The following is a 72,089-nucleotide window of genomic DNA, read 5'->3' on the forward strand; positions in this document are numbered from 1 at the left end:
CAAATCGGGCAGGCTAAAAGGGCCTCATTTTTAATTTTGACGAAAAAAATATACGTTTTAAAACGTTTCTCATGCGTTTCTCAAATTAAGGAGGGCGCAAACTGCATGTTTACCCGAATTTTTGTTCCCGAGTTACGAAGCGTAGAAGCCGCAGTGGCAGAAACTTGTTTTTTTGCCTGCCGTCAGAGGTCGCGTGTTCGACACCCTCCGCTGCCGCTACAACATTTCCTCCACCATTCTTACTTTTCCCCCTGACTCGATAACTACTGTAAAGATACCTTGATGCATTCAAATATTTTTAGAATTTTTTTTTTCTATCAAATATGTCAAACTCGTCGCTTAGGTCAATTTTTGGTTAAATTTGACAGGTCCTTACACTATCTGTACTTAAGTTACATTTTTGTTCTTTACCTCTACAGAAAGCCCAAAGCAAGCCCATTCTAGATATAATAGCACGATTATGACTTGTTGACTAGCTGCTCCGCAGCCTTCACGTAAACGTTGTGAGAAATAACAAAAGTTGGATGTTTGAAGTCGATTTTCTCAACCAAAAAAAAAAAAAACACTTTTGTAAAATTTTATTTTTAAATTTTTGTTTAGAGTAGTAGTCGACTACAAGAAAAAAACAATCTAGAAATGTAATATTTTGGTTGTGTGTCCTCTATTCGAGCCACATTCGTGTGAAATGTGTGCACATTTGACTAAAATACAGCACCTTACCGGCATTGTGCACCTTTGCGACTTAAAAAAAAAAATGTTTTTATTTTTGTTGGCATTTTCAAAAAGGAACGCAAAGTAGGCTAATTTATGATATTCATTGTAATTTAAAGCTTGAAATAAGAGAGAAGCCAAGTAAGCACACGACAAAACAATGAGTAACACGTATATACAAAACAAAAGGCCACGCAACATGTCAAAAACAAATTCTTATAGAACGGTTCAATGTAAACGAGGGTGGCTACTCATTATACAGCCTATTACGATTAAATGATAAATTGTCACGCCAATTCAATCTTGTACATCAATCTTCTGGGAATATGCACCGGGCTTTGTTCCCCTTGTGACAAGTCAGGTCGCGGTGACTTTATGTACGTGACGCCTGACGTCTAGATTGTATAAAAAAATATAGTCCGGCGTTCTATCGTTTCTATGACCTCGACCAGTGTGCCGGTCGAGCTTGGCGTTGGAGCGAAACGCGTTTTTCATAAAAAGAGGCTAAACCGAACCACTTCGCTCGTAGTGCCAGAGAGGGCGCTACGAGCGAAGTGGCTTAAATTAGCCGGGGTTTTTTTGTGTGTCTTTTTTTTTTTTTAGATGCGGAGGAATTAAAAAGCACTGCAGTGGTCCCACTCGTTCTTTGCAGTACACTCTATCCCTATGTTGCGCTTTTTGAACTCCCACGGCAACTAAGAAGAAGGAAGTGACGTCAAAGACAGCAAACGCAGAATAAATGTTGACAGAAGAAAGCAAAATCAACTTGCAATCTGCGTTTGCTGCGGTGTTGACGTCACTTCCTTCTCCATAGTCGCCGTGGGAGTCCAAAAAGCGCAACATAGGACCCCAGGTGACGAAACTAAGAACAACTGAGGAAACTAAAACGTTTGATGGGGCGAACTTGTGCCCAAAACAAAAAGATAACAACTGAGCGTGGCAGGCGTCGAAGTCGGCGGAACAGCACGACCGAACGCCGGCACGAGACTGAGTGCGGCTGACACGCGGAGCACCTTATGTACACGTGTAGGCTTCTGGAACAATCGGCGTATAAGGTTCGGCGTGTAGAACATTCGGACCTCGAACAAGCAAAGGGTTCTCGAATTTACAAAGAAATGTAAATTGAAAGAATAAATAAAAGACGCGGCGCTCCCAGGAATCGAACCCTGGGCTACCGCACGAAAGTCAAGCACGGTGAGCACTCGGCCACGCACGCGCTCGCTCACCGACGCGCGTTGCATTATTACGCTGTGGGCAGTCGGTTATCTCATAGCCGCCACCCTCTACTGCCGATCTCAGCAGACAATGGAATAGACCGATTTCACTAAGCGTTCTACACACGCGTGACGTCGCCATATTTTTAGTTGACAGGAAGAAGGCAGCAGTGGACGAAACGACTCGTTCCATCTCGTGCTCTGCACATGGAGAGCTCCAACGAGGTTGTCCCACGTGCAGAAAGACTGAAGTTCGCTTGATGCATTACGGCAGCGGTGGCGTAGTCAGACTGGCTGGTGAGATTGGTCACGGAGATTGGTCTATTTAGGGTGCCATGATTCAATGAGTGCGCGTGAACGATGCGCGTGACCACACGCCGCCGGAGGGAAACTCTTTCGGGGCGGGGGGATCGGTCGCCAAGTGGATTGGCGCACATCAGCTCGGAGAACGTGGAGCGAAAACTCGCGTTGCGGAACCCGGGATCCTTGGTTCAAACTTCAATCCCCACCCCTGCCCGTTTCGATCTGGATGAACATCGTACCAGCATGCAGTCGTGTATCACTACTGCGTGGTGCGCGTTAGAGACCCCAGGCTAGGGGTTGTGCTGCACTGGCGAAATTTCTCATCTATGGCTGGTAGACTCGTCGCCCGTTGAGGCAGACCAAGTTCTAGGCTGCATAAACATACACACAACCCAAATTTTCTTTTCCTTCGGGGCGCGCAGTCAGGTGCCTGACTTCTAAGGCCCCTTCATCTTTTGAAATTAGCGCAAGGTGGGCCGATGCACGAAGCACGTTCAACGTGCAGCCCTTGGAAAGATCATAGCCGTAAGGTGCAGCACCGAGCTAGATAAAAGACGCCAAGTTCTTCCCAGAAGCGGCGCGCGTGACATGTCTCGACTCTCGAGCATTTCCAGAACAATGAATGGCGCCACTTTTTCCATCGAAGCCTTTATTGGTTACACTTAAACAGATGAGTGGCCGCAAAAATCTTTTATCTCATTGACGCAACTCGCAAAACGTTGGAGATATCTGGCGAGCACAAAAAGGGCACGCTTCGATCAGAACTCAGTACTGACCACGTACACCACGCAAGATGCGCCTGGGCATCTTCCTTGCCGTTGTGTTCCTGGGCATTCTACACCGGGCCTCGTCGGTCCCACACGGTGTATTGCCCCCAAATACGTACGTTGTGGGACATGACACTTCCCTCCAGGTTTCTAAGGCACCAGCCGACGAATGCAAAAACGTTTCTTCGTCGGGCAGTCAGAAATGTGGAACAAAGACGGTGACCCACGAGAAGACTGTGATCCCCATCGAGAAGACAGGCAAGACCGAAATCATAAATGGCGAGAATCGCGGCTGTCCCGGCGATAAAGCTCGACAACTGAAAGGTTGCGCCGACATTGGGACAACGACTAAAGCTCCTGTTACTTCACCAACAACACCCCCGTCAAGAAAAGACCCCGTGACTAAAAAGCCTGAGCAGTGCAACTTCAACAACTGCAAGCTTCCCAACTGCTTGTGCGAGAGCACGAAACCTCCGGTAGACGACATGCCCCAGTTTGTGATGCTGACCTTCGACGACGCAGTCACGCAGGGAAACATGAAATTCTACCAGGAGCTTCTTGCAGATCCCAAGCGCAAGAACAAGGCCAGCGGATGCCGCATCGCGGCCACTTTCTTTGTTTCGGGAGACTACCTTGACTACCCGTCCGTGAACGAGCTCTACAGAATGGGCAACGAAATTGCGCTACACTCCATCAGGTAAGTTTAATCCTCCGTTCGTACACTCGAGCAAGGTACGGAGAAAAAATAAGCCCTTCAAAAATAAAAATGCTAACACAAAAAAAAAATGTTCGCTTTTTTTTTTTTTATGCGGGGTAAAAAAACTGTCTTTTTTCTCCCAATAACGAGCAAAGGCAGTGATAACTGAGATTTGGATTCATCGACAAGCTAGAGATCACAGAGCCGCCGTTTCTTGCACGCCAGAACGGAAAATATGAGAGTCGCGCCTCGGCCTTCTCGTGGAGGGCCCTATCCAGAAAGAGCAACGAAGTGTCAAAATAAGAAATAAAAACAAAAGGGTGCTCGCGCTTGGCAGCAGCAACGCTGCAAGCCTGTGACCACGTGACCACGTGTGTGACCACGTGACGTGATCCAGCTGGAGTACCTCGGATCACGGTGAAGCATATGTAAACGCTTTGGACACGCGCCAGATTACAGTCACCATTGCTGACGTTCTCTTGCCTTACCGAAATAACGAGCCTCCAGAAAGATCATTGTTGGGCGGAAGGACAACGAATCTAAAGTGGAAATAACCTGGCCTGCTATGATAATGAAGTGAAGGAAAGGGAATAAGAGAAAAAAAAAACTGCAGGTCAGTAATGACGGCGTCCATGCACAGCTGCTTTTAATCACAGCTGCCACATAAAGTCCTCTCCTCGCCGTGGTTGCAAGCGGCGCCACCATATTGTTCCTCGATATGCAGCTAATGGCAGCAGCATCGCAGACACGGTTTCCCGCGCTTCTCTATGGGAGACATGCTTGTTTTTAAAGTCGCTTTCTGTACGCGCCACGTCATAGAGAGCTTGGTAGTTGCGCTACACGTGTTGCATAGACACTGCTTCGTAACTTACCCTAGTTTCGTGCCTCAACGGCGGCAACACCAGTTTTATTACCGCGTTGAAGCCCAAAGATATCTGTCGCGGTATTCAAGTCCAGCAGCGTCTGTCAAGGTTAAAGTCGCTATGTATTGCACAAGTAGCGCCATTGCCTTCCATGCATTCGTGTTTCTTATTTCATCACTGGAGTGAGATTGATCATGGCCGTGTCCCACTTGAACGACAGACACACACAACCGACACCGACAAGCTGCAATGACGCAAAGGCATCTTTAGCAGGCTTGCAATCGCTAGTGCTTACTTCCCGAGTACCGAGAGACTGCAATCCTGCCAAATATATACATGGCGTGCACGGGACGTCATTCAAAGAGCGCTCCAATGACCACAAGAGAAGAGGGGAAGAAGGAGCTACCCTCTTATCAGGATCCTCTTTTGTGCCTCCTAGATTTGCACAGACGTCGCTATTCTCCTCCCAGGAGATTATAGAAGATTCCCCCGTCACTCGAAATTCTTACAAAAGCAGCTTCCATATCCTCCTCTTACATGTCGGTCAAAACTAAGCGATGTGACGTCAGTGCAAGCCATGTATAACACTTTTCATGGCAAAGGTCACCAGGTGGTGCTCCAGTCTTTGGTGTCCCAAAAAACGTCCGGTTCATAAAAAAAAATGAACAGAGCCCACCCCACGGTGTAAGATACACTCTTTAGGTAAGGACACAGCGGGGCTGAACGCGAGGCGCGAGGAATCAGATAGTGTTCGTTCGACGGGCATCCGAAAGGCTGCATGCAGCATTCCGCGGCCACCGTGCCGGCGGCTGAAAGTGTCGCCGGCGGCCAAACGGAGAAACTCTGTGAGAGCGAAAAAAAATTATCTCGTTGCCGTGACACCCCGGTCACCGTGGTCTTTCTGCACCAGCGACAACCTCGCTGGAGCTCTGCGCGTGTGGAGCATGAGGCGGCACGAGCCGTCTTTGCCGTACCCACGGGTCGACGAGTCATCTGCCGCCACCGCTTGAAACCATAGTGAGAGAAAGAGAGAGAGTGAAAAGCGAAATTTATCTGCACTACGCGAGGAGCGCGCTGTCCTCACCTGAGGAGTATTATCTTACACCGTGGCCCACCCTAAAGCCTAGTTCACATGCAGCGATTTTGGCCCTAGAGCGGCGCGATTTCTGCCGTCGCGGCGCTCGTGCCGCAGAATTGCTGGTGCTGGCCAGAGCGCCGCGAGGGCAGAAATCGCGCCGCTCTTGGGCCAAAACCGCTGCATGTGAACTAGGCTTAACATCACTGTTTGAAATGTCGATGAAACGTTTAACCACCAATTCTCCAGGTGAACGCCAAAAGAACGAAGTACAGCGAGATCTGTAAATAATTTTCGAATATTCTTGCAAACCAACTTGCCTTCTCCAAGACGTTAAATTGTTCAGCCGAGGGCCCTCGCTAAGTCTCCAACTTTGATGTACTGTACACTCAGCACGAAATGAAATCCGAACGCCGGAACGCGTGGCCATCGACACAGGCTGCTCTTCCTGGAGGGCCCCTGAGAACAAATGAAAATGCACCGGGGTGCGAGGTTACGGGTCCTACTAAGAAGTGCTTGACCCTCACGCGGCGCGTTTTGGACTTCCGCGTTTCGCCAGTGACGCGCTGTAAGCGCCGTCACTCGGAGTGCTTTTGTGTCGCCGCACTGTCTCCCGATCGACACCTGCGGCTTGCGCGCAGCGCGAGTAGGTCGATGTTAAGAGCAGCAGCAAGCAGCTTGCGCGCGCGCCAGTGGAGCGCGCCCATGGTGTCTTCTCCTCCTGGCGTGCGCAATTGTTGTTGTCTGTTATACGTATCGTAATTTTATAATTAGCAGTACTTACAGCAAATATAGTGCGACGTACAAGACAGATGAACAAGTTGGGACATATGACGAGTGCTGACACCCAACTGAAGGTTGCTACTACAAATATTTAGTATACAATATGTAAACACATCCATACGTCCACTCCCAGAGCTCGTCCATTAACCTTTTTTCGTCAGGCTCGTATGCCTTGCTGCGAATGCCATATTTCAGGTCTACATACTCGCGCACTCGGCAAACATTTTCCTTATTTGTAGTGACTTGAGCCTTGAACAGTACGTCACTCTGTACAGATTCTGGTCCATCTGTCCAGCGCACCCATTAATCATCGCTTTGTGTATCGGATGCCCAATGATATCTCTTCAGCGCTGTCAATAATTATCGGTTTGTAAGGGCGAAATGAAAGTTGAAACATTTCGTGCACAGAAGACCCGTAGTGCTTGATGACGTGTCACCGGAACCACGCGGAAGCTCTGGTGAACAACGTGGCACGCGCGGTTTCTGCGAAATAGTGAAACATCATAGACGCGAAATAAAATTCGTTTATTGGCCACAATCATACTCTTTTTTTTTTTTAAAGTGCTGGAGCAGACCGACGTGGGCGCCTCGCTTTTTATGAGCAATGCGCATGTTTTCGTGCGAGGTTATCAGTCGATTTTTTATAAAAGGCGAGAAATTGCTCGCTCGCGCTCTCCTTGGTAACCACCGATATGCCAGGCGTATCAATTCCGGAGCGGAATAAATTCATCACCCTGTCTGAACAGGGCCTACCGCAAAGAGCTATAGTCAGGTTAAGCGGCCGCCCGGCGTCGACGAAGCTACAGTGCGGCGACACAAAAACACCCCGAGTGACGGCGCTTGCAGCGTGCCTACGGCCACAGACGCGCCGCGCGAGGGTCGAGCACGTCTTAGTAGGACCCGCATCCTCGCGCCCCGGCGCATTTTCATTTGTTCTCAGGGGCCCTCCAGGAGGAGCAGCCTGTGTCGATGGCCACGCGTTCCGGCGTTCGGATTTCATTCCGTGCTGACTGTACATGTAGCATTTGTGCTTTCAAGCACTGGTGACAAAGCAATCTCGAGAGGCTTGCGAACACGGAGCGACCTGAAGTCGCTTGGGACGCAGGAGGCAGTTCATGTTTGTAAACAGCAAAAGGGTCTATATACCTTCGCGTGCATGCCGCACGTGTTTGAGGCTTGTCGGTGCCGGTACTTTATGTGTGTCGCTCTAGTGGAACTTGGGCATTAGGGGCCTGCCATAAGAAAGCTGTGTTTAAAAAAACGAGCACCGTTTACCCCCTCAACTCGCAGCCAGCCAGAACAAGGGCCACGTAATCTGGTGTCACTACTAATCATAATCACGCGCTGTGGTTAGCAAAGCTCAGGGCAACCGCTGATAGTGTCACACATTGTAGGATTTCTGCTGTTCCCGTCATAAACTTCTTGACAAAGTCACATGCTCACCGTTAAAAGGCCTGACACACTAAACAATGGCGAAGCAAGCGACACCACAGAATACGAAATTCTAAAACCACATTACCTAGACATGAAGAGTCATCGGTAGAGTTTCGAAAGTTCTAACATTGGCGGTGTCCAGAGCCGTATATGTAGAGAGTTTGGTCAACGGGAGGCGCGGGCAGTGCCAGGGTGTGCACCAGACTCGGAAAGAGGGCTTGTCGTGCTCTCTTGACCAACCAGAAGCCGAAAAGAATCCCCTAGCGGTGGTAGCCACAAACAGTTCTGATCAAAGGTCTATGTTCGGAAATGGTTTTAATAAGCGCGTAAGAGTGAAGTATAGTAGCTCGTCATGGTTGAAAATAGGGTGCACATGTTGTTTTGATCATGATCATGCAGAAAGATGTAAGAAACGAATGCGCCGCTCAACTCTGTTTTGCTCGGACAGAGTGTGACCGCTCGGACGACAGATTCCCGACCCTCGGCGCTTGGCGTACGGATTATGTTGATCGTTCCGCTAGTCGCACTCTTCCACCATCATTTTGGATGAGCGTGATTGAAACATCACGTGTGCCATATTTTCAGTCATCGAGAGTTACTCTAATGCAGTTATCAGGTTTGTTTCTCGCGACCACCGCCAGGGTATTATTTCCGGCTTCTGGTTGGTCACATTCGAATTTCTGAAGACGCCCTGGAACCCGCCCAGCCCGCTTTCAGCCAATGGCGCCTCCTTATTTGTCTCCTATACTTCCCAACGAATGGCCAAACTCTCTACATATACGGCTCTGGCGGTGTCTTTTGTGTCTGCCATTGTGCAGGCACTCTTCAACTTCCAACTGAGGGCACACCTTCGAAAGGGGTCTATTAGCGGCTAGATGTTTTGGTGGCGCCCTCTTATGGTTCCCTTTCGCAACGTCATTACCTTGCGAACAACAAGTGTGATGGTGTTTGTAATTGGCATGGTGGAAGCTTCAAATCATTGCGCCCTTAAACCAAGACTGCGAACACCCTCAAAATAGAAGTTCTTACATTATTCTTATTTCTGTCGATGAGAAAACCTTTGCAGGCGTCATAGGAAGTATTCGGCCAATCTTGGAAGGCCGACCACACTGACGCTTTCGATCGCGCAAGTGGCCAATAGCAGCTCCTGGGTTCGAGCACAAATACGAAAGAATTGGGTTGTGTGTACCTTTAAGGCCGGTTCTCACATGCAGCGAAGCGCTGATGTAGCGCTCCTCACGTGCCGTCAGCTACTTATCGTCTGCCATGAGCAACAGTTTTGACGGTCCGATACGAAGCTGGTGAACGCTCTCATCAGCACGCGCTTAGCGCGAGGTAAGCGCTATGCTTGTAGCGCTCCGCTGCATGTGGGAACAGGCCTTTATACAGCCTAGAACTTGGTCTGCCTCAACGGGCGACGAGTCTCCCAGCTGTAGATGAAACATTTAGCCAGTGCGGTACAACCGCTAGCCTGGGGTCTTTAACGTGCACCACGCAGTAGGGATACATGACCGCACGCCAGTACGATGCTCATCCAGATCGAAACGGGCAGGGGTGGGGATATACTCGACGAGGCAGTCATTGTCACGAGCCCCAAATCGAGTGCTCGCGCTGCGCTGGCGCACAATCTGCGAGGCGCGGTGGACTGAGTCCACGCTGCACCTCCGTGATACGTTATCACTTATCAAGTTTTGCGAAGGAGAGATTGAGAGAAAAAGTCCGTGTTTACTCTTGATACTACAACGCGACAAAGAAGCGCCTCGGTCAGTGGAGTTGTGTGCGAGCGTACCTAGGTCCCAGTAGTGCCAGCAAGCCTGCGTATGGTCAGAAACGTTTAAACCCAATATTCTTCTACGGCTCAGATTTAACACCACCTTATTCTTCGTATAATTTCTCTGTGTTCCCTTTTTTGCCCATGTTCCTGCTCCTTTGGCGTTAAAGGTCGCGGAAAATTTTGCTTTAATAAACCTATTTTCTCTTTCTCTCTCTCTAGCTCTCTCTCTCTCTCCCTTTCTCTTTTTCTCTCTCTCCTTGTGTTTTTACACCAGCCTTTGAGTTTGATGTCCGCAAGAGATGATAAGTCGGCAGAATCACAGCCACTGAAGCAAATCCCAAAGTCGCATTCATACTGCTCAACGATGTTAAGGAAAAAAGCCCGGTACTGACATGACAGATAAATCTCGATACGTCTACAGCATGTACGAAACATGCTTGCTTCATGCGTATGTATGCTTCAAAGATGTCTGCAGAGAATTTCTTTATGGCCAATACGGCAGCAGAACCTTCGAATAAGGAAGAAACATGCCTGAGACCGTGTCTGCAGATTCTATTTTGTATGATGCATTGGCAGTCTGGCCGCGGCCTAGTAGACCATGTGCAAAAACAAAAAGCGCTGTCTAGTCCGCTAATGATCCACTACCAAGTTTCCGCCCTATAGGGATTGTTCACTGGCGGCCATATCCGTGTGCGCGACTGCTGAGCGCGTGCTGACGGCGAGCTTCCGCAGTCCTTTTGAAGCGTGCATTTAGCACCATCAAGGTTGCCGGTCTTAGCAGGCTATTAATGTGGGCTCGTTCTGAGCATGCGCTCTAAACATCGCCCTCAAATATGGCGTCCAGTGAATACCTCCTATGGGAGATTTCCCGTACCGATAGCTAGTTTAGCCCGGCAGAGAGCGGTCGTGGCAAAGCGGGAGCCGAAAATCTCAAATCTGGTCACGTGCTGCCAGTTCCGTCTAAAACCGGCACACTTCGTTTCCGGTTAAAAAAAAAAAAATAAAACATTCACTTGCACGTGTTGCCCATTTTATTGCTTCGATGACGAATGTTGTTACCTCGTTGCTGATATGTAAACTCCACAATCTCGTGGCCGCATTTTTATATTTTTTAATTGAACCGAAACTAAGCAGCTGCCCATTTAATGTACAAATGCAATGTTCTTATAAACCAGTGTCCGCTCTTTTTCATGGGCGCCACCATCTCCCTTTATGCTGACGTCATAACACAGTACGGGGCAGCACTTTATGCAAAACTCTGTGTTTTTTCTTGTCCTTTTTTTAGAAACCTTCGCACATATTGTAGTGCAAGAATGTCAGCAATGCATGGTCACGAAGAACAACACCGATGCTAACAGTGCTGTAAAAAGCAACAACAAAAATATTGTTTCATACAAGAGCCTGCGTTTGAGATTTTTATTTCCCATTTTTATCTCTTGGGGCTAGGGTTTCGGACACCGGTCTATATCCTGAACACCGAGTTGAATGCCGACGTGCCTGGTCCACCAATGTAAGGTGGCAAAAACCCTCCAATATGGTGGCTCCTGGTCACATGACGACAGCTGAGAGGAATTTTGTCCCGTGATTAACTTTACTAGATCGACTCGGTTGAGAAACTCCCCATCCCCAAACTAAATGAGACTGGCCTTCCCAGCACAATTGTTCAATGAATTTCAGCTTATCTTCAAATGCGAAAACAATTCGTCGATGTAGACGCTCACCATTCTGATCCTCTTCCTGTAATTTCGGGTGTTCCGCAAGGGAGTGGGTGTCCTTGGCCCTCTTCTTTTTTTCAATTTTTATTAATGACCTCACTTTTTGTATAGATAAAAGCGTGAGTATTCGTTTATTTGCGGACGACTGTCTATTGTTCAAGGGTATTAACTCTACACGGGACCAAGTTGTTCTGAACGAAAGTCTTAATGCAGTTTCTAGCTGGTGCGATCGTTGGGAGATGAAGCTTAACCAAGAAGAGTCCTTGTACATGCGCATCACTAACAAAAAGTCCTCTCATCAGTATGAATACTTTATTGGTGATAACTACATCTCTCGGACGATGAGCTTTAAATATCTTGGTATAACAATTTCTAGCAACTTATCTTGGTCCTCACACATTGAACACGTTTGTGCAGCTGCCCGTCGAAAACTAGGTATGGTAAGACACAAGCTTAAGCACGTGCCTTCTCATGTGAAACTTTTAGCCTATAACACATTGATAAGAACGAAGTTAGAATACGCCCGTACAGTCTGGGATCCATTCACAGAAAAAGATATCAAGATACTGGAAGATGTTCAAAAGCAAGCAGCTCGTTTTATATTTAATCGCTACCACCCCCATGACTCACCTACTGCCTTAGTTCAAAGTAACAACATCATCTCCCTTGATTCACGAAGGAAGCTAGCTAGACTAAAATTTCTTTATCAACTCTGGTTTAAAAAACTTTGGCTTGAATCGTCGTCCTTTCTTCACCCATCCTCGACTAGGCGCACAAGGCATGACCATCCGCATAAAATAACTCCAGTATTCGCTCGAACAAATGCGTTTAAATACTCCTTCTTTCCCTGAACCATAACAGAATGGAACAACCTACCTCATCACATATTTATATCTGACAATGTTTTGTAGTCGATTGAGCGTTTGTTTGATGTGTAACTCTTTGCATTGTGTTTTATTTTCCTGTTCCGCACTACCGCCACCCCTCCCAACTTTGTTGTGAGCTATTACATGTGCTTTATTACAATTTTTGCATAATTTTCCCCTGTTCCCCTCTCCCATTTTACGGATTACCTGGTGTTGCGCTTCTTTGACTCCACTTTTGTAACCCCAATCCTGCTTGGGCCGCAATTGGCCTGCGGTATTCCTAAGTAAATAAAATAAATAAATAAATAGACGAGTCTTCAACAAGCAATACTCCCGTCGTTCGACGCATCACAGTCTTTTGGAGGGGACGGCTGCCATGGTAACTACCGTTACACAAGTTTTGAAGCACAGCGTCTAGATAGCGCTTCACTGTAGCGCCTCCGAAGAATACAGTTTCCAACGCGACCTCTAGACGGTGCTACAAGCGAGAGTTGAATAAATCCCCTTGGTGAGTTTGTAATATCTTTGCAAAATAGTGTCAAAAGCGCCAGCGCACGAGGCGCGTACATACCTCGTGCGTTCTATGGAAGCAAATGGCGGCGCAGCACTCTTAAAGGAGCGGCCCTCGGAAGCGAATGGCGGCGGAGCCCTCGGTTATGGCACCTGCTTCGCGTGTTAACAAAACAAGCGTTGGCGGTACTTGAAAGAAACGCGAAGTGGGGATTTTATCAAGGGGCTGGTGGGCGGGGGAAAAGGGAGGAGGGGGGGGGGGGGGGGTCGATCTAATAACGTCGCACGTGGCCTATCGTGACGTCATGGGCAGGAAACATCAAAAGCCGCCGTGGAACTACCTCACCGTCGTAGATTAAGTGGTCTTCGCCTAGTTTAGTCTTCGCCAACCCCGTGTACATGAAAGTATTCTTCCCCGGCTTCTGGGCAACCGTGGAGGCGAAAGCACGTGTCCGCGCTAGAGCACCTCAAACAAAGATTGGCCGCGACCTTTATCACCAGGGTAAAGCATCTAATGCAGTATTTACAGGGGAGCACCGTCGGTATATTGCTAGTCATTGTTTTGCCGAAACCTTGATGCGACATAATAAAAGACACATCTAAACTAGTAACCCAAACTTCAAGTCACAGTAATTTTGTTTTCGCGAAGTTATTTAAAAGTAAAATGTTGTCTGAGAGCCTCTTCAATGGACATTTCAAATTGCGAATTATGCAAGCAGTATACGGCTCAGTCCCGACGGCATACAGGCAGCTTAATGGTGGGGAATTAATCTTAAGGAAATTCACGACAGCAAAACGGAATAGGGCTCACGACTTACTGTGTTTTTGAGACTGCCAGCTTGACATGCAAGCGATGTCACCAAATTATCTTGGTTGGGGATCTCCCGCGGAGGAGGGTACCCCTCCTCACTCCCTTCACTCCCTTTAGTGAAGAGCCATTTAGATTTTTACTTGAAAGCTATGTGTTCCATAGACTACAGCTGTGGTTTCAAAATGGGGGTGGGCGGACCCTTTGGGGTCCGCAAAGGAATTCTAGGGGTCCGTGAAGCACTGCCTCATCACTCTAGCCCGACAATAAAGGGGTATTCACACGAGGGAGAAATCCCGGGGATTTCTCCCCGGCACGCGCATCCCACGACGAAAACGTCAGGCTTTGCGATGTGCAAAAGCCTCGCGTTTTCATCTCGTGATACGCGCGTGCCGGGGAGAAATCCCCGGGATTTCTCCCTCGTGTGAATACCCCGCTAGCCATGTCCGTATGTCCGTCCGCCGTCGGGTCACGAGCACGTGAGCACGTGCTCCTGTGCTCGTGTAGGGCAAAAAAAAAAAAAAAACAACGGCATCTCCACGTGGTGAATGATGTTGATTGGGGCGAAGCTCTGGTGGTGCTTGTCTGCGTAGACGGTGAGCCGCAGCATGCCGAGCCTTTCGTTCGTTTTCATCCATGTCAGAAAGAGAATGTGTGGTATGGAACGTTGTTATATACGCATTTGAGCATTTGACCGCAGCGTGACACAGATGAAAACGAACGAAAGGCTCGGCATGCTGCGGCTCACCGTCTACGCAGACAAGCACCACCAGAGCTTCGCCCCAATCAACATCATTCACCAAAAGGAGATGCGGTTTTTTTTTTTCTTTTTTTTTTTGTTCTCTATTGACAAGAATCGTTTCAATTTTTAGGTGAGTTTTCTCGTGTGTACGTCAATGGGCAAAGTCTACTTCACACTACTCCTTAGTTGTGTCAGTTTATTAAATCATTATCATAATTAACCTATACCTTTCCCTTACCCTCACCACGAACGAGGTCCTCCACCGTCTCTGCCGATTGACAAGGGGTCTGCGAAACATCAATGGTTGAGAGCCACTGGACTAGAGTACGGTAAAGCGTCATCTAGATGACGGCCTTCGAAACATACGCCATTTTACACAATTCGCTGCACTTACCATAGCAGCCGCGCCCCCAAAACGGTGGTCCGTCGAACGACGGGGGGCAAGCCGTGAGGCAAGCGCATTCTAAAAAAAAATCTGGTCGAAAAAGAACTCTAGAGGTTCTTCGGCTTGTCCATATTTTGCACCCTGAAACTTTTGTTTCAGCACCCCCTGAAAGGGTTCTTTGTGACAAACCTATAAGGGGTCTTTTTTGACGCGCAAGAGTTCTTCACCGCTTAGTTGCCTTTCTAGGGCGCCGGGAGGCGACACTTCTTGACGCGAAAACGTCCTCCACGAGCTAAAAGTGTTCTTAGGTTGCCAAAGAATCTTTCAAGAACGGATTTTCTTTTTATTTAAGTGCAGTGTCTATGGGAAGTTTCGTAACTGACGTAATATAGCAACGTGCTTGCAAGCACCTTGCTAGCAAATTATATGCAACTTCAACAGTGTCTCGTCCGAAATAGATGCTTTATTCAAAGAAGTCAGTTGATATATACCTCGGAGGGGGGCGTTTCCCCCAACTGATAAGTGCGTGTGCGTGACCGTGCATTACGTCACATATTCTTTTTTTTTCCTACGAGTTTAATTATCTCATGATTAGAACTCCGGCATCGGGTATCTTTTTGGTGACTGACGCGTTCAGTCACTTCTCCGTAGTTCTTCTGGTTCTGGTCTCTCCGATGGCTCTGGGGGGCCTACGGTCGCTGTGGAAGGTGGTGGTGGCGCCGGCCTGAGGTGTTCTCTTGTCCGCTACAACTGTTGTCTCTCCTCAGTTTCCATGATGTACGCTTGCGAAGTCTTTGCTGTCTGTACGACCTTGGCGGAAGACCACATCCTTGTGGCCACTCTGTACACCGGGAAGCCAACGGGAAGCTCTTGAAGAGGTTGTGTCCCTCTGTTGTAGGAGGAACGTTGCTCCTGTCTGATGTTTTGAAGACACTGGTGTACCTCCTTAAGTGGCACGATCGTGGGCTCTAGGTGGCTGCCTGGCACAGGGAGCAGCGTTCTGGACTGGCGGCCCATTAGTCGCTGTAGAGGAAATTTTGAAGAGGAGTCACAAGGAGGGTTCCTCCATTCAAGCAACGCGGCACAGAGCCCAGTGTTCCTGTAACGATACTTCCTTGGAGCTTTTTAGCTTGAACAGCGCGCTCGGCCATTCCAATAGAGCAAGGATCGTACGGACTGCGGCCAATCTTACCGACAAAGTCCTTGAACTTTTCACTGCTGAATGGTGACCCGTTGTCGGTGCATAGTTGCACCGGAAAGCCATGTGTTGCAAAGATGTCGGCCAAGGCTGCTACCACCTTGTCCGCTGATGGCGTCTGCACCGCTCCGATTTCGGAAAATAACGAATAAAAGTCAACAACAATTAAGTAGTCGGTGCCGTCGTGATGGCAAAAGTCGACTCTGACAAATTCCCAAGTTAGAGATGGGACATCGTGGTTTAGCAGTTGCAGCCTTGCATTTCTAGGCTTGTACTTTTGACAAGTTTGACAGCGTCGAGGTACTTCCTCAATGTCGCTGCTTATACTCGGCCAAAAGACTACTGTTTGAGCACGTGCCTTCATCTTTTCTCCTTCCGTGTGCGCGGCATGAAGACAGCAGAGTACATCGCTACGCAGGCTGGCAGGAATGTTGAAGCGGTTGCTCCGGAACACAAGACCATCTTGCGTGGGCAGCTCATCGCCGATGTATAGCTCCGAAGCTCTGGAATGACGTCGGTCTTGGTATCAGGCCATTCGGTGCTTGCATACTGGGGAAGTATCACCATGGCTGGATCTCGGCCTGTTTCTTGCAGAACTTGACCCAGGCTCCTGTCAGAAACTTGAGGAGAAGCGATGACGTTAACAAGGAAATGCGCAATGCTCCTCAAGCTTGGCTGTATTCAGAAAGCGCAATAATGCGTCTGCACCGAGGAACTGCTTTCCGGGAGTGTATTTGAAGGTTATAAGGTACTTCTGAAGGTTCAGGCGCATCCGCTGCAGAAGGAAAGGGCATTGACACAAGGGTTGTTTGAAAATCATCTCAAGAGGTTTGTGATCCGATTTTACAATGACCTCTGGTTGACCAAAAATATAGCCCTGGAATTTCGCACAGCCGTGTACAATTGCGAACATCTCCTTCTCTATCTGCGGGCACCTCTGCTACGCGCCTGTTAGCGACAGTGATGAATACGCCAAAGGGTTCCTGCTTGCAGTATCACTGCGCCAACCCCAGCTTGGCTGGCGTCGACAGAGGGGGTGATCAGCTTTCCCTTCTTGTAATAGGCCAGTACCAGAGCTTTGGCGAGGGCTTCGCGTAGTGCTTCGAAACTTGTCTGATGACCGTCTTCCCAAACCCACGCGACATTTTTTCAAAATTTCTCTTATTTGCCCGTTCCGCATCAAAACATGTCCGAGATATTTGACAGCTGTCTGAAAAAAACGGCACTTTTTTGCTGTTCAGCTTGAGGTTTTGCTGTTGACATCGTTGTAGTATCTTTACTAGATTTTCGTCGTGTTCGTCTTTAGATCGTCCCCAGACGAGAATATCATTCATGACTACTGCGACGCCTTCAAGACTCTCTAGTACTTTGTGTATGGCACGTTAAAATATTTCAGGTGCTGACGAAATACCGAATGGCATGTGTAGGAATCGGTACCAATCATACGGCGTACTCATGGTGCAGATTTTGGAGCTTTCTTCATTCAATTTTAACTGGCAGAAACCCGAAGTGACATCCAAGGTCGAAAAAGGCTGTGCTCCACTGAGTTAGGAAGTGATGTCTTCTAGCGTTGACATCGGCTAATGTTCTCTTAGCAGCGCTTTATTCAATTCCGAAAGATCGAGACATATTCGTACCTTGTCTCTTAGTGACTACGACCATGTAGCTGGGCTATTAAGTGGGCTCTGTCAGTTTGGCGATCACTCCCGCGGATTCCATACGGCCCAGTTTTGCCTTTACTGTCTCTTGGACGGAAAATTGAACGCAGCGCGCTGGCTTGACCACCCCTTGAGAACCTGGCTTGAGCTTCAGATGGTAGACGAATCCTTTGAGCTCGCCTAAGCCAGTGAAAGTGCCTTCGTAAGGAACGGCCACGGCGTAGAGGTCTTGTTGCTCCATTGAAACTACCCGACGAAGCAAACCCAGTTTTTCTGCAACTGAGCCGTTCAAAGTCACAGGTACATTGTCTTCTACTACGAAGAATTCTGTATCGAACGCTCCGTCGGGAACGGTCACGTGTAGTTGAATACGTCGCGTTGCTTCCTTATGAAAGCCAAAGAAAGTGTTCAAAACAATGGCTCAGCTTTCTGACATCTTCTTTGTTATCTCTTGCAGCTGAACGCTTGATATGACTGAGCAGTTCGCGCATGTGTCGAGCTTGGAAAAAACAGGTGTTCCCTCAACGTTCCCGATTGCTGCCCAGCTATCGTCATCCTTGCTGCCATGTGATAACGCTTCTAACCAGAAATGGTCCGTCCGGGCTTCCAATGACGCAACTCTTTTCTCGCTCGCGAGAAACGCCATGGTCTTCGTTTCGCATGCTGTCGCGAAATGATTGCGTTCGTCGCATTTCTTGCACATGCGTCCTTTTGCGGGGCATGCTTCGCTAATGTGATGCTTCCTCGCGCATTTACTACAGCGGCGGCTTTTAACTTGAGAAAGTGTGTTGACTTCCGCACGACTCTTCGTGCAAAAATGGATTTCTTCGCTTTGTACTTTACCATATGTTCGCCAGCGTGGCACATCTCGACAGTTTTAGCGAACGAAGCATTCTCAGAAAGAAACCTTTCTTCTAGTTTCTTGTCTTTTAGTTCGAGAATAATTCTGCTTCTTAGCCTGCGTTGTTCCAACTCGCCAAACTCACAGCTTTTAGCGAGTCCTCGCAGCTCCGTTAACCAATCGGTAAAACGTTCACCGTCTTTCTGGTCACGCTTTGCGAAACGGAACTCGGGATAGGCTAGATTCAGCGCTGGCTTGTGGAAAGCTTTGAACTTTCGTTTAAGTACGTCGACGTTGCTTTTTTTCTTGTTAGCTTCAAACACAAAAGTGCTATACGTTTTGCGTGTGTCTTCACCAATACTGATAAGAAAAGTGGCTGCCTGTACTACCTCTTTCGGCTGCTTGTCCAAGTAGGTTGCAGTTGCGAAGAGCTCGAACCTCTTGCCTCTACGTCTTTCAACTCTGCCAGACTTCTCCTGTTGTATCCAGGGCTTTCGGGGAAGGCAGTAGCGTGGTTACGGGGGTGGCTGGCAGCTGCGACGTTGTTGGCCTTCAATCGCCATGTCTCTGGCCCGATGACTGCTCCGCCCAGGCTAGCGTGCTAGCCGGCAGCACTTTCGGTGTTGGTCCCGTGCATTGTCCGTGAACCGCCCACTCCTGGGCACCATGGCTAGGTTCAAAATCTTACTCGAGTAACCTGTCTCCTACGCCAGCGAATAATACCACGTGACAACGCGAGTAAACGATCCATGACTCGATTTTAAAACGGCCGGGATAATCCCCTGGATTCTACGGAAAAAATAAAACACAGCAGCGATGGCAGAAAATAGCCGACGATCCTTTTGATCATGGATAAATCACTCGAAGAGACGATTATATTAATCACGACGCAGCGTTTTCTGAGGTGGATTCACTAGCTCATTTTACTCACCTTTCTTTTGAGCTGTATCGAGGTGAAAATTACTCACTACTTACAGTTAGACATCAAACATGTGTTTTTATTATTCAGCGCGATCGGCTGTAATTCTAGTCGAGGTTCCCTAAACGTATATATTCCACGCATATTAATTTGCACCGGTTACGTTTTGCAGGAATTGTTTCCACACGGTGTAGCGGTACAGCGCAGGGTGCTTTCTCAAGGGTGATATGTAACTTACGCTCGCTTAGACGCGGATATGATTACAATGAAATCTTCGATGCCTTCACTGCTTTGCAAGCGTTATCCTCTCATTGCACACACCCTTGGGGGAACAAAAATACTACCTCATCATTTACTGCGTTCGAACATTTTCAGCCTTGAACGTGAGAATACGGCATTCCCTCCAACGCCGAGAATGCGAAGGAGCTCCTGTTTAAGCTTGTACTTTGATAATACAAAAGTATACCTTCCTGGGGAAGATGCAGGGTCTGGATGCAATGCAGTCAATTTCTGCGTTGAAAACAGGAAATCGCGATAACCACATATAAATGGCTGCACCTCATTCTTTGTCATTTCGAACGTCCGCCACCAAAGCCAACGGAGCGAGCGAGCTTTAACGGCCGTCGGCGCAGAAAGGAGACGACGAACGGATCACGTGACGTATTTACTCGATGTAATCCAACGTTACCCCCCGATCGAGCAGGGTAGAGTGAGTAATTACTAGGGAGTAAACAACCCGCTTCTGGAACGCCAGTTCAGAAGCCATCGAGTAAACTCGAGTAAGGTTTGGAACACCATGGTACGAAACCTATACTCCGGAGTCAGATCGAGTAAATTTTGGAACACTGCCGGTGTAACTTCGACAGTGCCTCGTGCGAAATAGATGCTTTATTTAACATAGTTACAGTTGCGCACACAGGGACAAGGACAGAGAAGAGGAACACGTAGACGACAGACAAGCGCACACTCACAACTCATGTATTAACGAAAGAAAAGAAAGTGGTACAGAACGCGGAATCCGCTCGAGCGATGGCCACACAGGCACGAGGGACCACAGGCCCGAGGGCTCGAGGGGGACATGTAAAATTACCCACACGAAAAAGATTTTAAGAAGGGAATTTCCTCCTCTGTTAATGAAACAGACGGAAAGCTTACACATCGCTCGCCCATGCTTAGGATAATGAAGGCTTCAAAAAAATGAAAGCCGCTTACAACTCCCTGTAACGCCGAATTAGAGCGCAGCTCTTGAGGAGGAGGAGGGAAGGGCACTGGGGGGGGGGGGGGTTAAACTAACCAGGGGGGGGGTCACGTTACCTTGGGGGTCACGTGACCCCCAATGCCGATGATGTCATCACTGACGTCACTGATGACGTCATCAGTGACGATGACGATGCGCGTACCGATGACGTCATTAGTGACGTCACTGATGACTTCACCAGTGATGATGACGATGACGATGCGAATGTCGGTGACGTCATCAGTGACGTTGCTGATGACGTCATCACTGATGATGACGATGACGATGCGGATGCCGGTGACGACATCAGTGACGTCACTGATGACGTCATCAGTGATGATGACGATGACAATGCGGATGTCGGTGACGTCATCAGTGATGATGACGATGACGATGTGGATGCCGGTGACGTCATCAGTGATGATGACGATGACGATGTGGATGCCGGTGACGTCATCAGTGATGATGACGATGACGATGTGGATGCCGGTGACGTCATCAGTGATGATGACGATGACGATGCGGATGCCGGTGACGTCATCAGTGATGATGACGATGACGATGTGGATGCCGGTGACGTCATCAGTGATGATGACGATGACGATGTGGATGCCGGTGACGTCATCAGTGATGACGATGACGATGCGGATGCCGGTGACGTCATCAGTGATGACGATGACGATGTGGATGCCGGTGACGTCATCAGTGATGATGACGATGACGATGTGGATGCCGGTGACGTCATCAGTGATGATGACGATGACGATGTGGATGCCGGTGACGTCATCAGTGACGATGACGTCATCGGGGGGTCACGCGACATCGGCGGGGGTCACGTGACCTCGAGGAGGGGGCCACGTGACTTCGGGGGGTCACGTGACCCCCCACGAGGTCACGTGACCTTGGTGGGGGGCTCGCGCGGTGCATTATGGGACATTTCCCATGATGCACCGCGCGGTTACGCCGACGGCGACGGCGACGCCGACGCCGACGGCGACGCCGCTCAAGCCGGAAACGGGCCCCTAAGAGCTGCGCTCTAAAATCTCTCTGGTGTGTTTTTCTCGGTACCTGCCTATTATCTTGGTGTTTGCTAAGGATGGCGTACAATTACAGGATCTACAGTGCAGGGGTAAATGGCCCCCCACCGCAGACTTTAGAGAGAGATTGTGCTGTCGTGGCCGGTCGTTCACACACCGTCCGGTCTGTCCAACGTAGCTTTTACCACATGAAAGAGGGATACTATATACTACACTCAGGGAGCAGGGCACATAAAAGTGGGAGTGGTTCTTGTGGCACATATGTTTTTTTAGATGCGGAGCACCTCTTGCTCGGGTCTATGTCCCGCGGCGTCCGTAGTCCGCACTCACACTACGCATGTGCAACTCTCCTCCTTCCCTCTCTCCAACAGCTGTGCGTTACTCTCTCCGCTCTCTCTCTCTCTCTACCAGCTGCGTGCACTTCGCGTGCGTTCGCTTCTACTCACACCGCGCGCGAATGCGCAACTCTCCTCCTCTAGTCTCCTCTCCTTCAAGTGTGAATATAAGCAGCGGTAGCGCGCTGCGCGCGTTCAAGGGGAGGAAGTGGCCATGATGTCGCAATTTTCTGTTGAGACAAAGCAAGTATTGTGCAAGCCGTTCGTGACCTAAAATATTACTACGACCTGACCGGTGCGGCAGTTCATTGGGAAAAGTGTTGCGGGCTTTGGCATGGAACGTGGGCCACGAAGCCTCGTATATTTCAAGATATCAATTTTATGTCAACGCCTACGCAGTATTTAGGAGTACCGTTGCAGCATTATAAAAACTCGAAGGCGTACTGGTCAAATGTTATCAAGGAAACACGCGATAGGTGTAGTAAGTGGGGTTGGTGGGCGTTGTCTATATTTACGCGCGCCACCGTCTGTAACATCTTTTTAATTGCAAAAATTTTGTATGTGCTTCAAGTCTTGGCGTGCGCGCGTGTAAATGTGCAAAAGCTGCACCGCGTTTTTGCTGAGTTCATCTGACGGTCTGGATGGGAAAGGATTTGTCGGGACAATTTGTTTCGTCACGTCAAAAATGGCGGGTTGTCATTGTCACACATTTTTGTCAGGCAGGTTGTGTCGCGCTTCATGTTTCCTAGGGACCAATCAAATCCATTTCTTCGAGCTGTAATTCAGACCAGACTGTCAGATGAAATTCCTTTGTTTGTCGTTTCATCGTGTTGTCGGAAACAGCGCAACATTGGTAGTTTTCTTAGAGAAATGGTGGAGGCTTTCCGTTTTCTGTGCGTTCGTTTCTCTCTTGAATACTTGTCGGGTGTCACGCGTGAGCGTTTAACGCGTGATATCATTGAAACTGTTTTCCCCATCCCTTTGTACCGGTCCATTTTCCGGGCAAGTCCTGGCAAGACGTGTTATCCCGGGTTAAAAAGATGGCAATCCCACCTGGTATAAAAACTTTTTTCTTTTACTTACACACAAACACCCTCCCCGTGAAAGTTTGGCTTGAGCAGAAAAACATTTTTGTTCCATGGGGTGTTCATTGTTTTCTGTGCAAGAAATCTGAGACCATAGAGCACGTATTTTTAGACTGCTGGGACGCTTTTCTGTTCTGGGATGTCCTTCAGAGGACTATCAAAAAAGAGTTACCGTTAACGCCTCAAGGCATTAGATTCCTTCCTCTTGACAAAGATGGTGAAACTCCTGTTGATTTTATTATGGTTTTGGGTTTGCACGCGATTTGGCAAAGCAGAATGGCTGTGCGGCATGCGGATGTTGATGCACGTCCTGTGTGGATGTATTTCGTGGAAACGGTCCGCAGACTGAACTCAGTTTATGCCACCTGACTGTATGTCAGTACTGAATGTGCTAGAAAATATGAGAAATTTTTAACCCTCATGCACGTCGGCCATCCGTCGTGCATTTGTTTTTCTCCATGTGGCTTTGTTTGTGTTCTTGTCTAATCAGGCAATAAAAAAAAAAAAAAAAAAAACGGGAGGAAGTGGCCGAGTGGGCTAACGCGTCTCAGCTCGGAGCGTGGAGCGAAAGCTTGCGCTGGGAACCTCTTGGGTTCGAGTCCCCGCCGCCCCCGCCCGTTTCGATCTGGATGAGTTTCGTACCGGCACGCGTTCGTGTAATCACTACTGCGTGATGCACGTTAAAAATCCCAGGTTAGCGGTTGTACTGCACTGGCCAAATTTCTCATCTACAGCTAAGAGACCGATTACCCGTTGAGGCGCATCTCCATCAAGGCTGTATAAACATAAAGAGCAAACCAATTTCTGCGCGCGTTCAGTTCACCGCTGTTGACTCCACTTCACTCCGTTCTTCAGGTGAAGTGTGATGGAACGATGCTCCGCATCACCCCATAGTTCCCCTCGGGAAGATGGTGTAATTTTTTTTTTTTTAATTGTTTACCTTAGCATGAACTTTTTGAGAAATTTGAGCCAGTGTTTCGGGGGCTGACATCACTAAAGGGACCCCGTAACGGCTAGCCACCTTTTTAAGATTGTGGGAAATTTTATGCATATACGGGACGACCACAATTCTTTTTTTGTCAAAAGCGGGCTTAGGTTTTTGAGCTCCCTTCACTCTCTTGACCAGTGTTCCCACTACCTCAGTCGGCACCTGCATTGGAATGCCCGAGGATGTCAGCCTCTCAATTTGTGCTTCAAAACTACATTGGAGGTTATGAAAACAAGACTTATTTAAGGCGCTTGTAAGGCATGACATAGCTATACCCTTTTTAAAGACTTTGGAGTGAGAGGACGTGTAGTTTAGGATGCCTTTCTTGGAACGAGGAGAAAAGGTCCAGCACAGGTGATTGGGTAGTAGGGAAAGCGAAAGGTCCAGAAATTGCAAAATTCCTTCCTTTGGCGTTTCACAGGTAAAGACAAGTCCTAAACCACATTTGTGGAAAATGTCCATTGTCTTACAGACAACATCATCATCGACCGTTTTTTTGTACACCAGCAGGAAGTCGTCGACATATCTAAACACTTGTGTGACAGTCGTAGGTAGGATCAATGGAAGACTCAATAGCACGGTCAACACCCGAAAGAAAATATCGCTTAAAACCGGTGCTACACATGAGCCAATGCACACACCCGACTTTTGTAAATAAACCCCATTTTGCCACACTATGAAAGTGGAATTAAGATAGAAATGGAGAAGTTCTAGGAAACTTCCCAACGTTACCCCACATGAGTTCCGGAACGAAAGTTCATCATGTGACTCAATGCAGGACCTTACAGAGGCGAGCAAGGAATCATGGGGAAGTGAGTATAAGAGGTCCTGAACATCCACGCTGAAGACAGTGTGATTGTTAAAGTTATTTGTCTTCAGAAATTCAAGAACAGCCTCCGAATTGCTGATCAAAAAAAAAGGGGGGGGGGGGGGGGGGGGGGGGGGGGCTTTATTCAAGAAAGTCAGTGTTGCCGTAGATCTCGGAGGGGGGCGTTGTCGCCCGACTGATAAGTGCGTGTACGTGACTCTGCATGACGTCGCATTATACACGTGACGTTACCCCAATCGAGTGCCCGGGAAGATTGGAATATAGTTCTTGGCTTTATTTTTATTTTTACTTTTATTTACCATTTTTTTAATAACTTAATTTCATTTTTTTTTATTCGGAGATAATGAATAGCTTGCCGGGAAAAGTTAAAGTGGCGATGCAACGATATTCAATTGGAATGTTTTTCACTTTACACGAGCTTACTGGCACTAGGGGGACTCAAGGATACTCGCACGGAACGCCACTGACCAAGAAACTCCTTTTTTGGGCTCTAATTTCGAGGACAAAACCGAGCGTTTTCATTCAATTTCTCCTTCGCAAAACCTGATGACGTAGCTGGGCGGTAGCAGTACCGCCTAGTGACGATATTTGAATGCAGCTCAAAGATTGGACCCGAGCATGGCGTGGACACTCGATTTGGGCTCGTGATAATCGATAGCGCGAGAAGCATTCGGGTAGTGCCCTGTGTCCAATCGCTGCAATGCCGACAACAGCCGAACCATAACAATGTCTACAACTCAGCGCGTGTCCTGTGCCTTGCCAACCCCAGCGCATGGCTATGATCAACATTGGCGGCATATAATCGGCTCCAGATCACGTGACCGCTTGTTCTGGCTTCGAGTTGAAGGGATGAACTCTGCTCGTTTTTTTTTTTATTTTTTTCTGCGACTTCGATAGCGTGTGGTGAAAAACCAACGGGTATTTCACAGGTCATTAACGTCAGGGTCCGTTCTAAGCAGTATTCGCGCAAAATACAAAAAATCGTTGCATCGCCCCTTTAAGCCTGGATATTTCGAAAATGTGTTTCGCTTGAGTAACTAAAAACACCGCCGGAGCTCCCCTTTAAGGACCAATCATTTCAATTCGTTTTTAAAATACCTTAGGCACTCGTTTCGGGTAGTGAGGGGGAGCGTACGTTTCATTAGTTTATCCGCTAAATTCAGCTACATAATTCACTTAGCATTCTTTCATGTTACGTTACGTAAATGTTCCCGCTAAATTTAGTGGCGGAAACTGAGTTGGTCTATAGGTCGGGTGACGTCAATTGCCCCGCTACATTTGGCGGGAAACCTGAAATGGTTTCCAAGCCGTGTGACATTATTGCCACCTTCGATTTTAGCGGAAGAAACTAAATTCGTGTATAGCTGTCACATGGAGTAATCTTTCCCGCTAAATTTAGCGGTGAAATTAAATTGGTGTATAGAACACGTGGTATCGATTTTCGTGCTAAGTTCAGCGGTGAAACTGAATAAGTGTTTAGGTTATGGGACGGGTCGATGCTCCCGTTAAATTAGTTGGTGTTTAGGTAGCGTGACGTCTATTTCTCCGCTGAATTTAGCGGAGAAATGCACGGACGTACAGACGGACAAATTTATGGGGTTTGGTGGTTGCACAACCAAATAAATTCAAGTAAAAACACAAATCAATCAATAATCAAATCGAATCACACAGACCCAGTGGGGTCCGAAACAAGAAACGATCGAACAGAAATCACATAATGACTAAATGACTAGAAAAAAGACCACGAAAGCGGGGTTTGAATTCGGTGACAATGGAACTAGGGAGGTCTTTCCACCACGCACTTTGCATCCATCATTGAACTTGTCGTTTGCGACTAATTATAGACCAACTGGATCACTACTGAGGTAAATTTTATAGTGAGGTCGTAGTCCGGGCCACCGCGAAAAAATTCTGCCGTCTTACATTCGATGGTTTTCGCTAAAGTCAGAGTTTGTCAGTCATGTAGATCTGAGGCAATTTTTTCGCGACCCTCGGATTCAGACCTTGCCAAAGCTATAATAACTTCAATGAGCAAGAGCACCGTATCCCGCAAAAAAAAAAAAAAAAAATAACAATGATTTTCTCTCCTTTTCCCCCAAGCCACTCTATAGATCTATCTGAAAACTATTGGAATGACCTAAACACAACAGGCTGGGAGGCCGAAGTCGTCGACGAGAGGCTGATGGTGGAGAAGTACGCCAACGTTCCCGCACAAGACATCAGGGGTCTCCGGGGTCCCTTCCTCTTCACCGGGGGCGATGCCGGTTTCCGGATGCTGCACCGTCACTTCGACTACGACTGCACGCTGGTCCACAAGCGGGACGGCCCAGACGACGACCCGGTCTTCCCATACACGCTCGACTACGGTTTCCAGAAGCCTTGCATGGTGCACAAGTGTCCCAACGACACCTATCCCGGCCTCTGGAGTGTTCCCCTAAACCGCTTGTTCAGAAAATATGAGGAGGAAGGAGTCGATAAATACGGGCCCTGTGCGATGGCGGACGCCTGCCACCCGCCACCGGAAACTTCCAGTGATACCTTTGAGTACCTAAGGTACGTGACAGCAATACGTTGATTTCATTACACTTGAATTATATACTTGTACGGTACAAATAACAAGTAATGAAATTACTCGCAATCGATTACTCTTTGGAGTAATTTAATTTCGGGACCATTCTATTTACTTGTTAGGAAATAATCACAAGTGTAATTTGATTACCTGTAGTAGTATTAAAATTACTCGTAGCCGTTTCTTTTTTCCCTTCCGTTTCCTATGACCTCTTTTGTTCGTATAAGTTTCCTCCCAAAAAATCATGGAACCAAATCACCGGAAAAAAAATGGTTCACCGAAAAGTATTCCATATTTCTGTGACTCTGATTTAATATGGGACAGTGCAAATACCCATTTTCAAACCAGCAGAAAAATCTGTCGTTTTGAAATTCTGAAGTAATCGGAGAAGTAACGGTTCCTTTTTAATTATAGCGGTCAATTATGTTTTTCTTCAAGTAATACAAGGCTGCGCTTAATTGAACGTAATATACTCTTTCCGAAATTCAGTGCCATCTGGGGGCTCAAAAAACACTTTCACTTTCGCCAAATGGATGGCGGTCATAAGACTGCATTTTCTTGGACCCTGCCACTTTCGTACGTCAATGGCAGGTGAAACTTGGCTTGATCATCTCGTAATCTTTTCTTGGTTTGTTTCAGTTACAATTGTGTGAACATAAGAATTAAGAAGTGACCAGTACAAGGTGGTGACCCATAGGCCCCTTAATTAAATTTCCGCTATCAAAAGGCTGCAGAGCCAAACTTGTGAAAAGAAACTTATTGGGTCACCCTTAGCGAAAAGTCGTTCAAAATCAGTATACTGAAAGTATACTAATAGTGAACTTAGGGTATGTACTGAAATCGTACTAGTTTCACACTTTTATGAAACAAAATAGTATACCTTTAGTACACCCCGAGTACATATGTAGTATACCATAAGTGCACCTCGAGTGTACTTTTAGCATACAACAAGTGCACGTTTAGTACACTTCATGTATGCTTTTAGTGTACTAAATGTACACTACCAGTACATATATGCGGAGTGTCCCAGATAACTTGCACCAAACTTAAAAAAAAACAAAAAAACGGAGCGTTTTGCGGGAGTGAAACCAACTGTACGCTGTTAGAAAGTCTCTTGCGAAAGTGCACGAAATTGTTTTAGTGCGCCTATTTATTTAATTAAGAGTAACAAGCTAACTTTTGAAATCTTCGCTTAAAAGCCGAGGTGTGAAATGGAAAGTTGTAGAGCGGATTAAGAAACACCCAATTAAACCATTTTCAACAAGGTGCACTTTGCATGCTCCTTTTCCCTGGCCTTAAAAAAATAACGCCCGCGAAATACAAAAAAATACCCCATGACAACTCGCTTCCCCAAGCACGGCGTGCGAGCGCGCCGCGAATGTGCGTTCTTTGAAGGCCAGAAAAAAGCACGAAAACTTATTATACTTCAAACACTTTAATTGGGTGTTTCTCAATGCGCCCTGCAACTTTACAATTGACATCTTGGCCCTTAAAAGAATATTTGAAAGGTTAGCTCATTAATCTTAGTTATTTACATAACCAGGCGCATTAAAAAAATCTGTGCACTTTCTCAAGACACTTGCTAACGACAGTTGATTTCACTCCTGCAGAGCCCTCTGGTGTTTTTTTTAAGTATGGTGCAAGTTATCTGGGACGCCGTGTATGTCGGGCGTTCTGAATGGAAAGAACGCTCTCAAATTGACCAGAAAAATTGGCGCCTGCGTTTAAAAAGCTGACTTTTCAAAAGTGTTTTTTTGAACGGCTGTATTCCAACCTGTGAAATTTCATCTCATACAGCTCCATTCTCGTGAAATGTTTAGAAACGCCGTTGACAACTCAATTGATGATGATAATGCAGAGGCGCCACCATCGGCGCCACTACCACTCTTAAAAATGAGTCAGGAAATTAACGAGGAAATCTATGGCAGCTCTATTCTTCGTGAGAATGACGTACCGGCGTCTTTTGAAACTGTCTGAGAAAAGCCATAAAGAAGAGGTGCATTGCATTTTTCAACTGAAAGAATGTAAGTGTAGCATACAAACATTATGATCAGTGTTCTTCGCGTAATTGATAAGACAGAAATTGAAATCCTACTTATCACTTTATTCAAGTTTCCAAGCCTGCCTCACTGTACACTCTCGTTTGTGATGATGGTATGCCATTACATCCTGCGTAAAAAGAGAAGAGAAAATCACCCTATGCCACACTATGATATAACATCACACAATTCGCTCAAAGGACCACTATGTGAGGCAGGCAAGATAGTAACAACCTCATCCTGGCAAAAGGGCAAGGAAAATCGGACAATATCGTTTCTGAAAACCTGATACCTAAAAGAAGCTCTAACACAGAGCAAACAAAATTATTGGCATTTTCATAATGCCTCCTTTTCTTTTGCTGTGAACACACATACAAGTCATACGCTATTACAAATTCAGTGGTGCGGCTTAATTTATGATAAGTACTTTTTTTACATAACTTCGAGCTTTTAGAGAAAAGATTCAATACAATGGGTCGGACATAAATGGTTGCTATGAACTATCCTATATATTTACACATTATCTGATATCATAAAAGCACTAGAGCAGGGTAGGGCTGTACTGCATCAATTATAAATGTTTAACTAATTAAAAGTTGGCATTTATTTAATTTATTAGTACTGGCTATTATTCTTTGACAAATAATTGGGCGAGTTGGTACGTTGGTAGTCTTTCAACTCCATCGAATATTCAGGTCCTTTTAATATTTTTCATGCTTTTGCTTTTTCTAACTGCTCTGCCTTTTGTAGCGGCTTTCGCCGCCACTAAAAAACGTGACATCCAATCTCACTTTATTCACAACACAAAATCGCAAACTTGGAAAGCGTGCCGCTTCGGTATACGCAAAGAGAGCGTCTGTCTCAACGGCACAGGCATCAGCACGGGCAATAAATCATGCTGCTCGCTCTTGTAACGTTTTTCACGCTCCCGCTTTATGAAACAAATCGTTGACGAGAGACTGTTGGAACCGCACGTCAGAACTAGCATGACCTGTGATTGCTTGAACTGCCGTCAGATTGTACTTGAACGCTCCGCAAAAGCGTCGTCGGGCGACCGTCGTAGCGACGGCGACCAGGACAGGCCCTCGGCTGGCCCTCGGTTCCGCAGCACGCGAATCTTTCTCACTCTGCGGAGAGAGCCATAACTTTTGAAAATACGCTCTTCTCAAATAACGAAATAAAACCAGGTAGAGCATAGTGAGAGTCAAGCATAGCTTAGCAAGCACACGGTACAAGAAAAGTTTGAAACAGCGGCGCACTTCGGCAGAAACAAAAGAAACTTCCTCACCTTCGCTTGCACCAGTCGGCCATGACTGTCCGCCACTTGCGACGCTGTGTCTCACAGCTCTCAGCAATCGCTTCCTATTATTGAACACGGTATTCGTAAGTAAGATATCTAAAATATCCTCAAAAACGGTTAAAACGTAAAAAAGGAAGCGTTGCTCGAACTCTCCGAAACTCCAACCGCTCCAACGGCGGCCGGATGGAAGCTGATTGCAATGGCGATGGTCTTGCGCAGTTTTCAAAAGTCTATTCTTTTTGCTCTTTGTTTTTTTTTTTTTTTTTTTTTTTTTAAGACAAAACTAGGCAAATTAATATATTAATAATAATAACGTCACTTTATTATATTCGTAAAAAATTAACAAAACGTTTAGTCTACCTTAGGTGTTATCTAAACTTTCGGTTTTCTTTTTCAGTGTAAAACCGAAACAATCTCAAGCAATTTCTCCCTTGTCGCCAAGGCTATTTTGATTCATCAGCGCATGCTTGCACCGTTGGTATTTCGGCTTTTCTGGAAGGATCGGCTCTCGCGGCACATAAATAATGAGGGCAACCTTGTGTTTTGAAACAATGAGCGTGTCCGTCTTTTTTGACGAGGGAAAGACACGTTAAATTTACGTCGATTTTTTACAGTGTGGAAATCTCGATCGACGGTGTTGTTCGTTGTTGCAATTGTAGATCTCTTTTCACGTTACTTGAGATGTCTTAGAGTTTTGCAAGATAAATCTACACCATGAAACACTTTCGGTGAAAGCTTGAGGTTGTTACATAAAGGCGCCGATTTCTCCAGCCAATTTCAGAGCGAGCTTCCATTCATAACATCACTTCGCTTACGCGGTTCGGAAGTTGATTTGCGCTGCATGCGACCATGCAAGGTGGAGCATCTTATGTCCCCATTATTAGCCGTGGTTTCTTTTGCCTCCCGTCCTATTGATTGCTGTGGATGCAGATATCTGAAACAGCGTATGTCATGTTGATGCACTCTTCATGTGTGTCGTGCGACTCGGCGGACATTACATGGGTGAATAACCGTGGCAACATTTTTTTTAAGAAATTAAAATCCGTAAATTTACTTTTTTTATTATTATTGCTGTTTTAGAGGCGGTCGTTATTGGAGCCTAACACAATTAAAACTATTCACGGAACAGCAAGGGGCTTTAAGATATTTATTTATCAAATTTCGCACTTTTTCCCTCGATTCAAGAACCACGCGCGGCAGGGGCGGACAAAGTGGAGAGTGAAATTAGCGGTTTTGACATGGCATATCGGTGATGGCATGTTTGTTTGTGTTAGCGAGGACCTCTCATACTGGAGTTCTATGCATTATTTAATTTTCTAGTGAAGTTACAACCCTCATAAAGTGCTGTCGCATTCAGCATGAACGAAGTTGCACTCTTTTGAAAGCGTGCCTTTGGTGGATGCTCCAGCATCATACTTCCAACGGTTCGACTGAAGGGAATAATTAAGAATAGCATCCTGCGCTCTGTCGAGTGCGCTGTTTTTAATCAGGCGACGAAAGGCAGAGTTTTAGCTATGAATAACCTAAAACTCGTCACCTTTTCGCAAATTGTTTCAGTTGGGCTAGAGTTTATTCATAGTTTTTTCATTCCGAGTTTAAAATTGAAAATTCAACATGGTCAATTACAATGTCAATTAAAAAAGCTAATTAGACAACGTGCTGTGACGTTTATTTACTCATCTAATGTCCACCGAGCCCCACAAATATTTTGTGAAAACGGCATCGGCCTATCTATCGCGTTTTTAGTGTGTTGATGTTAAAAATCGCACTATATATATATATATATATATATATATATATATATATATATATATATATATATATATATATATATATAATTTGAGTACACCAACTGCAAGCACTGAAAGTAGACCTTGAGTATACTTAAGTGCACTTTCGGTATACTGATTTTGAACTACTCTTTGCCGCGGGCATTACGATTCTACTGCATGTACTAGTTTTGTACGGACGAGTATACTTTCAGTCCACCGCCATTTTTACTGGAAGTATACTTTAAATACACTTAAAGTATACAATCAGTACAAAGACCGCACTGAAAATATACTTTTAGTATACTTCAGTACACTTCGAGTGTACTGATTTTGAATGACTTTTCGTTAAGGGCACCCTTCGTAATAAACGCTACGCAGCCGTTGTATCTACTTTGTGCCTGGTGTTGCACTGCAATTTTTAGAACGTACAGGCCTCGTATATAATCCGTTTGGTCGTATCTTCAACTTCTTCCTTCATCAGCTTAAAGAACGCCGCCATTAGTTTCGCACAGATGCCATACACTGAAATCAACGACGGAATTGGGGATGGTGATCAAAGTTGCCGCACTGAATTTCGAAGGGAGTATATACAACTGCGCTTTGCAAACACAATTACATTTTCTTGTCATTCACCTTCGCATTACTCTGCACACATATTTGACAAATTCTCGCTCATTTGTACTCTGGAGCCTGGAACGCGTCTCCGACTGGTGTGTTTTCTGCGTACTCAAATGTGGTTTCTCGATTTCCACCTGATGACGTCATAGAAGTGCGAAGCTCTTGCCTGCCGCGATCCTGGTGGCCGAGTGCAGCACCACAGGGGGATGTATAAAACTCCTGTCCTACTGCACGTCGCTCTGCACTCAGACAGGTCAGGGAAGCCTAAAAAGCCCGAAGTTGGGACGCTGCAATGACAGTGACCCTCGCGTTCCCTCGCCTTTCTTGCCAGGTTATCTACGATTAACCGTCAGGATCGCGACTTCCGACAGCATGGCACGCCGGCATCCGTGACGTCGTTCGTTTTAACTTCGGGACGACTTTGTATCCATAGGGCGGGACAGGACGTTAGAAGCCCCAGTCTAAGAAGCGTTCCAAGGCGCCGGTTATAGTAACGTGTGTGTATGGTTTCTGATCCGCCGTCGTTTACACCCTCGACGCAGGTTCAACTTCGAGAGCTTCTACAACACCAACCGGGCTCCGTTTCCCGTCTTCATTCATCAGGCGTGGCTCTGGAACAAAGAAAGGAAGAAAGGTTACCTTCGCTTTGTGGACTGGCTCCTGGAAAAGGAAGACGTGTACCTGGTCACCGTGTCCGAAGTGATCGACTTCATGAGAGAACCCAAGTCCAGAAGCATTTACGCTCAGCGCCGCTGCACCAAAGAAGACCTGCCCGAGTCCACGTGTCCGAAACAGACAACTTGCACTTACCCACCGACGACGCTCAGAGGAGAACGCTACATGAGGATCTGCGGAACGACCTGTCCTAAAAACTACCCATGGGTCAACAATCCGGACGGCAATTAGCGCCACCAGAAGCCTTCGCTCCCCCCCCCCCCCCCCCTCTCTCTCTCCTTGAAAGATTTAGTTACTGTTTCTGGCGGTTGATATAAACCAGCCCATTGTCAACATTTGAGTTGGTTTGGCCCCATATAACTGTACGCTCTCAGAATGCACGAAGTCCCGTTTTCGGAAGAAGCGCTCGTGCACGCGCCATTGAACAGCTAGCGACACACCGCCATGGTGTAACGTCATGACTCTACAGAGTCACGTACAGCTTAAAGACCCGGTCACCCTGCTAAGACATCATACGAAAGACAGCGTGCAGACACTGTCTGAGTCCTGCTTTCTTCCTCGAACGACGGCGCTGTCTCATTGGTGATGCAGACACTGTCGGCAGACATGTTCGGAGCGTACGTACGCGTGAAACAAACATGCATGGAACACGCGTGAGGAGCGTTCGCAGATGATTCTGTCATCGTGTCTGTAGCAAGCACCGCGTCTTTCGTATGACGTCGGAGCAGAAGGAGTGGTGAGCTGGGCTAGAGAGAGAGAGAGATGAATCGTTTTATTAAAACAATCGGAAATCCGGCTGGAGTTAGTCTTGCCACTAGGCCGACATTGTCCCACGCGCGAAAGGAAAAATATAAAATTAAATTAATGAGAAGTTAAAAAGAAAGATGACAGATATGAGAAGATAAGAGGAGGTATTAAAGTTAGTGGTCAGAAATTTCCACTGTTGTCTTTGTCACGTTTGTAGTATATGAGCCCTTTACAGTTGAGTGTGTAGGCCAGTGGCTCGGAGGAAATTCAAAAATAATCTCTGAAGTAATTTCCTCGTAGCACGAGTACCAGAAGGAAATATAAGTTGTGCTGTGTCCTGTATCACAAATTTGTGCTTTCTCAACTCAGCCGAGAATGTTTTTCTTTCCTCTTCAAACTTTTGACGATCGTCCAGCATGTGATTGAGGTCTTCGGTCACTCCACATTTGCTGCAGGTATCGGTATCTCGCTTTTTCCAGCGGTGCAGCAGTTGGCCTGTACACTCTTAGAAAAAAGGGTCAGTATAGTCCTCCCTAAAGGGAGGAACTCTCTTGACACATATGTTCCTTCAGAAAGGGAGAAACTTTCGTCCCTTAAGCAGGGGAGGAAAAGTTCCTCCGTCGACTGCATCTCATTATGGCGGCCACGAATCGAGCAATTCGAGCTCGGTAAGGCTTAACGAGAACACTAAGTCTATTGCACGAAGCGAGAGGAGCAGGAAATAAAAACGTAACACGAGCTTTCCGCGAACTGTATTTATTTCCGAAGTTTCTTTACCCCTGCAGGTGAAGAAACTTACGTTTCGAAAGCATGCAGTCACTCAGTCTTCTCATCGTCAGCACTGCGATGTTCAGCGGAGACAACCGGCACTCAGTTCGCGCACTTTGCTATTCCTACCTTTGCTATTCCTCGAGCCACAATTCCTTCGTCAACCGTAGCGACAACCGCACATCACGGAGGAGTGAAAATCATTCGCCCGCAAAACCAAAAGCCGCTCTCAAAAAAAAAAGCAAATCCGAAGCAACCTCTTGGCTTATCTCAGCACGGTAACACGAAATTATGGCGTAGCCGCGTAGCGTAAAAGGATGTTAAATCGCTTACCACCAGATGGCAGGGTCAAGCAGAGTAATCGCACGTAGCTAGGCTAGGTGGCGCTAGGTACCGCCCAATTCATGTTTTACAAAAAAAAATATTTTTATTTTCTTACGCCACAATTGCGTTTCCTTTTCTTCGGAATCTCCAACACATGTAGACACGTTGCGCACACTACGAACATCAGGTCAACATATATTGAACGCATACACAGGCATCGCACATAAAAACATCAATACAACAGCACACTGCCCCGAGCCCTGCGTTTCCGTCTTTTATAGTGGTCGTTTTGAACGTACGGAATTTTTCGGTGACTCCCTAAGCAAAAAAAAATATTCCGAACATGTTCATTTTTTTCCAGCAATGTCATACATCTGAGGCTATTTTTAATGGCTCAGGGGATGAATCTCTTATTAAAAAGAAGACGCTCGATCATGCCATAAGTATTTGAAAGCCAATAAATCGAGCCGCTCCAATGTGGTTCCAAGCTATGAGTTTGTTTTCCCGCATGGCCCTTCGTAGCCAGTATTTATATTGTAGTGCTCGTTTTTCTATTTGTGCTGTTCGCGCAGAGCTGCAATTGCCGTCTTGAATTAACCTCTGTAGAGCGGATATCCACTCAGCTGGAAGTGATGCTTCACGGGCACAGAAATCGCTTTTCGATCAACTTGAATGCAGTCAAAGCCGCGACTTCCGACAACTGTTAAGTGTACGGAGCTGCGCCGTTGCGAGCTCGAAAACTTCTAGCGCTCATCCCAGCGCGCCACTTAGAGGGCAGTTTCTACAGGAACTGTAATATATTTAAACAGTAAAATAAAGGATAGCGGTTTTTTTTTTTTTTTCGATTTTGCCTGTTTTTTTTTTTTTTTTTATGCTAAACTTCCATTATAAATATACGTACCTTCCGTCATACTTTCGTAGTGTTGTCTTTTCCCCAGAGCGCAATCGCTCTCGGGGACCGATAGTCACATTGGCCACTGTACGATAGGAGCTTACCGTTCAGACCAGCGTTCCAACATGACTATCCACACGTCGATCGATTGCACCTAATCCCTCAAGTGGTTTTAAACTCTTTAATGTAAAGCGGAATGTCATCCTCCGACACCCCGGCCCCTCCGATAACGGCCCGACCAGCGGCATCAATGCCCGACAGTTTACGTCATCTCATCTTGTTGTTACACCACTGATACGCGAACACACGGTCACATCGGCGATAATTCCAGTCTTCTGTTCACAACCCACAACACTGCCATCACGATGTCGCTGACACGAAGAAATACAGAACCACGTTGACGATGTTGCTGACACGCAGAAGAATCACGTTGAACGCCGGTTGGCACTCTGCACGGGACAACGGAACCGAACTCAGCACGGAAGGCACCCAGGCAGCCGGCAGGAAAACCTGCCTTCCTTGGTCGCAGTTCCCGCGATTTCCATAACGTCGAAAACGTCGACACAGTTCCTCGTGGTTTCGCTGCTGTAGTTCCGCGTGTGTCCCGCAAATTGGAGACGGCCGTCTTACCCAGTGTATGTAGCGCTGCTGGCACTGCTCCGGAACTTCGCTGTTTTTAGCGGCTTCGTTAGCTCGTTTGATAAAATTGGTGGTAAAAACGTCAATGCAACCGAAATGTTCTGCACGTTTGGACTAGAAGACGGAATCACAGGCGGCCTTCGCTGCCGCTGAAGCACAATCAACTCAACATTAATTTATTAAACAACGTGCCCGATGTGCTCGAAAAACGAAACCGAAAGAAGATGGGTCGGGAGGGCGAAAGCTTTCTCCGGTCTGCCTGGAAGAGGAAAACGTCTCGGAGAATAATAAGGACTTTAATTTTCCTTTCATCGGTTTGGGTTTGTTTATGTGTGTTTTGGTAAACAAAAATAAAAAAAAACTTTACAAAAAAAAACAAAAAACCCCACTTTCCTGGGGATCGAACCGTTGACCACTTGGTCAGTAGCGCGATAATCTACCCCTGAGCCAACTGAACAAGGAGGAACTCACCCTCCTCCTTTCATCTGAACTGCCGTTCCTCCCTTCTCTGGGCAACTTGTCCGCAACAAGGAGGAACAGTCGCTTTTGCTACCTTTCTCCTCCCTTTTTTTCTTAGAGTGTACGTACACTCCCTGTACGTAAACGGAAAAGCAGAGTGGCGTCTGCGCGGCGGAGATTTCGGGTTAAGCACGGCTGAACCGGAGAGGAGTGGCCTATGGATAACGAGCATATATGGTCGTATATAGTTTCGTACAAATTTCTAGTATCTTCTGTGGTCTTAATGCTAGCGGGTAAATTATGAGCTGCGGAAGCAAGTTGATCCGCTTTTTCGTTACCTCGTAGCCCGATGTGTGCCGGTACCCACTGATAGTAAATTTTGAAACCGTTCGCTTCCAGTGTTTTTGTAGTTAATTTAGCTGCCGTTGCTGCTTTCGACGTTTCTTGGGGTCTTTGTAGCTGTTGGAGAGCAGCACGAGAGTCTGTTAGTAAAACCACATTTTGTGGTGTGAGCTTACTTATCATACTGAGAGCTTCTACAATCGCATACATTTCAGCTATTGTTGACGATACCATCTTATCGAGTCGTCCACTCCATTCAAGTTGTAAACTAGGCATATAGAAAGCGGAAGTACCGCTTCTTCTGGTGCGATTTACTGACCCGCCTGTGTATACTTGTAGACAGTCAGCGTATGTTATTGAGATATATTCAATTGTTTTTTGCTTGATTACTGTTACATTTTCGCTCATCTTATTGCGTACACCCGGAATGTGGCAGGTGCACTTTGGGCAGTAGTTGTTCCAGGGGGGCGATGGTTTAACACTATTTCGATCATGAGAAATGTCAGGTGTCCATCCAAGGTGTTGAAGAGTTTGTCCAGAAATATGAAGACGCGATTGTTGCCTGGTTTTAAGTCGTCGCAACAGGTCTCTTCCTGCAGGCGTGGTACTCAAACGTACGTGCTGAGAAAGAAGACTCTTGGTTGCTAGCAGCGGTAAATTGAAAGCACGAGCTTCCTTGTATACATTTTCATTTTTTGTTGACCTTGGAACTCCCAGGCAAGTGCGCAGGCCTTGTCTATGTATGCACTCGAGCATTTGGGAATCTGTTGATGACAGCTTAATGAATGGCTATATAATATACGGTTTACAATAAGGGCTGAATGCAGACGTATCATGGATCTTGGTGAGTTTCCCCACGACTGTCCTGCAACTCTACGAATTGCGTTTCTTGCTGTCAGTGTAGATTTCTTTACGAGCATAGCTTGTGCATGCCAGTTAAGCCTAGAGTTCAAAGTGATTCCTAAGAATCTGTGTTGTCGTTCGCGACGTATCGGTGTATTGTAAAGTGTGAGGTCAATTTTGGTACTACGTCGGTTTTTTCCCAGGAACAGAATGAATGCAGTTTTTTCGAGTGAGAATTGTAGGCCAGAATCATTGAGGTAATTGCTTGCTGCAGTGATGGTTGCTTGAGCGGCGTTTCGAAGGCCATGGTGCCTGTACCCTGAAACCCAGACGCATATATCATCCGCATACACTGACATATTAATGGGAAGAGTGTACTTAGGAAGGCATGCTGGTAATCTTGCCAAAACAATGTTGAACAAAATGGGCGATAATACGCTTCCTTGTGGTAAGCCTCTAGTACATCTGCGAGTAGTGCTGAGAGACGGACCAAGCCGAACCCTGAGAGTTCTGTTGGTGAAGACGCTTTTCAGAAATGTTTGGAACTTCCCTGTTATGCCGATGTCTGTCAATTTTTTGAGAACTACCGCTGGTTCAACATTATCGTATGCTTTCGAGATATCGAAAAATACCGCCAAGGTCGGTTTTTTGTTAGATTGGTTGTGTTCGATCGAACTAATTAGGTCTAAGATGCTGTCTTGAGTCGATAGCCCGCGTCTGAATCCTGTCATTTCGTGCGGCAAAAGATTTTTAGTTTCAAGCCACCATGTGAGTCGAGCATGTATCATCCTTTCCATGAGCTTCATCACACAGGAGGTGAGAGAAATGGGGCGGTAGGATGATGGTGCGTCGTGTGGTTTTCCTGGTTTGTGTATGGGTACAACCCAAGCTGTTCTCCATTCTTCTGGTATGATACCTGATTCCCATACAGAATTAAAAAACTTTAGTAGCTCTTGTAGACGCTCAGCTGGTAAATTTTGTAGCATCTGGTTTGTGATTCCGTCTGGTCCGGGGGCACTTTTCCGCTTAGTTGATTTTAACGCGAACGTTAATTCTTCAATGTTGAAGTCCGTGTCCAAGGGAGACGATCTGGTCACAGCTTCATACACCTTGTCGGTCTGGTCTTGGTTCGAAAAAAATTGGTCCGCAAATTTCTCCGCTGCTTCCCTCAGATTTGTTCCGAGGCGAAATGCCATCGAAGCATGTGAAAGGCGTAAATCACGTTTGCCTGTAAAAACATCGAGTATTCTCCAAATCTCTGTTCCAGGTTTGTTGGCATCAGCTGTAGCACATGTGTCATCCCAATGCTTACGTTTTGTTGTCTTGGCATAGCGGTTGGTAAGCGCATTGATTCTGTTTAACTTAGTTTTGCCACTGCTGGAGTATTTTCGCTGGATCTGTCGTTGGGCCTGTCTTCGGGCTGCACAAAGATTAAGCAACTTGAGGTCAGGTTCTGGGTAGTGCTCTGGTAGTCGTATCTCTATAGTAGCCTTCTCCGCGCTTGTCAATATAGCTTGTAGTATGGGCTCTGTCGACGTTTCCATGTTTGTTCTAAAAGAGTCCCAGTGGGTGACCTGTCTGGTGCACTGTCGAGTCCCACGAAATCCATGTAGATCTATAAATATTGGATAATGATCACTACTCATTGTGTCAGGGTATCGTTTCCAATCTACACACAGGCTTTGTGAGTGGACAGTGATGTCGATGGCGCTGTAAGTGTCAGGCGGTCGAAAAAACGTTGGACTGCCGTCATTCGCCACAGCAAGATTGCATTCTTCAAAAACTCTTACCAAAGCCCGGCCGCGCGTATCATCTCTGTTCGCTCCCCAGAGGCCATGATGTGCGTTCCAGTCGCCGCACATTAAAATCGGATCCTCGCAGCGTTGGCAGATTTCTTTTACACAATCTGCAACTTTGATTCCGCCCTTTCCAGCACGGACATACACTGTTACCGCACATAAAATCTGATTGTTGAATTTGACACAAGCTGCTATAATCTCCAAATCCTCTGTACATAAGTCAGTGGTGTCAATCTGAAGGTGAGGGACGGCCTTTCTTATAAATAGGGCCGCGCTCCCATTTGGAAAACCGGTCATGGTAGGGTTTCGGTAGCAAAAATACCCTGATATACTCTGATCCTTTGGCAGACCCGCCTCACTAAATGCAAGTATCGGAATTCGCGTACATTTTAAAAACAATGAAAGTTCCGCATGGCGAAGGTGAAAACTAGCACAGTTCCATTGCATGAGAAAAGGTAAATGTCGTTGTTTGGCTTTAGCGCTGGGTTGACAATTTGAAGAGTCAGCCATGACACTGTTGCAGGTTTCGTGTCATCTCTACTATGGCTGGTTGTAGAAGCATAGCTCCTTGGAGTATGGTCTTGAAAATACCTGGCGGTAGGATAGCGACGAATTTCGGCAATACAGAAAAAATGAAACTTATTATGTCTCCAATCGCCATGGATCCTTGCTGAGATTTGGTAGTACTCTGAGGGGGTCTGGTATCTGTTACCACTTTGCTATATAAGCGCCTTCCCGTACCACCTTCACTTGGTACTTGGGCAGCGGGTGCATTTGCTGTTTTTGGGGAAGATGTTACCATGTCGTTGGTCTCTAAAGAAGCTTCCTTCTGCTGTCCAGTGGTTGAGGTTGGGCTTGCTCTCTGTTTTTTCGCCTTGTACTTTGGATGTCGGTAGCGTGTGTGCGCTTCAATGGTGACTTCATCCTCCTTATGAGCTGTGCTCGAGGACGGCATACCGGGCTCAACAATTTGGCATTCTGTGGTTTTGATAGAATCTGGGCCGCGGACAAAAAGCTTCTTCTTGGAAAGCGCCTGGAGTCTTGCCTTACAATTAACATAATCGGCTGGATGGTTCCCACCACAGTTGGAACATTTGACAGGTGATTCGCCTTTTCAGTCCTTTGTGGAGTGAGTCCCACTACAATGCTTGCATTTCGCATTTTCCTTGCAATATTTAAGCCACATGGCCCAACGCTTGGCAATTGAAGCACCTTGGTGGCGCTTCAACATAGTCGATCACTTCATGTCGAGTAAAGCCAAGGCTTACCTTGGTAGGGCGTTCCGTATTTGGACGAAAAGTGATCACGACTCGATCCGTTGGTTTGGCTGCTTCACCAGGCTTGCCATACCTCTGGTAGAGACGACGAGCTGCGATGACGCCAATGGGTCCAAGAAATTCTGTCAGCTGTGAGTTTGAGTACCAGTCAGGAACTCCCTCGATAAGTCCATTGTTTTGCATATATGCCTTGGGGATTGTTGCCAGAACTGCGATTTCTCCTATAGAGTGAATCTTCAAAAGTCGGTTAACTGTTGCCGGCTCCGTTACGTCGACGAGGAGTCCTCCTTTAGCAGTGAAGCGATGGCGAACAAAAGTTGCGCCAGCGGCTGCCTTCAGTTCCTCACTTAGCTTGAGGGGGTTAAGGTGTTGCAAACGGCTGGATTCTTGTGTTGGAGTCAGCAGCACGGGTATACCTGTTGTCCTCTTTCGACGATGTTGGACAAGGGTGAAACCATCGTCGTCATCGTCTGCCTGGGGTTCTTTCCTTGCATCACCGTTTTTGATGCACAGCTTCGCTGGTGTTGTCTCTGGTTGCACGGAGTCATCCTGATCGTCGAATCGCCTTTTCCCATGTATATAAGCTCGCTGACTTGTTAAGGTGGCACTGCTTGTGGTGTCCTTTTCAGCGGCCAGCTCTTGGTCATCCATTGGGTCGGCCTCCTGCGAGGTCATATCTGGTGGTCTAGGTACCCAGTTTGACCCCGGAAGGGATCTTCTGGGCGTCGAGTAGTCCGGTTGTATAAACAGAGCCCCGGAAGGTGGAAAACAAAGGATGCAGTCTCCAAACTTGCCAGAAAATCAAGGAGCCGTTGTCAAGAACAACCTCGACATTGACCACTTCTTTTTCTTTTTCTGAGCTGGGCTAGTTGGTGCGAAGACATGCGGAACATAAACAGCGCATAAAGGACGAGGACGAAGAGGAACACACAAGACACACACGCGCAGTGTGTGTTCCTTTCCTTTGTCCTCGTCCTTTATGTGCTATTATATATTCCAGGCGACGTAGGAGCAGTGTGACTCCGGCTCCTGAAATGTGGGCCTGACCAGGTGACGTCATCGCATCTTGCTTTGCGATTAGTGACGTCATCGCGTCTTGCTGGTGGTCATTTCTGCTTGTTCTTGGCAAGACAAAAAACCATCTACAAATTTGACGGCGCAAAGTGTATGAGGAAGAAAGTACGCGCCTTGCAGCAAAGCCAGTGCCGCAATGGACGCTGACGTGATGCTCAACGCACGCCATGCGTTGACAGCGAAATGATAATACAGAGTTTTAGTTAGATCGTTCCGACGATTCGGATACCGATACCCGATACTCCGCCGCCGCCTTTGCGCGTGCATCTTGTTGTAATCGGGTATCCTTATCGAAAGGTATCGGAGGTGTCGGAACTGTACTGAAACTCTCTATTAAAGGGTAACTGCGAAGAAAAAAAAGTATTTTTTTTTAAACAGCCTAATTGGGACAAGCATGTCACAAAACAAATTTTCCGCGAAGAAAAAAAATTTTTTTTTATGAGTATTTACGCCACAGGACGTAATTTAGTCGGAGTCAGAACCTCTCCACATTTGAAACTCCCGCTCTTTCGACCCCCGCGGAAGAGGAGTACGCCCCGCCCCTCACTCTCCTTGCGTTGCGGAGTTGAACGACGCAGCGTCTCGACTTCCGGTAATATCTGGCAACAACGCACGGCGGCGGTATACGGCTCGCATAGAGATCATACATACTAACTCTAGAGGAAAAGGTCCGCCATTTTCCCATACATTCTGGCTGCCGCAAGCGGCGGATCATGCAGGCAGACCCTCGAGGTCCCAAACACGGTTACATCATCAGAGCAGTTTCGTGAACTTCAACAATCCACGAACTTACCGGTGGAAAGATATTCGCGTTCCTTTCGAAGCTTTCTTTTTGCATAGCGCGCAGATGTACGGCCTCGCGTTAACGCTAAACTAAACGATATACCCGGCTTTGCCGGTGAGGCGCGGGTGGGCGCGGTTGAGGAATACGAAACTGCGCAACCACCAGATTTCCAAGATTTCGACAGAAGGGAAGTTTATGCAGCGTAATGACTTTATTGCTTTTTATAAGCGTTAGCATAGCTCAGAATTTAGTTTACAACGTTAAATTATCACTGTTTATATTGCTGAGAGTTTTCACTCTTCGCGTTTACCATGGCAACGTTCCTTTCTTTCTCTCGTGTTCTGTCGCTCTCTTTTGCGATCGTTCACTCGGGACCCCGGGTGTCGGCGCACGGGATTTGCCACTCCTCCTCAGCCACCTTTACCCCCCTGACGCCTCGCAAGTGGGCTCATTTTCGTCTTCTGCGCATAAGAAAGGAAGTAGCGGTGACGTCAGAACGCCGAGCCCTGATTGGCTGATCGCGACCCCCCCCCCCCCCCCCCCCCTCCCCCCTAATTTGAGCGTCGTCTGCTCCTTTGCAACGTCGTCTGCTCCTTTGAAACGTCGTCTGCTCGCAACGTCGTCTTCGTCGGTCTTGCCTTTCCTGCGACTTTCGGAAGTCGAGCGAGCTCGACTTCGCCTTTCAGAGAGGGCAGACGAAATAACTCGAGCGGTACGTTGTTTTTTGTCTAACAACTAGCAGACGCGTATCAAGGAGGGAAGTCAAAGGACTCACTGGCGAGGTGTCCCGAGGCGCCGAGGTCACTCGCCGTGGCCGAGGACACTAACCACCCTCACTCTCCCTCGGCGCCGAGGCGCCGAGGGAGAGTGAGGGTGGTTAGTGTCCGCAAGTTCCCTCCCAAATACTTTTTCCCTCCTTTTGTGTGCGGCGAGACCCCTCACTCTTTAACGGCGTCGGCGGGTTGGCGTAGTTAACGTCGTCTGCTTTACGTCTGCTAGTCAAAGCGATGGCTGCTTTACCTTTCCTGCGTCTGTCGGAGATTCACCGCTTTTTTACCGGTGAGAGTCACCGTTGCCTCTGAAAACAAGGAGATGATAAGAGGAAGAGATTCACCTCTTAATCTAAAATTGAGGTCAGCGATCAAAGTATAAGACGGGAAGGGTACACCTGGGTCGCGCGGGCATATTCCATTCAGCACGCCAGCCGGTCGTGGGCAGACGGTCGCGGAGTCGGAGTGCCTGCTAGGCCTATCTGCCGTGCTCGCTTGGTCGTTGTCGGTGAAATCGTGGCCGTTGGAGCTTTTCCCGGGTGTTTGTGGATCCAGTGTTCTTGTTCGTCGTGGTCTGTTTAAGTACTTTTTACTTTTTTCTTGCTGCTTGAAGTCGGGACGCGTAAAAAGCGCACGTAGAAAAAAAAAAAAAAAAAAGTCCGTTGGTCGTCGCCACCGCGACGCTGTCGGCCATGTTTATTTCATCGTAAAGGCACGACCACATTGGCGTCGCGGAGGCCTGCGGCGCGGCGGTCGGCGCTGCCGTTTGCCGACCCAAACCAGTTTTCGGCTTCAACGGCGCGACGTACGCCGCCGCAGAGTCAACCGCTCCGTGCGCGGTTCAGAGACGGGAGCCGCACGCCGCAGAAGAGAGGAGCCAATGGGAAGTGGCGTAGATAGTGACGTCGCGATGCCATGGCAACGCTCAAGCCGGTTCTCGGCGCGTCTTTCACGTTTCGAAGGACGTGTTTCGCGTCGTCTGCTCTTCCTATTTTCTCCGGATGCCTTCCCCAACGGAGCGGTTCCTTGAAACTGTGCGACTGTTTCCCTTTTTATATGACAAGACGCGGCCACACTACCTAGATAAGGACGCTAAGAACAACCGCTGGGAAATTATAGGAGAGGAATTTGGAATTACAAGTGAGTTTCTCCGTAGCACTTGTTGCATGTCGTCTGTGTTGTGACGGATGTCGTGTTGATTTGGTGACACTTTCGAAAGTAGCCTTCATCTCTGGCGCGCCGCCGGGGCAGCAAAGCCCCGGCGGCGCGCCAGACCTGTCCTGTCCTTCGGTGTTTCGGTAGAACCAACTCGGCCGGACCCAAAACCTGCGCCTCCTTCTTTTCAGAGCGCGGCGACGTCGCAAGATCAACGAGCAGGCTAGGATAATCACATTCGCGCTAATCACCAGGTCATTATGGACTCCTACCATGTAGGCAGCGAGTGCGGAACGGAAGAATGTAACGAAGAGCAGACGACGAAAGAGCGGGAAATCCGACTGGAGGCGCGATCGCGGGAACCGGTGCTGTCACGTGACTCCTGCAAAACGGAGGCCAATGTGGACTCCTCGCGTTGGGACGCCGGACGGCGGTGCCGCCCGGTGGCGCCGTTCACGCTAGTGTGGTCGGGCCTTAAAGGGGTACTCCGGCCATTTTTCGAGCTACCTTAGGTGATGGCACTATCGGAACGTCGGTGATCTGCCCTTTCTAAAATGGTATTTGGTGTCTTAGAGCTCATCTTTGTTAATTAGAAAAAAGCAAATTAAGACGATACCAGAAGTAGGTTTTTGACTTCCGGTTGTTAGGTTTCGTTTTCTCGGGCGGCCGACGCGTGACGTCAGTGGAAGGCAGGGCGGGCGGGTTGAGCGCATTCTGTTCACTGGTTAGCACGTGCGGCGGTGCCGACTTCGATGGATTACTCCGATGACAGTAGCAGGGAGTCGGATCAAGTAATCGACGATTCCGATGTTGACCTCAGCGATTCTCCATTCGCGTTCGACCCGCTGGCGTTGCCTGCTAACGGCAATGCCGACGCAGGCTGGGCCCGGCAGCCCGCGGACAGGCACGAAGACTGGTAAGAACCTGTTTCATAGTATCATTCAATTGCAGTTTGCTTTGTACTCATCTTCTATTCGTGTAATAGGTGTTCCTGCGGTGAATGCCGACCCGTACAACCTGACACCGCACTCGAAGATGAAGATCTTTGCTGCGCGGAGGTGGCCGCAGTGAACCCGCTGCGCGGAAACAGCTGCATCACACGGCACGAATTGTTCCCACTGTTGTGCCTCCGCAGGGACTTGTTGGAAATTCATGCCCGCCACGTGCGGTTCTACACACCGACATACCTGGAGCACAGCGACGGCAACAGGTAAGGCCAGCCTTTTCGCTCACTTCTGCAGATTTAGCCTGAGAAATTTACGAGTGCGCGCTCCACTTTTGGACATTTCGGATGGGTCCCCGATCCACTCGAGGCCCCGTTTCAAATCTAAGAGCACACGCTTGTAACCTTCACAGCCCGGATGGGGTCTAGGCTCGAGCACATCTTTCTTCTATTTCACTTAAAGTGCGAGCGAAGCATAAACTACAAGAGCATGTGCTTGCACTGCGCAAACCCGCGCACCTGCGATTCTGCACACGCGCTAGCGGTGTCGTGTGCGCGATGTGGTAGAAAACAAAAGAGAATCAGGGACAATAAATGATACTCTTGGATAAGCAAGTTAAACAAGAAATTTTAAAAGAGTAGATATGCATTTTTTCTTTCTTTTTTTCAGAATACTTCGCTATACGGCGTGCCGGCTCTTCGTGTGGTGGGTGTGGGGCTTCCTGGGTCAAGGAAATCGCCGGAAGCTGCCAGCCTGCGTGCTCAGGCGAATCCGGAAAGCCTTCCCATCACGGAGCTACGTCATGTTTTCATGGACATAGGTAAGTTAAGCACAACACTCAGTTCATACAATCACATTTATTATCCAAGCATGCACTATATAACAATAAGTCCTCAGATCACAATTTTGAAAACTGGAGAACAACTATATTTCAGAGCTGAATATTGTGAATTTTGCAAGCAAAATTTGGGGTTATCTCACAAAAGAAATTCGATCGTTCTTACGTTATTTATGTACCCTAAAGAACCTCGGCATTACATAGGAGGGAAAGTAATACATGGCTTGCATTGGGCATCGCATCAGCCGCCGTTGTTCTGCACCATGCTCCTGTGCCCATACTTTCTGCAGCATACATTTGGCACAATTGAATTTGTTCTTTTCAGCAAGGCTTGCCAGGAAGAACAAATTCGATAATACGAAATGTATGCTGCAGAAGGTGCGGGCACAAGAACACGGTACGGAGCAGTGGCGGCTGGTATGGTGCCATATGACGTCACGTGCAAGGCATGGATACACACAGTAAGTCTTTGTGAACAGAACCAAGAAACATACAAGAGTAAAAATAATGAATTTACAAAACACAAGCAACTAAAAGCAAATCATGTAAATAAAGACACAGTGGAATCAGTTCAATCAATGCAGAAAATTTTTCAACCTATTGAGGCTGGAACATGTTAAGAGCCGAAACAAAAGGACAAGTGATCACTGAGGGGGGTAACTTCTCCGGGTAAGCTGCTTCAATCCAAAATGGCAGAGATAAAGTGCATCGGTTATATAGGTGATGTGTGGTTGGGCCTAGCTGGCCGTCTCTTGTTTTTCTATAATGCTCTTAGGTAATTCTCATATTTTGGCGCTTATACTTGCGGGGCACAGAGGCATGGTGGCATGGAAAAGGTGTGCACGAAGCTACGTATGGAGGGGGGGGGGGGGGGGGGGGGGGCTTGACACTGAGATTGAAGAGACAGCACTGCAGTGAACGCCAAAACACACAGAAGAATCCACATAAGACACCGATTCCTGTATTGGAACGTCCAGAGACACCCGGCACACAATCCATCTAGGCTTTGCAAAACCAGTACACAAGCACACCTAAGGTTGCTATATATTGAAAGGTAGCGCCAACCATTGTCTGAAATAGGGAAAATAAATTCCTCCTCGGCCATGCCCTTTCCCTCTAGAAATTTCTTTCCCCGTGCTTCAATTGGATGGGGAGCCACACTTGACCGTTCCTTTCAATGATCCCACTCGATTCTGTCATCTGCTCTGAATTGGCGCCATTTTCGTGCGAGGTATGGAGGTGGTTCTGTTGCTGACAGCCCGGTCTAGGCTTTTTTTTTTTTATTTTTTATGTCCCACGACCTAGGAGGCAGCGCGATGCCATCTTGCGGCACTATGAATTGTATGAACAGCGTTGCAAAGAAAGAGGAGCTCTTTAGCATCCCAACGGCAAAAGAAAATCTTCAGCGGAAAAGACACTGACTTTACCAAACCAGTCGGGAAAGTTTCGACTTCTTCTTGGAGAGATGAGTGTATTTGGTGGGTAGTTAAATTCATGAGGCATGTAAATATCAGACTGCATATTACTCCATGCGCACATGCAGTTGCAGGTAGTATTCAATGATTACAAAAACAGTATGAAGTAAACCAAGCTGCTGGTTAACAGAACGATCCATAATGTTTAAAATTACCGAAAAGTCCTGGGTTCGCACGTGTCGTGCTGTCTTTTATTTTAGTAGTGCGGATTCTTGGGCGAGTTGCTACTGAAGCTTAAAAAACGTAATAGCACTTCAAAACAGAAACAAAAGTAGGAATGAGACGACACAATACGCTAGCGCATTGTGTCGTCTCGTTCCTACTCTTGCCTCTGTCTTCAGGCGCTATTATGTTCTTAGTCTTTTATTTGCCTAACTCAAGTGATGCTGAGTCTGCAAATGTACTTTGTTCAAGATACTATAGGGGGTATTCACTGGATACCATATTTGAGGGCACTGTTTAAAGCACATGCTCAGAACGAGCTCACATTAATGGGCTGGTAAGACCAACAATTTTGATAGTATGGAATGCACCTCGCCCAAGAACTGTGGAATTACGCTGTCAGCATACGCTCGGCAGTCGCACACACAGCTATGGCTTCCAGTGAATACTCCCTATACTCCATCTTATGAGTTGCGAGCAGCAGTGGCAAAAACAGTTGAGAGTGTGGTTTTCAGATTTTCTCTCCTCTCATAAGCACTCGCGAAAGGAAAGCAAATCTGAAAGCTACAAGTGTCCACACCTATGTTTTTGCTGAACACAACTTGTGACATGAAGTATAAAAAGTTTTAGTAGGAGCCTACGCTAATGATTGTGGGCCTTGTAAGCGCATGCTCAATCCATAGACAAAGCGATGGCATGATCTCCTGCTAGCAATGCAGTCCTTGCCTATGATCCAGTAAACTATTTACACACAGGAAGAGGTGCCTTCTCATGTGCCTGCTCTCAGCACTAGCTGCAATAAATGGTTAAACGCAATATATATTTGCAGTGCATGTCAATCTCACAAAATACATTCACATTTTTTATCTTTTAAATTGTCTGTGTTCAGCAAAACTGAAGAAAGCTTGTTTTCACACCCGAGCGACTCCAACTCTGCTCACATTATTATATTTGCCAATCGAGACATCTTCTCCTGCTTCAGAACTCCAATAAAGGTGCGCAAATGCTAGTTTCCCCACGTTAAAAAACAAAACTGTTTTCATATTTGAAAAAAAAAAAAATTTTTTTCGCATGCAATAGCAAAGAAGTACGGCCTGCCACATAGGCAAGCACCTTGTATGCCTTGCACGAAAATGGCGGCGGGGGGGGGGGGGGGGGGACATGGCGCAGAAGGAGGGTGTGGAGGATCGCTCTCGATTGGAGGAAGGGAAACCTGGAGAGGGGAAGGTGCGCTACCTTTCAGTAAATAGAACCCTAGGCAAACCTGCCTAGTTGTATTAGATGCCTGTAACACAGAAGGTTGAGGGTATGTCAAATGCCTCGGGCAAAATCTGCAGCTGCCGTTGAAACGAAGCCTCTTATTAAAATTGGCATACCACAAGAAATGATGTCTGACAACAGATATGCGTTCATCTCCAACAAGATTAGAAATTCTTACAAGTCAAACAGAGTGCAAGCTGTGACAGCAGCAGTATACCATCCTGTGACAAATGGGCAAGTAGAAACCCATGTTGCAGAACTCAAGAGGTCACCCACCAAAACAGAACAGGTAGCGTACAGCGTCGTCTGGCCCATTTCCTTTTTCAGCAACATTCCAGGAGTCGCAACAGCGAAGGCAATGTTCAGCCGAAAACTACCCTGCCCCCTTGAGTTGCTGAGGCCGAAGACCGGAATAGATGTCAAGGAAAATCAAGACAAGCTCAGTGCAGCACGACGCTTCTTCAGAGGGGAGAAAGTACTTCGCCGACAATTCCCGACGAAGCTGGATTCTGCGTCGTATTGGTCTATGTTGTTGGCTCATCGATGACAGCAGCAAGGTACGACATCATTTGGACTACATCCAGAAGACAACACAGGCAAAAGAGAGTTCTGCTCCATCAGCCAAGTAGGCTGTGACACAGATGACATTTGTAAACCAGATGCTTCACATGATATTGCTGAAACTGCGTCATGTGCAGCATCCCAGTCGCCCAAGTTCCAGACAACTAAACGCCAACGGTCAGGCATCCCCCTGTAAGGACTTCCTCCTGGGTGGAAGGATTGATATGTTGCAATAGAAAAGCTACCATCGTCAGGAACCGCACAAACAGCGATGAGCACCAGAGCTTGTGCAAGTGTGCGACACACGTAAACACTCCGGCAAGGGACTTTGAACTGAACGGACGGTGGGCCTAGTTGGCAGTCTCTTATTAATGCTCTTGGGTAATTAAAGTAACTATGACTTCTCGAACGTAACAATAAATTGGATGATCTACGGTGGGCCAGCCATAGCAAAGACTCTCTAAATAAATGGTAGGCAAGCAAAACACCTTCTAGTGCAAAGAGGTAACAGGTTAAACCGATGTTTCAGGTCGGTTACACTGGTAATGTGAGGAGTCACGAGCTATGAATCTAGAGGCTTTGTTTTGAAGAGATTCAATATTACCTGCCAGATATGCTGGGAGAAATTCAAACGTACGAAAGGAAAGTTGGCAACTGGTTGACTACAGAGGAAACTTTCATAAACAAAATCGGAAATGCTGATGGGAATCCTGTTCAGATTGACGTAGAAAACATACCACTCTGCAAATGCTCTCTTCGTGATTCACCCAATGACTTCAAAGGCAGTTTTGACATGTATGCAACCTAAAATAGAAGGAAACGACCCAAGGACGAGGAAACAAAGACACGCTGCGGCAGGACCACTCAAACAGCAATGAGGAGAGCGATGTAAAGTTATACGACAAATCCAGTGGCCACGGCAACTCGAAGTGGGCACCCTAGGGTGCAGACACAACAAACCGCCACACTATGTATCGTGAAAGGACACCCAGAGTGTTTGACTTCCAAGTGCTGATGCAAGTCGCCGTACAAACTGGACTATGTGAGGCTTTGCGATGGGTGTCCTAGGTTCTTCAAACAACCCAGACACCACAGCATAGCCAACTAAGGGAGGCTTCAAGCACTACAGATAGAATGACCACGGCAAGCTCCCTGCTTGTGCCCACCTACAATCCACCGTCGAATGCCCAGCCCCTACAGTGAAAATATGGCTGAACAAGATGACCACTTAGCTGTAGCCTACGGATGGAGTAACTAGCAAACAACCTGTTTCACTCTCAAAAAACTTCACGGCATGTCCAAAGCATGGTAAGACAGATTGGCCACTGTTCAACGAACCTGGGACAAATAAAAGGCAAAAATGAAGAAGGCCTTCCCATCGGTATCAGGTTTCCAGCAGAATGAGTGCGCAATGAGAAGAAAAAGTAAGAATTACATACTTAAACGATCCATTGAGCCCTCACAAACTGTAAACTACCCACAGAACTGGTGGTCCACGGCTGCACCATTTGGCCCAAAAATGTTAGATGTCTCAACCAGAACAAAGAAACAACCAGTTCTGCATGCACTACGTTAATCACAGAAAAAGTATGGTGGCATCTTGTACTACCAGAGCATGCAATGGCCCAGCGCGCAACTGCAGCGATGAAGACGCGCTGCAGTTGCGTGTTCGGCCATTAGAGTGGTCGGAAAATACTCTATGCCATGCACACCGGTGTTCCTGCTGACTGCGATTAAGGTAGTAAGCACACATACAGAATCATGCAGGTTTCTCAAGTTTAGAAGCGTGATCTATGCCTTGCGATGGCGTCCTCCAGCTGTGGTTTCACGCCACACTTGCTGCTGAGAGTGTCATGGGACTGCCGGTAAGCAGCCCTCTCGGCAATGGCGTAGGTGGGCCACCGAACCAAGCACCCCAGCACAGCGTCAATCAGCTTCTGCACATAGTCTACGAAACAAAAGTAGTGTGAAAAACCATTATAAATTGTACATTGCTGTTTCCCATGCATTGATTTTCTCCTATCTAAAGTAGCAGCTGAAATGTCTTAGTATGACCTCTTTTCATTGCTTAAAACACAACTTTTGTATTTAATACTTGCACTCATGATCACAACTTTATGAATATTACAAAGTGCTTAAAACTCAGATCCTCACCATATGTGACTGCTTCTTTGGCAGGCACAACAGTCCATCGCCTGTCCGCCTTGGAGCACTTCTGATGGAACCTTGGATTTCCATCTTCGTCGATCAAGACGTCCCTGTCCGCATTATGGTTGAAGTGCAGGGCCGCGATGTAGGTGCTGCAGTTAAAATGTGAACATATCTGAATGGCTGTTTTCAAAATAATGACATAAATATTTTGCACTTGCAGTTACATTGTCTAGTTCTATTTTTCTTACCGTGATAGCATTCCCTCAAAGAGGAACTTGCTCGACTTCGGGGCAAAGTGGATCAGGACTGCATGAAAAGACTCTAGTCCAAACGTCTGCTCCTTTGGCGACAGGAATGGGATGTCCCTCAGGAGGTGCGGTGCCATCAGGATAGCTTCCAGCTTCTTGAATGTCTCAGTGCCTGGGCAAGTTTAAAAGCAGAACTTTGTTATGGAAGCCATCAATTATTATAATAACATTGGTAATCCAGTGTTAGGTAAGAGATATTTCATGTAGAATACAAAGTAACTTACAGCTAATGCACTTCATATAAAGTAGTAACTACAATAAGAAGAGTGCTCCTTAAGTAATATTAATTAAAAGTATTGGACGGTGGTCCCCAAACCAGTTGCAGTCACGTCTCGTTGATATGAACAGCCTCTTTTCTCCAAAAACGCTGTTTATAAAGTGACTCATTCAGAATAACAAGACAAAAAATGCATGTATTTACCTGGTTCGTCACCAAAAGCTGTTTATATTTTGGGTATTATTTACATAAACAGAGTCAATATTAATTGGACATGACTGTGTGCTGAATGCATGAACTGCGCCTTATTTCAATGGAGCCCTGCCCAACTAAAACCGAACCAACAGCTCCATGACTCAGCACAATGGGACAGGCTGAGCAGGGGAGGCCACTTGTTGAGGTTGATTACTGCAATTTTACTGGCTTTAGTATCAGCACATCTCTCCACTCCCTCACTCACCTGGCCATAGGTAACTGCCAAAAACTGTCAGCTAGTGGATGGCTCATTCAGTAATCATTTAATCTTTTTCTGGGGTTGTGCAAGTCGCAGAACATCTGTCTGGAAAAGCACCGCAGAACATCTGACTGGAAAAGCAAACAGGTTGTTTGCTAGCTGCTGCTGGGAAAAGTATTTCCCAGCAGCAGCTATCATCACTCTTGTTATTGAGTGAGTACCTTCCCCCATTTGAGCTGGTTCAATAAGTGGCTGGTTAGGCTTTCACCAGGACAACCATCTCACGAGATCAAACACCAGTAATTAGGATGACTGCCGAATTCCTGGAAAAATTGCAAGCAGACGCGATACATCGGAGCTCGGGCCACCATACCAGCGTGAATGGAGTGATTCAGTCAACATGACCGGCAATAGACCATATGCGAAACTGCTTGGTGGTCTGGCACCACTGTGCATGCGGCCATCTTGGTAACATCAAGTATCTTCAGTTTCGGTTTCTCAGCATTTCCAGAACATGGGCGATTGGCCACTAGGTGTGAATCAGAAACTTTTTTGTTTTCTGACTTCCGATCATCCAACGTGGACAACAAACTAGGCTGTCATGCCTTTCATCTCTTCACTTCACTTTATTACCTTAAAGACCTCCCCACGAGGGGTACTACATCTCCGAGAGCACTTTTAAGTCTTTTTTTGATGCAAATACCAATGAAGTTGTTCTGTTTCCGGGTAGACTGCTCCATGCCAATACATGCGACTCAAGGTTAGCTTTTTTTTTATTTGTTACTGGCGAAAGGTTTTTTTCTTTTTTTTCTTTTGTAAAGCTTTGTGTTTTTTTTTAAGAAAACCGTGCCCTAAACAATATTTTTCAGGCATTGCAAAGAGCTCAAATTGGTTTCAGATAGCATTGACCTCAAGCACGTGCGGTTGACGGATGTTGCACTATTAATCAAGATTTGTTTAACCCTGGCAGAATAACTGCACTAACTTTCTCAAAACTACTTTGCACTAAACAAAAATTTTACCTCAACTACAATATCCCACCCCCCTCAGAAAAAGAAAAAGTGATTGTAAAATGAAGGTGGCACCGTCCACGTGGCTTCATTCGACGTCCGCAATGCAAGTTTTCACGACCGCCGACATAGAAGTTATAGCCACTGCGATGACACTAAGTTGAACATGGCGTTCAACCAAAAAGACAGCAAAATCCCATCTCTGTGAGTGTTGAGCAAACAGATACGTCGTCCGTGTCTGTTGTGTTTTCTATTCTACATGAGCGTGCTTTAAATATTCAAGAATATTATATCAACAAACTCTCCTAGCTGTTTAGTTTTAGAGGTGTTTTACAAACCTCGTGTGCCGACGCCAGATCAAGTGTATAGAAATCGCTGCAATGAAATTGTTTCCTGGCTTTCTAAAGTAATTAAATTTTTTTTAAAGTATATGACATTAAAATGTGGGCTCTGTGGTGCTTTTAGCTTTTGTTGTTCACTGTTGACCATACGCATCTTCAATTATGATTAGTGGCGTGAAGTATTAAAACTGTCATCCTCTTGCTTCGCTTAACAGCCTTGGTCTCGTCCGCATACATTGAGCTGCTTGCACACCAAGAAAAACGCAAACCGACACTACAACGTGAAAAAAAAAGGTTCAGAAAGAAATTTGGTACAAGTTCGTGAAAAGATTAGGGCCCAGTTGTCAATGGCTTAATGTGCGACAACGTTACTAAAACACTCAGTTGGGAAACTCGCCGTCGAAACCTGGGCCGCTGGCGTCCACCGAGACCGAGCTAAATGCGACAACAGCGCCACTCTTTATCATTTGTCTGTACTGTGGTCACCTTGAGCTCTTAGAATGCCTGTTTTTGCGTAAAAACAAACGAAAAAGACTCGTTTTGTATGAAATTTATTGGAGTTTAGTACCAAAAGAGGGGCGCGTGATGTTTTTATCATCTTTAGTTCGCAAGGTTTTGCGGAACAATTAATATTGTTTTTATAAAACCATGCCTCAGCGGGCCTTTCAGGTAGCGCGTCCCGACCTAGGTGCATTTTAACTTCAGTACTTCAACGCGGCGCGTCCGCCGGGGAGACGGGGTTTACCCCTGCCCAAGCCAAAAATAGAAGTCACGTGCAGTTTCTCGAGTGGCCGCTGCGGGAGAAATGGTTTTTAGCTCGGTGCTCGGAGACAGATTTGGGCCATATTTTTAGGGCTGTCTCTATTGGAGTTTCCCAACTGAGTGTTTTAGTAACGTTGATGTGCGATAACATCCACATGTTTCTTCGCGTTTTCACCGATTGTTTTTGTCAAAAGCTGCATCTCAAGTAACAAATAAAAATAAGAAAAAATTGGGAACCCTGTTCATGTTCACGGTATGCACAAATCGAAGGTTTATCGCTGCATCCGCAGCAGAACGCAGCAACGAGTTGGCATTGCATCTCTCGCACGAAGCGTGGTCACTTGTTTACATGGGGTCTTTGCCGGTCGGGTCACTGGTTTCGTTTTCTCGCCACTACCAAATTTTTTGTCCTTTGACTCGCATCACCCGACCGAACACAAACGGTCCGTTGTAAGAACCTTTTTATCACGTTGTGATGCAGTGTGCTCTAACAAGCAGCTACAGTTGCAAGAGGTAGAAAATGTGGTTGGTGCGTTAGAGCGGCGCCATTATCCGAGGACGTTTATTAACAATACGCAGAGGCGAATGCAGAGGGGAAGGGGGAGTGAGTCACGAGTGCGGGCAACGTCTATTGTATCTATTCCCTATGTCCAGGGCGTGTCAGATGCTGTTCGGAGAGCTTTGCGCCCGCTGGGCGTACAAACTGTTTTTAAACCACATTATACCTTAGCGAATGTGTTCCCGAAACCGAAGGACCGCACCTCTGCAGACGGTCAGAGTGGGGTCGTATACAAAGTGCAGTGCGGGGATTGTGACGCAACCTACATCGGCGAAACGGGCAGAAAGAGGGCAACGAGATTAAAAGAACACAAAAGGGACGTTGCCAAGGCCACCCATGCCACGCGGTCCAAGACGGAACTTGTCGAACACTGCTGGACGACAGGACACAGTTTCGACCTGGACAATGCGACGACGCTGGCCCGAGAACAAAGGTGGGGGCAAAGAAAATTCGTCGAGTCCTGGTTCATTCGCCGTGACTCATCGGTGTGCAACACCAACCGTGGCCCCCTGCCGGACGTTTACGGGGACGTGTGTGATAGGTAGACTGGTCGACCTCACCTCATTTGTGTCAGTGTATACTGAAGATGCCACCTGCATAGGTGGCAAAACGTCTGTACCTTTTGTTATTAATTTGTTATGTTAAGTCGGAGTAAACCTTTTCAATCATGAATTCACCCGGCTTTTGGAACATTTTTGCATCTACCAAGATGGCGGACGTGGTTCTCGGCACGCTACTGATGGCGCTCTAGATTTCGCATATGGTCTATTTGCAGATAGCAGCAGCACAGCTAGCCTTTGAATTTTTTCTAATTTGTCTATCTTCTTAGGACTCCATACCACATTCGCATACTCCAAAATAGGACATATCACTGTTTTGTAAGCAGTTAACTCTGCGTCTCTAGTAGCGTTATTTAGCTTCCATTGTATGAAGCATAGACCCCGATATGCCCAAGATATGCTTTACAAAGTACTTCAAGGACTCTCCAAACAACTGGGTAAAACTTGCCTTCCTCGAGCCAGAGACGATCAGAGATCTTGCCGTGTTCACAGGCTGGGTGTAGGGGATCAGGGTGCTCATGGACATTGATCATGTGCCTGATCAAGGACACCCACTTGGCCAGGACGAGCTTGCCGTCCCCATCACTCGTGCGAGCACACCAGTGGAGGTGCCGGATGATGGTTTTGATCCACTTCAGAAGTACACTGTGCTTCGTTCCTCGGGCCACAGCGACGATCTTCTTGTTAACACCTAAAAACCAGTGTATTTAACTTATAAGAACATGTTATCGAGTGCACAATGGCAAAACCACAGTTCTTGGAAGCTCTGGTTTAGAAACTTTTGCTATGCTCTCAGAGAGCTTTGGCTGGGAAGAACTGAAGCACGACAAACATGGTATGGTTTATTGATGTTGCTGTCGTTGGTTGCAAGATTTTTGGTGCAAGATCATTATTGGCCATACTCTGCCAAACTAAATACATTAAAGGGTGTAAGTAAGAGTGCACTATGACAGTAAACAGGTATATAGCTAGAGTTCTGCATTTTATGATAAATGAGATTTTCTGATAGATCCGATCGGTGTCTGAGTGGTCTAGCGCACACCAGCTCAGGGCACGTGGAGCGAAAGCTCGCGCTGCAGAACCCAGGTATCCTGGGTTCAATCCCCGCTCCTGCCCATTTCGATCTGGATGAGCATCATACCGGCGTGCGGTCGTGTATCACTACTGCGTGGTGCACGTTAAAGACCCCAGGCTAGCCAATGTACTGCACTGGCTAAATTGCTCATAAACTGACAGACAAGTCGCACGTTGAGGCTGTTTAACTTTAGGCTGTAGAAACATACAACAGAAAAACACAGGGAGGCAAAAGTATTGAGGATTCGGATACACCCGAAAACTCGAAATTTGGAGGCTACCAGTTGTAAAAATTTGAATGGTATATATGTTTTGCTTGAATTGCGAGATATTGAATGCTTCGCACAAAAACAGGGTATCCTTCTTACGACAAAAGTCGAACATGTCTGGCCTGGCCAGCTACTCAGCATCTGGTCTTACAGTTGGACAAGTATCTTTCCTAGACATGCAAATATCTTGTAGTGGCCTCCATTTGCTGCAGACAGTCTTTATGCACCTATTTGCACATTCCCTTGTCGCATCCATGTTGACAGGGGTGTAAACTTCAAGTAGGCTTTCCCAGTAACAGCATGTGGTGACCAGATGCAAGCTATCTGCTGGTTAAGCTAAGAAATATCTGTCCCTTTCAAGACTAAAGTAAAGTAATTGTGTTGTGTGTATACCAGAAGTTGATCAGCCCCAAGGGGCATCTGGTGTCTCAGCTGTAGATGAACTGCTAGCCTGGGGTCTTTAACGTGCACCACGCAGTAGTGATACACGACCGCATGCCGGTACGATGCTTATCCGGATCGAAACGGGCAGGGCTGGGGATCGAACCCAGGATCCCTGGGTTCTGCAGCGCGAGCTTTCGCTCCACGTGGTCAGATTTGGTGCGCGTTAGCCCACTCAGCCACCGATCCCCCTTTTCAAGAATCGTTGCAGCGTTTATTGCTTCTAAGTTTTTCTGGGTGCAAGTTAGCGCAAAGAATGGAAAACTTGCCCTTCCCATCACGGAGTACTGGAATTCTAATTGGCACATACTGCTGCAGATACATTGGCTTGAGACAAGTGAGAGGATTTAAATATGTGCATGCATTTATTTCCAAAGACATTTATTATCATCATAGACGGCTCAGCTCTTATTGTGTTGTCTATGCAATTTTTATTCTAATGAATCTACTAACTGCAGTCCCCTACCTCCGCCAAATGATTTATAAACCAAAAAACTCCCAATTTTTGCAGGCAACAAACGAAATCTTTGAATATCTGAATTTAAAGGGCAGCTCAGGTCCATCTTTTTTTAATTTGGGATTACGACTGTTCTTAGCTAAGGCAGCATCCCTGAATTGCAAGGTATTGTGCGTAGTTTTGTAAATATCACAGCTCGAAGTTTGGTTTCGGGCGTCTATAAAAAACCTGAAACTACCTGCCAGAGGGATGGCAACACTGATCATCAGACGTACAGCCACGACTCAACATCACCGTGGTGCTGCGGCACGCAGTACAACGTGCAGAATCAACTGCAGCTCCAGTGTGACGCGATGTCACAAGGGTGCTGTGCCAGTGCTCCTTGACAAAGAGCTAACCTGCTTGCCGCCCAGTAAAGGGCAGCTGGTCTCATCTTTAAAATTGGTTTTAGTGGAGTATGCAACTTCACTTTGGCGCAATATTTCGGCTGTGATCATATTTCGTGCCACTAAAACTAAGCGATACCAAGTCATTTATTTTGATTCGTTTTCGACCAGAGTTACTTTTTAAGATAAAGAGTACTCTGAAGAACACTCGGATTTCGCTCAAAATTGAACTTAAAAAATGCCGCACCCTAGCTGTAGTTTCTGTAAAATGCCTATATCTTCAAGAAAAACTACAAGATGTTCACAAATGATACGAGAGGCTGATCCCTTCGGGAGAGGACGGAGTGGAATAGAATAGTCACCAACATTATCGAAATGTTCTGCTGTTTTCTACTTTTGCTACGCCTGATGTCTAAAAATCACATAATCATAGCTGCAGATTGCCCACTGCTACAGTTGCTGGAGTGAGGAAGCTCCCACAGTAGTTTATGTGTGCACAGCTGGGGGCATCCATCGATGGGTCAGAGAAATTCCTAGATGGGATACTGATGAAGTTTCCGGACCCAAACTATCAAAAGACTGTTATGTAATTAACATTGTCTCCGAAACACCATCTACCTTTGTATGTAAATTGTTTGTACTGAACATGTGCCAATATTTCTTACACTCACACACTCAGCCCTCCCAAGCCACCATATGAAAGAATGAGGTACCACTTTGTAATTAGCTTATTTTTTAATGAAATTATCTACTAAACTTAAGAACTAGTGCAAAGTCTGGCCACTATAACCATAAACAGAAAACGAAAATTTCATATTGCATCGTGCATACAGACGTAGGAGTTACCGGAAAATACCGGCAGAGCACCCACTCATTTTTCACTGAAAACTGAATCAATCTAGACATGGGCACTTGTCCGGTCAAATTATTTGCAGAATTCCTAAGTTTGAAACATGTTAAGAGTGGATGCTTGAAGTGGGCACTTGAACGGTATCTTACAGTACAATGTTTCTCAGTCAGTTTAGACAGCAACAAAAATTCTCCCTGCGTAATTTTGCAACCTTTTCTGGCAACAGACACCACTAATCAGTTAGGCGTGTCAATTAAGCCCATGGCTATGAAGCAATCACGGTTGCTCAGAGAATTGAACTGATGAATGAGGGTTATTCTTTCCACTATAATAAAAAGTCGGTGACTTTGGAGTGTTGAATTATGAATCAATGAGTAAGTTCTTGGGAGAGCCAGGAACGACAAAGCTTAGAATCAAAAAAAGAAAAAACAGCAGCATTTCTAAGCCAGGAATTACAGACAGCATCACCAGCCATCTGTCAGCAGCTGACAATGACTGCAGAACAAGCATAGTACCTTTGGCAACATGCCACACATCGAAATGATGTCTGATGTCAGGATGGTTCCTCCTCAGGGCAGCCTTGCCCTCGGAGTGCCGGTCGGTTACCAGCGTGTCGACCGACATGTCTTGGGCACGGAGGTAGTTCAGACACCGCTCCATCCCCTCAGTCTCCATCCTGTTGCTTGAAAAAACCTCGGTGGACTGCAAAATATTTTCAACGTGCAAGAGATCAACTTTGATCTCACTGCCACAAAATGGGCAGACGTAAGAGACAATTTGACAGTTGTCGTGCACCCTATTTGCACTGATATGTCACTGTGTCCTGAAGAGCCCTCAAGTTTTCCAAATTAATTCTCAGTTCTTTGCCGGGTAAATCACCGTTCTCAGCTGTAGTTTCTCTGCGACTTCAACACTAAAACATTCCAGTTAGTTTTTTAAGTTGGTCACAAGATGCCAAGTCCACAAGACAATGTAGCAGTACTTATAGCGTAATGCCTTACTTTCACAAGCTCAGTGTGCAGGACACGGTTGGTGGACGCCTCCAGCAACGTGTATGAGCCGAAGTCTGCGGAGTGGCCTGGCGTATCAGCCCTCCCGTCTCCAGCAAGGCACAACCGCTTTCCTCGAAGACCATCGAGGAGCGTTGCTTGCTCGGAGTGCCAGACCTACGATAAATGAGAATGTACAGGTGAAACCCCATCTGCTATTGCAAAAATTTAAAATTGCCACACCTCAGTGACTGCAGGCAGCAGGTAGCAGCGCTGGAATGCGAAGTACTGCGTCTTCTGCAACGACTGCATGCCCATAAAAGAAAACAGTCGCAACACCTTGGTCGGGCTGCTTCCTGAGAACAGGATTGCAGAGCACACTGAAATGTTCCCCATTGGCTTCCTGTTCAAAACAGGCTGGCTGCGCCAGGTTCGAGAGTGTGATAGGGGACATGTCACTTCAGCCCGAACCATCGTGCCCACAAAGTCCAGCTTCACTTTGCATTCTGGTGCACCACAGACCAGGCACCTGTCGAGCAGCTCCCTCAGGCACGAATCGAAGACGAGGAACTTCGGCTCGTAAATCTGCTCTGGCTTCGGTGGCGGACGTGGTGCACTGGTCCTGGAATAAGATGCAAACAAAACGTGATAAAGATATGTGCTGTATCCAAGGGGCTTCTTAGTTGCATTTTGAGATTATGTGCATGCTTTGACTATTTTGGGTCAGAACTTGATTAAATAAAGCAGATATGATGTATTAACTCTGAGTATTCCACACATTGAAGAGCTTCTAAAAAGACAGCTTCTTTTGCTGTCCTTCTACCTCATTACTGCCGTTTTTAACCTGTAAATTGACAAGTATTTTTACTCGGAAAGAATACAGAAGATTAAGGTGACAATTCTGCATCTAATCATCAAGGTAGGCAAACTTGTTTACAATTTAATAAATTTATTACCAACATTTAGATAATTTAAATAACATTTAAGTACACCGCAGACAAACTAAGAGCGGAATAACGCAGCACAACAAGCGAGGGGGCAGGCAGTGAAATCCACCATCGTTGTCAAGTCTCCGAATACACGACGAGCAGAACGAGCAGTGGCGCTACGTGCTGGAAGACAGAAAAAAGCCTTTTGAAAGTGTGGGGCACAAGCAGATCGCAATTCAAAGCGTCCCAGGCGGCAAGAGGATGAGGCCCTTCAACAACCTGAGGCGGAACGGAAACAATACGTCGCAGCCGGCATGCTTCCACATTCACAACTTGCGTTGAATGGTGTGCTGTGTGGGCCGACTCCTATTTTATGATTGTGAGCAACAACATGGAAACATTGCCACAAAGATCTCCAAATGATAACAAACATTAGAGGGACACTGACACTCCCCAAAAACATTTTTTTATATTTTTTGCCAGGCGATTTATTCTGGTGTCACAAGTCTACCCAATCAATATTTTGCTACAGTGCCACATATATTTTTAATAAAGTCAGAAAACACAACTGCTCAAGACCACAACTGGACTGGGGAGCAAGAAGAAATATAAAGAGGAGAGAGTTGCCGTAAGTCATGTGGCTGTGCAACTATTATTATTTTTTTTTTTCAATCAACATATTTAAAAATTTTTAGAAGTTACAAAAAATGGGTATCATACTTTTTTTTTCTAGTTTTAATATTGAGTGTGTGTGCCTTCGATGACCCACGACTTTAATTATCTTTGGTGGTTGTGTCTAAACCACAGACAACGGCACGTGATTGCGGATAAGAGAGTGAACGCGACTCAAACCGGCCAGTTCTCGATCAATGGTTTTCGGGCTCAATAATCAGTTCTGCAATTCATTTTTAATGTACCACCTCTAGCCTGTGCGCCACATCACTGCCTTGATTCCAGTTAGGAAAAAAATAAACTGGCTCACTCATCATCAGACTCGTCCATGTCCCACTCCTCCGGGCAGAATGGTGGATCTTTGCTGAATTGCCTGCATGTACAAAATTTTTTTTTGTGTATCTAAGCATGATAAGGTTGTAGTAACATACTCGTTAAATGGTTATGCATATCACAAATAAACTGCATCCCAAATGAAAAATAAAAAAAAAATTCTGCTGGTACAAGTTGCAATTTAACTTGCACAACTTCAGAATCTCTAGTGAACACAGAATACTCATTGGTCTCAGAATTTTCGGCAGCAGCCTCTAGCAGATCTCATTGCAAACTAAGCATAGGCCAACCAGTTGAAGGTTGTGTTCATGCTGTTTGTGGTTGTTGATATCTTTTGTCACCTTCAAGCAATATGGTGCCATGCTTTTAGATTTCAGTTAGTGAGAGTGACTACCATTGATGAGGAACACAAATAAAAAATACTACGACACTTTATAGACTAGTATACTCACATGTCATGCCCTTCATCGAGTGCACAGTCTGCCTCATCCACGTGATCCCTGCAAATGCATTGAAGGAACTAAAGGTTTCTGCATATTTGATGAAATATATAAATGTCTGTCTAAAGCTGCAGGGAGCCTCCCAAATTGGAGCACTATAATGCAGATACCACCAGTGGGGCATGGAGGCAGTACTATGGGAATGAAACAACAGGCAGGTGTTCAACATGGTGTGAACACTTGCATCACTGAAATAGCTGCCTCTGTGTAAGAAATGTCACACTTGTTCTTTCCTCTTAGTGCCTGGGGAGCACACTTCACTAAACAATGAAGACATGCAAGTCAGACTGATGTATTGTCGGGTGTTCCTAGCACTGTATTTTGTGGTGTTTTCACTGCAAACAGGTGACTATGTGCCCTGCACATGACTGCACCATTTCTGAGGGTCGTGTGACACTCGCATGACATTGTATTGTATCTGATGGCTTGTAGCGACCGCTGTGGACAATCGTGAGGTGAAACAAAGTATGGCCATTTCTCTCCAATTTCAAAGGTTTTCCGAATACCCCGCATGCACCTTTTGCATCCCAAAAGCAGTGTCCGATGATTAAACCTGATGGGGACGGCACCCAGGAATGAAAGCATCCCATGCCCCATGCCAAATGCTAAAGCCGTGTCTCAGAGGGACACTGCTTTGAAAATTAAGCATATCATATATATCGAACACCTTAATAATATCCCCATCCCACCATGCCAGACATATTCTTAGAAAGCTGATGTACTTAAAATGGTTGAGGTCCTGGTATACAGTGCAATCCACTTATAATGATACCTCTAGCCACCTCTAGCCTGTGCACTACCTCTTGCCTGTGCACCACATGCATCACATGCAGCACATGCACCACATACTCATCCAAGTGCTTCCAAGGGTCATCAGTAAAGTGACATGCAGGTGGTGCCTGTGAGGGTGGCCCTTGAGCGGCTCCAGTGCTGTTGGTCTGGGTGCCCACATTGCAGATTGATGGCTCTGTTTGAGTACCTAAAAAGCAGTGCATTTTAACATGTTTCAGGTAAATGTGTGGTTTGCATCACAATACAAGAGCTGCTTCTAAGAATAACAAGCGGGTTTAGGTTTTATCACTGTACAAAAAAGCATGTAAGAGTATAAGGGGGGATCGGTGGCCGAGTGGTCTAGCGCACACCAGCTCAAAGCATGTGGAGCGAAAGCTCGCGCTGCAGAACCCAGGGATCCTGGGTTCGAGCCCCATCCCCATCCCCCCCCCCCCCCCCCCCCCCCCCCCGTTTCGATCTGGATGAGCATCGTACTGGCGTGCGGTTGTGTATCACTACTGTATGATGCACGTTAAAGGGGTGCTACAACGAAATTTCGGCGCTTATTTTTTGGTCTATAAATGTTCAAAGGAGCAGTATCACATCGAACACACCGATATGTTGTTAAAAAAGTCACGAAAAGGAATTTTAAAACAAATTAAACGACTAGCAAAGAGCACCTGGTGGATGTCACTAACGCCTCGTTTGTAATGCCCATCTAGGAACCTTGACAGCTAGTGACGGTGAGTGTCTCGCCTCCGGCCACGGCGAGAGAAGAGGTGAAGGAGGAACTCCCCTCTTCCTGAGAATCCCTTTTGTGCGTCCCAGACGTCGCTATTGCCCCTCTACAAGATTATAGAAGATTAACCCGTCACTCAAAATTCTTACAAAAGCAGCTGCTTCGGTGGCTGGAACGACTAGGCCATCCTCGACGTCAGCTTCGCGGTAGCTTTGCTCGTCCCGAGACGACCTACGTCACGAATGCGTTGGATGTCACGTGCTCTAAGCTGGGCCTTCCCTGAGCGCTTGCCAGAATGGGCCGTTTATAACAACAAATAGAGCCACCGGGCTCAAAATACAAACGTGCGATTGTCATTTACTGATATTGTGGATGATATTCAACCTATTTTTGAGCACGACGGATATATTTCAAATTTCGTTGAAGTATCCCAGGCTAGCGGTTGTACCGCACTGGGTAAATTGCTCATCTACAGCTGGGAGACTCGTCGCCCGTTGAGGCAGACCAAGTTCTAGGCTGTATAAACATACACACAACCCAATTACAGTAAAACCTCGTTATAACAAAATGGGATATAACAAACTAATGGTTATAACAAAGCAATCATAATTCCCCTTGCTTGAGTAATTGGAAGAAATGGACATTGGCTATAACAAACTAATGGTTATAACGAAATAATTACAATTGCTCCTCTTCTTTATAACGAGGTTTTACTGTATTATTTAGAGTATAAACTATGACAGTTGCAAGATGGCATAAAAACTGCCCACAACGTCCACTTTTGTCTGTCAATCCCACATTCACAACCGTGGCGACTGGAACAGTGGCACAGCAATCAATTATATGATAGCTTGGCAAGCAGCATGCAAAGAACAGATACGATAGCTTGTAGTGGTATCCCAAACGTTCCCAAATGCCAGCTGCTGCGCGAATTTAGGTATGCTAGCCAAGAAACGCTCCGAGCATGTGAATCCACCTAAAGATGCAAAACTGCAGGGCGAAAGTATCTGTCTGGCCCTGTCCTTTCTGGGCACTGTGCATTAAAGTGTAATTTACTGTTAAACAGTTCATTTCTCTTATAATTTATGTTGGCATATCATTATAAAGCACACATATTCCCAGATTGGTAGACCCCATTTGATTAATAAACACTACAAGGCAGTTCTTTCTTGATAACTTAATGTTAAAGAATTTATTATGCCCATAGAAACCTGTTGGCCTGGCAGACTCAACGTCCTATTTCGTGGATGAAAGGGTCATCGACACACGTTTTATACTTGATGTTCAAAGACGGTTCATAGACACAGCTGCGCTTCGTCAACAAAACATGATCACATTGTTGTCTCGTTTATCGCTGCGCAATAAACATGGTTGTTTATCCCACGGAAAACAAAACAAAATTACAAGTGAGAGTTAGTTGACAGCTTCTCGCAATAGCGTAGTGCATCAGCAAGCACAATACCGAGCGTTTCGACAGGAGCCAAACTTGATTTGACACAGAGTAAAATTCCACAAACAGCACGGTCATTCTGAAACCGGAAAGGTTTCAGGCAACGAGGTGCCTGGATGGGAAAAACCTTGACATCGTTAAAAATGTGTGCATACAACAAATGCAAATGCAAAAGAAAAAAAAACAGGAAAGCAAGCCAAGGGCATTGGTGCAGTTGAAGGTGAGCACGTTGGTTTTGATGACTGGTTACAGAAAGAATAAACAGAAAGGACGGACAAGGACGGATAACCAGGCATTGGTATGTTAACATACCAATGCTTCTACCCTTGAGCACTGTCTGTGTCTTCTTTCTCCTGGTCGCCAGGGAAATGTTCGCTTGGCAGCCGACATCAGCACTTCCGGAGTCTGGCTGTTCACTCGAGGCTTCACTGCCGCTCTCCATTGCTGGTACAGGAGAACCCCGTTCAGATGGTTCAGGTGCAGCAGCAGCACTCAGTGCATCCTGCACCAGCTGCATTCAATAATGTACAAACTCGCTTGAGACAGAACAATGTATTTATTACTAAACAGAATGTTGTGCAGATTGTTGTGTGCTCATTTTAGGCTCATCACAAGTGGTTTTGACTTTGCTGACAATAAAATACTGAAATGTATTAAAATAGTAAAATTTAAGAAGAACTTGGTTTCATTATAACAGCAATACGTGTGGCGACGGCATCTGTAACGTTGAAGTAAATTCGATGCTAGTATATAAAAAAAAGGTAAAAAAACCACATGCGCGCACTCACGATTTTTTTTTTTTTTTAGTTTGTTCTTGACAATTGTATGTAACAGGTACTACGTGGTGCGACAGCTCGATGCAAATATATTTCACTCAGAAGAAATCACAACTCGAGCAATGAGAAGTACCAAGGGCAGCCGCATTGAATCCTATAGCTGCCGACAGCGGCGATGCGAGCAGAATAGACTATCGCGGCAATCGGTCCGTACAACTTCCAAATTAAAACAACAACGCCGTAAAAAAAAAAAAAAGAAACCAACTTTTTTTTTTATTTTTTTTTTTTTTTTACGAGCGCTCAAGCGAACGAAAAACCAGCACCAACCTCTGTTCTTCTTCTTTTCGCGAGGGCTCCTCTTTCGATGGGGGGTCGTGGGGGCTCTCTGTACTTGAAGAGCGTTGGCACAGCTCCAGGCTTCAGTTTTCGGTACCCGTGACCAATGCCGAAATCAAGCTTCAGAAGGCTATTCACCTCGTAGCAGTCGGCGTGAAAATGTTCCGAGCACAGTCGTGTGGCGCTCGACGGTTTCCACATATCACGCCGAACTGCTCGCTGCCATTGCTCGCGCAGGGCGCCTTCAGTAGGGAATCGATGAAACGAGACGCCGCGGTTGTTCCTGGTGCTGTTCGTACAGCCGACGGCACAGCACCAGTTTCCGCCGCCCATTGTGCAGGCAAGGGGAACCTTAAAGCGATCGAATTAATAGCGAAAAACCTTACTCACGCCCGCACCTCACGAAACAACCGCACATCGCTGCCTTCCATTGACGTCATATCACGTGCGACTACCCATGTTGCCAATGCAGACTCGCCTGTTGGAATCGACTCGAAACACGTAATTTGAAAATTCAATAGCTATAACAAAAAAATTTATTTCCCAAAAATATTTTACCAAGCGGTTTAGCAGGGTTTGCTTTTGCGATGAGCTAATTTTCAGGTGAATCGGTGACCATGAAAAAATGGCCGGAGTACACCTTTAAGAAGTGCGTAAGACAGCTTCGGCGCTGTCGTAGGATTTCGTCGTAACCTGCGCAAAACTTAGGAAAATTTCGTTTCGTGAATACGATTTTGTTCTCGAGTTTTGTCTTACGCATATTTTTGGCGTAAGATCATTTTGTAAACCTGGCCTCTGCACTTTCGAAAGTCCCAGGAAAGGTAAGACAGACGCAGACGACGTTACGAGCAGACGACGTTGCAAGGGAGCAGACAACGCTCAGATCGGGGGCCGCGATCAGCCAATCAGGGCTCGGTGTTCTGACGTCACCGCTACCCCCTGTTCAAGGACCAGACGAACTTGCCCTCCGCATAGTTTTGGTTTGACGCGGTTTGCGAGCACATGTAGCGAAAACGTGACCAGAGTAGAGCTCCTGTGATGTTCCCGGAAAATGGAAAGTATCATTCGTAATCGTCGTGCGTGCTTTGAAAGCGAAGGGAGTCACAGAATCCACGAGTGTGCAACCACAAGCCAAGGGTTCACGACAGCGCTGCGTTGGTTTCGGCGATCTCGTTCTGTTTGGTGCAACACGGCGATGCGACAAAGAGCTGAAACGTTCGTGGTGTGTGTAATGCGGTGCTAACACGGAGCGCAAATTGGTTGCTGTGGGGTTGACGCTCAACCAGTTCAGTCGCGTCGTTGTCCGCTGATCCAGTCAAACTGGTCCGGGAGGACGCAGCGAGCGTTTTTGAAAGTAAACCTGCCACGTTGTTTCAAAATGTGGAAGTTTCCCGACGCATACCGTGAGTAAAAACCTGCGGGCGTTTTCAACAAAATTACGTCGTTTTAATTGAACAATGGACTCCGAATTGTTGTCCTAAATCTGCCGTTTTTATGCTTCGTGTTGGACTGCGTTTGCACAGCGACGTGTTGCATCGTGCGGTGTGAATAAATTTGGGCACGATTTTGTACCTGCCTACAGATGCATGAACTGAGACCACTTTTCACGTAGTGCTTTTTTATTTTGTGTCTAGTCGCGGACGTTAGGTGCACACGGGGCGAATCTCGACGGCCTCCAGAGCGATATGACGAAAACGTAACTGGACACGTTTGTCGCTACGCGAACGCCCGATTGCCTCCAGCCAATAGCATTCCTTTCGGGGCAAAATGGCTGCTGGAAAACTCGCTGTCGGGATCACTCATCTGACATCTCCGAAAAGTCGGTATTTGCACGCGCAGGCAAACAAACAAACAAACAAAAAAGCACGCTAAGCCAGCAAAGAGGAAAACGAAAGAACCGCGCTATGAAAGTCAAAACCCCGCGTCGCTTCCTATCACTAACACCTGAGACAGCTGCTAAACACACACAACTTCACTTCAAGAAGTCTCACTCAAGCACCTGGGTCAGCACGAAACACTGATCATTTCGGCGAAACGATTAGTCGAGGTAGGCGAGACAGGCGGGAGCAGAGACTTCGGCGGCCATGAAAGAATGGCAAAGCCTTTGTTTGTTATGGTATGAATCCAAACGGAAGTGCCCGTCTTGTAAACATTTTGTAAAGATTAATAACTCTCATCACATGGGTTATTCTTTAAATGTAAAAATATGCCTTTCAAAAGAAAATTGCAACATATAACAAAGGTTTAACAACCAAGATCTAAGCTGTCATTCAAACTCTTAGCCAATGAGAAGTATAGCAGCCGATTGGTATTCAACGTCACGGAATACCAACTTCGTGGCGCGCGATTCAAAACGGACGAAATAGCCGCAAACTAAAATCGGTCTCACGCAATAAATATTGCTGTAATTTTTCTTCTCGCGGAAAAATTGTTTTTTGACATACTTGACCCAATTAGGCTGCTTAAAAAAAAAAAAAAAGCTTTTTTTTCTGCAGCAGTTACCCTTTAAGGCGCAACCTCACTCTTGATTAGTGTGATTCTGCACCAACAGATGGCGGTGGGATCGCCTTCCAGCCAATGACAATTCTAGGGGAAGCTCATTGCTGTTTGGGGCGAGGACGGGTGTTCTGCGAACCAGAGCATACAGAGTGAAGTACCAGGAAATGGATACAGTGTGCACTGCTTGTGGAGAGGAGGACGAGACGGCTGAGCACTTGATACTCTACTGTAAAGGGCTTCACCCTATGCCTACCGAAGACAACATAGATTTAATAAAGTCATTGGGTTTTAGAGACAGCGAAGGGAGAGTGGATTTCAAGACTGTAGAGATTACCAAGCAAAGCTTAAGTGAATGGTGGCAGAAATCGAGAGAAAACTAGGTATTTTCTTACTCACTGATGGCAAGGGGGTTTCATAGCCTCACTTTCTTCGCACTGCGGAGTGAATATAGATTTCGCATTTAAATATTCTAAGCTTAAATGGTAAAACAAAATGGCTAGGTGGCGTAAGCTGCCGCCCGATCCAAAGGGCTCAGCCGTATTCATCCATCCATCCATCCAGCCCTATACATCAATGCAAGATATCGTGTGTGGTGGCGCTTCGATACACTCTGGTATTTTTCTATATCCTGCAATTCACACCCCTGGTCGTTTGCTTGTTTTTCTCTGCGCGAGCTTTTCTTGAAACGCGCACGGCTGTGCCAGTTCTCGTGCAAGGGAGCCAGTTGCCTACGCTCCGAGCTTATGTCTCCAGCAAATGTGGTCAGAGCAAAACGACCAAATCGTCCTGAGCTAACGGCGAGACACATACACGACAAAATAACCAACACGTGTAAAAATATAATATTGCGTGTTCGTAAACAATACACCGGGAATTTCGGAGGCGAATCCCAGATATTTCAATGTGATCAAATTTAATGGCGAATTCCACTGGTCGTTTTGGAGCGCGCCGGGATCGACTTTTCTGGAGCGAGCCTATTTCACTGGGCGATCGGGATTGAGACCGACATGTTTCACTGGTCGTTTTGGATTAGCTCCCGCTCCAGATCTTGATCTGGATCCGATGGCGAATTCCACTGGGCGTTTTGGAGCGCGCCAGGATCAGTTGACCAGATCCGGAATGGAGCTCGCAATCCGAACGGGGTCGCGCCGGCGATGGATTCCCGTGGAACATGACCACTGCTCCGGGATCGGCATTTGCCTTCATGTCATTCGACTGCCGGGGAATCCCCTTTCCGCGGCCGCCGCGGTCGTTTCCAAGACGCTTTCGCAATCGCGGTGCTAACACGTGTTCGACGCACGAGCGGCAGGAATGGCTCAGGAGCTTCTAGCAAAGATTGCCGGAATGCCCGTAGCGCGGCAAATACCTTCTCTTCTCCCTCCTGGAAAACGAACCG

At 46.6% G+C, this 72,089-nt stretch overlaps 2 protein-coding genes across 2 annotated transcripts; one reads left to right on the forward strand and one right to left on the reverse strand.

Moving 5' to 3' along the window:
• Window positions 1–3,009: 3,009 nt before the first annotated feature.
• Window positions 3,010–33,999, forward strand: LOC121833450 (chitin deacetylase 8-like). The gene is made up of 3 exons (XM_042286755.1): window positions 3,010–3,692; window positions 26,875–27,327; window positions 33,615–33,999. The coding sequence occupies exons 1-3, from the start codon at window positions 3,022–3,024 to the stop codon at window positions 33,976–33,978; spliced, it is 1,488 nt and encodes a 495-aa protein (XP_042142689.1). The 5' UTR covers window positions 3,010–3,021; the 3' UTR covers window positions 33,979–33,999.
• Window positions 34,000–52,638: 18,639 nt separating this feature from the next.
• On the reverse strand, window positions 52,639–62,650 carry LOC120846925. Its single transcript, XM_042286970.1, has 10 exons — window positions 62,645–62,650; window positions 62,512–62,532; window positions 62,160–62,310; window positions 61,932–62,044; window positions 61,701–61,865; window positions 61,215–61,401; window positions 57,671–57,913; window positions 53,260–53,431; window positions 53,015–53,160; window positions 52,639–52,808 (listed from the first exon to the last, which is right to left on the reverse strand). The coding sequence occupies exons 1-10, from the start codon at window positions 62,648–62,650 to the stop codon at window positions 52,639–52,641; spliced, it is 1,374 nt and encodes a 457-aa protein (XP_042142904.1).
• Window positions 62,651–72,089: the final 9,439 nt, after the last annotated feature.

This window comes from Ixodes scapularis, unplaced genomic scaffold (assembly GCF_016920785.2).
Source record: "Ixodes scapularis isolate PalLabHiFi unplaced genomic scaffold, ASM1692078v2 PGA_scaffold8__174_contigs__length_109621045, whole genome shotgun sequence".
Classification (NCBI taxonomy): Eukaryota; Metazoa; Arthropoda; class Arachnida; order Ixodida; family Ixodidae; genus Ixodes; species Ixodes scapularis.

Coding starts and splice junctions, on each gene's coding strand:
- LOC120846925 (XM_042286970.1), bottom strand. Junction 62,045..62,159: donor TGGACTTTGTGGGCACGATG/GTTCGGGCTGAA, acceptor TCCTGTTCTCAG/GAAGCAGCCCGACCAAGGTG. Junction 61,402..61,700: donor TGCACACTGAGCTTGTGAAA/GTAAGGCATTAC, acceptor AATATTTTGCAG/TCCACCGAGGTTTTTTCAAG.
- LOC121833450 (XM_042286755.1), top strand. CDS start 3,022: ATGCGCCTGGGCATCTTCCTTGCCGTTGTGTTCCTGGGCATTCTACAC. Junction 3,693..26,874: donor ATTGCGCTACACTCCATCAG/GTAAGTTTAATC, acceptor TTTTCCCCCAAG/CCACTCTATAGATCTATCTG. Junction 27,328..33,614: donor GATACCTTTGAGTACCTAAG/GTACGTGACAGC, acceptor CCCTCGACGCAG/GTTCAACTTCGAGAGCTTCT.